Raw genomic sequence first — 63,356 nt, 5'->3', positions numbered from 1 at the left:
TGTCTTTCCTATATTGTAGGGATTGTGTATATTTGATTTCTATTGGCGTAATCTCCAGGCAGCCATTTAAACAGAGATTTGGATTTTATACAAGAATAAAATAGAGCTTTTCATTAGATATTTTCAGTTAACTTATTTAATATGATTAGGGAAGGTAATCTGATTGAAGAAAATAAAACAAGTGGTTTTGTTTTTCTATTTTGCTTTGTCATTTGCTGCAGTTATTATTAGTTTATAAAATGGTGTCCAGCCACACTGAAATGATATTAAAATTGTGATTTTACCTCACAAACGTGTTCATATTGGTGAATACTTACAGACTAATGTGAATGTATGCTTATTAAATCTATGTTACAGTTTCCTTAGAGTAGCAATACCAATAAATGCAAGAGCAATTGAGGTTTTAAAAGGTTTTACAATTCAGTAAAATATTTATTTACATATTGATGTGAACATTATATTCAGTAGGGCTAATGCTAATAAAATGTGTGGCACGGACACTCAGTGCTCTGTGAGACAGTTGTCACTCAAATCAAGTCCCAAAAGCCATCTTATTTTTACTGCCAGGGCCTAAAATGACATTGCAGAAACAAAAAAATATAACAAAAAAACAAAGAAAACATTTTTTTTCTTTGCTGCTACTAAAAGATGAAAAAAATAATTACAGTTTTCTTTTTTTTTCTTTAAAAATAAATAAATTTTGTTCTTATGGTGATTGTTGTATTGTTTTTGGGGCGTGCCACTGGGTGCCATTGTAGCTTTAGGGTTTCTGTAGTGGATCTCCTATCTGTCAGTCAGCAATCTGTCCATTGTGATAAGTTGTACATTAACCTATGTTTCCTGTTAACATCCATTTAAAAACTTTAACTTATTTTCATATATTACATTTTTGTAAACATATATTAAATGCCACTTATCATAGTTATGTTAGACTTTTTTTGAGTTTGATGTTCCTTTTAGTCAAAAAGTACTGAGGCTACGGCATCATTAGCACAACATTATCAAGTTATCTCTGCTTTTATCATACAAATAATTATGTTGTATTTATTATTTATATATATAAAAAAAGATATAAAATATTATTGAAGGTTAAATTGAAGGAAGTTGGGAACATTTTTAGCAATATTTTCAAGATATTTTGTTCTGATGAACATAGATGAAATTTCCACAGGAATTTAAAATCTACATGACAGTCTACTGCACACCAGTGGATGAAAAAGACACTGGTGTTATTTTTTTGTAAGATAATTTAATGTAGATAAGCAATAAGGTAGGGCAGTATGAAAGGCCAATTGGATGGTTGGTTTTGTAGGTATTTACTAGAGCAGTGATGAAGGAAATACATACATTAGATAGGATAGTAAAATTATGAAAGTTGTAAAAAAACTTATTACATATATACTGTGTATATTTTTAATAATATTTTTTCTCATAGAAGAGTGAGGAGAAAGGGGGGGTGTTATGAAATCCCTTTATATATTTTCGATTATACTAACATTTCATAGTAAAAGTCACACTTTGAGTTTCTTTCTATTCAGGCTTGAAACAATTTACATGATGAAACGTTTATGAATATTTTTCATAAAGACAAGAATATCACAACTACATGATCTGTATTTTGTGGGCTACAAGTTCACAAGTAATTGAAACAAAAAGTACTTTATTTTTAACATAAAGTCAAGCAAAAACCACAGAAATGTCAGGAGCAAATTTAGTAAAAAATAAAATAAAGACTGACAAAAGTATAATATCTCCTAAGCATTATTTAAAGGGACATAAAAGTGCAAAAAGAAAATAACTCCTTTGCTGGAGTGCATTAATAAAGAGCAAACACATAGTAAAAATCAGCACATCTACTGAGGCATATGTGTGTAGCTACTAATCCATATCAAGCTCCCAGTAATGCATTGCTTTTTTCTGAGCTTACCTAGGTAAGCATTTTAAGTAATGATACCTTGAGAATGAAGTAAAGTTGTAATGTCTGTCAGAACCATGAAAATCTATTTTTTTACTAGCATGTCCCTTTAAGCCTACATTTTATGGTTATGAGCTGTATGAGCTGAAAACACTTCTGAATCTTATCTGCAAAATATCTATGGAAATATAACTATGTAAAGTATTAAACAAACGCAGTTTAATTCATGCTTAAAGAGTCAATTAAAATTGAACTTTAATGTAGTTTCATTTTGAGTCATATGTTCCTTTTTACTATTTTTATGCCAGCAGTAACTTGTTCAAGGGGACATTAAACTCAAAATGTAATTTTAAATAATTAATTAATTAATTAATTAATTAATTAAATGTAGGAACATTTATATAAACATCCATATTTTAGCTCACTTTTGCTGTAATACATGAATATAAGTTAAAGTTTTTAAATTGATGTGGAATTTAACAGGAAACATAGGTTTATGAACAACTAGTATAAGAGATCCCCTAAAGAATGCCTAAAGCTATAATTAAATTAGGGCTTATCTGAGTCAAATTCTGTAATTAATAATTGTGCAAATTTCTTGACATACTTCATAACACAGTGATTGCTTAGAGCAGTGCACAAACTCATTTACAGGTAGCTCTAGCTTTTCTATCTCAATGGGGATAAGATAAAGATACTTACACAGGTTTTAAAATAGTTTATTCTTGTGCAAAACCCTAAGGGAGTGACAGTTATGCTTTTGAAACATTGTTGCAAATTAGTGCTTAATTGCTAATATAAATTATGCATGTATAAAAATGTCCCTTTAATATATGAATCAAAATGACGCTGAGGCCATATATGATCTAACAAGGCACATGCAATGTAGAGCAGTGACAGATTTTCAAAATATTTGGAGGCAAATAATTAGTTACATACATGGTTCAGCTATTGTAGTTGAGATACATAACAAGGCAGACTAGTAGTCCTGTTTTTTTTGTGAAAGTCATGTTTTTCAATGAGCTGTCCCAATGCCCCAATAATCCTATATACATTTTATTGCTTTATTATTTCATAATTAAAATATAATTAGAAGTAGCAATTAAATAAAACACCAAAGCTATAATTTTTCTAATAATTCTCTATGGTTTGGAGTAGAAAGTACACAATAATAACGCACAATCTGGTATTGCAAGTCAAATGTAATTAATATGGTTGAAATGTCTTTAGCGGGCCCCATATGTTTAATTGATAGTGCAGGTAGCACTTTTCGGGTGATCCTTTCGCTTGTATTTCAAGTAGTGAGTAAAGTGTTACGCTCAAGTGTAATCCAAATTACTGTTTTACTGCATTCAAGACTTAAAATAAACCACTAAATAGTATAGCACAGAACTAAATGAAGAGCTCTGCAACTTGCGCATCATCGGATTAGTGATGCCATGAATTTAACTGCACTCATTAGTGCACCTGTGCTACCTGACACGCAGATGTTAGTGATAAAAAAGAATGGCGGACTTGTAATATGTAATATGACAGCAGAAACAGAAGCGCTATTGATTGCTATTGTGCAATGCTAATGCACAATAATGCTAATATTTTTGCTGTTCACTTGAAAACTAGGCCTTATTGTTTTATAAGCCTTTTCCTTACAAAACAAATTCATAGACTATTATAATTTAAAACGGTTTGCTTCCCTATGGATGTGCTTGGTCAGTAGGGTCATGTACATCTTTTTGTATGAATTGTACGATGTATAGGTGGAATCTTTACGTGCACATCAGCCCCTTGAAGGACGCATACTATTTTTCACAAAATGTGAACATTTGATATATGTAGTTTAATGAATACTGTATATTTCCAGTGCGGAATCATTACTGAATTGAAATAAATGTAGCTTTTTGTATTGAAATGCTAAGGAAACCACACTAACTATTTTTTGTTTTGTTTTAGGAACATACCATAAATAATGGCTTCTGACCATCAAACTCCTGCCACTAAACAACAGCAACCAAGCTCAAAGGTACGTAGAGCATATGAATGCAGGAATGATAATCAACACGTAAGAAATAAAGGGACCAAAAAGCTTTAACATTGCCAAAATAAAACAATTGGGGAAAAACAAGTGAAAGAATGGTAATGTCAAAGATAAATCTTAAAATGGCACCATGATTAGCAAAATATATATATATTTTTTTAAAGCTGTATGCAACATAGGAAAACATCAGTGCCAGTCACATAGAATGTGTAAGCCCACGGAAAATTATACATGATTCTGCAATTAGTTTTTGTTTTTAATATTTATAAAATGTCTTCTGCTTTCTTAATTTAATGTATGCCAGTGTGGCATTGCTGTATTTTTTTGTTTTAATAAATTCTTCCATTCAGAAAAAAAATTATGATCAAAATTACCATGGTGCAGGGTAGAATTTCTCATTTTTCAATGTAGGCAATTGCCCGGCTGAATAAGCAAAACTGTTTTTAAACAACAAACTATAATCTTGAAATCTGTTTTCTAGTTATTACAGTATAGCCAATGAGAATCTTCACAAGACTAGGTATATGGTCTTCCTAAGCCAATGTTCTTGTGTTCTAGTAACAGGGAGCGGCACAGGGTGTCTAACTGACCTTTGCTAAGGACACTGAAGTGTAAGCCCAGCCCTTATGCTGCACATAAGTCATGACTTTTGAACATCCTTATTATCTGTTTATAGAAAAAAATACATTTCATTAGTATGTGAAGTTAGATAGGAGAGGGAGAGGACTGTAGCACAAGACAGGCAGTAGTAGATGGGGGTGCTGTGCAACCCTATTTATTACTGTAGCACCCAAAACCAAAATGACATTCTCTTACAGGTCTAGAGCTTTGTCGTTTAAAAAATTTACATAAATATAATAATTGAAAATAAAAGCAGGAGCAATTAACAGTATACAGGAATGCATGTAGTAAAAAATAATAACTTTCTATGTAATTTTAAATATGTGATTATAATCTAGTTGTATTTTAAAGTGTTATCTTTAAAATGTAATGTAGCCCCTTGCCAATCCTATCATTAGTGCCCAGCCCTCCATACAAAAAAGTGGTTATGCGGTGACAACGCTCCGTTAATTACATTGTTATATATATATATTTAATCTCTCAGGTGCCATTTCTATTTGCATGATGAATATCATTTTCTGTGACTTAGAAAAATGGAACAGGAAAAAATATTTGTTTCTAATAATAAAAAACAGTATTGTTGCTGAAGAGAGTTATATGTATTATACATTTACTCTGAATTTCTCAAACACAATGCTAAAAATCCAAACTAAATATCTGAATTAACTTTATTTATTGCATGCAATAGTCACAGAGTTCTGCAACAGTAAAACTATGAAAGGAAAATCGTTTTTGCAGAAGCTCACAGTTGCACAAACACACAGATGGCGCAGCTGGGCTCTGATAAGAACCCAGGAAGTGATAAAGCAAAAATGCCTACTGTAGCTTAATGGCTTGTAAAGGAAACAGGAAGCTTGAGCTGTGGTTAAGATGCAGACCATGTAGATTATATATGAATATAGTTTTCCAACTGAATTCATTTGGATACTACTTTGACCATTTAGTATTATCATATCATTTTTTGTCAATCATAATTGATTGGAGTTATATATAGCTGTTTTAAATAAATAAACAGCACAACTTTATTAGCAATGTTTCATGGTAAATAACATCAATATTGACATTTTCAGTTTTTAAATTATATAAAAAATAAAGATAAAAACAATAACATATTATACAGACATTACCTTGGTAGCTATGGCTCATAAATAATTTTTGCTAAGTCCAAAAGTACTTTTTAACTAAGTAATACAATTCATTAACACCTTAACTACAGTAAAGTACAGGGTAAGTTGTCTGTCATGAAGCCCTCAAGGAGGGTTCCCTGGGCAGTGAGGCTGTGCAGAAATAGCCCTATAGAGGTCACCCCAGGCAAATATGACTGTTACTGTATATACAATCACTGTGACTTTTAATAAAGTGTATTTTTTTTAATATTTTTTTTTAATAAAGTATATTTGTATCCCTAAGTTTTATTCTCTGCCTTTGGTGATAAAAGGGTTAAAGGGATATGAGAATTTAAGATTTTCTTTTATGATTCAGACAGAGCATACAATTTTTAAAACATTTCCTGTTAAGGGGACATTATACACTCATTTTTTCTTTGCATAAATGTTTTGTAGATGATCTATTTATATAGCCCATAAAGCTTTTTGTTTTTTTAAAAATGTATTGTTCTGCTTATTGTTAAATAACATTGCTCTGATTTTCAGACTCCTAACCAAGCCCCAAAGTTTTATGAGAATACTGATGTATACCTACTCCAGCTTGCGCCTGTTTGTGTAAAGGGTCTTTTCATATGCAAAAGAAGGGGGAGGGGGGAGTGTCTTATTTCCCACTTGCAGTGGGCTTTCCAGCTACCTTTTAAACAGAGCTAAACTGAGAGCTTCTAAGTAAGTTTTTAAACAGTTTTATACTGGATTTTTATATCAGTATCTGTGCATCTTATTCTTTATAGTAGTGTCTATTACATGCAGCTATATGAAAATGAGTGTATACTGTCCCTTTAACTTTTATTATCAAATTTGCTTAGTTTTAATGTTATTCTTTGTTGAATAGATGTGTAGGTAAGGGTCTGGAGCAGTATATGGTATGAAATACTGCTGCCATCTAGTACTCTAGCTAATGTATAACATTCTTGCAAAACTGCTGTGAAATTGTGCACCAGACAAATGCACGCTCTTGAGCTTCCATCCCTGCATTTCAACAAAAGATACCAAGAGAACAAATAAAATTTGATAACAGAATGAAAATTAGAAAGTTGTTTAAAACTGCCTAAATCATGAAAGTAAAATTTTGCGTTTTATGTGCCTTTAATTAAAATATGTTAATAGTCCTCTAGGTAAATACCCTGGGGAGTCTAGATTCTCCAAATATACACTTTTGTGTAGTGGTTTTGGATTGGAATGACCAACAATTCCATCCTTATAGTATTTGCTATCAATCAATTAGAAACATAGACACAGGAGGTACTCCTAAGATCAGAAAAAAAAGAATGAATCTATTTTGATTTTATTTTTTATTAACTGTACTATTTTTTGTATTTTTTATTTTCTGTATTAAATTCCTATGTATTGTTATTTCATGTACCCATATAGGCTATCACAAGAAATGTCTGACTATTACAAAATGGTATATGATATGTATGGGTGCAGATAAATATGGTGAAACCGTCATTTAAATGAATATAACACCCAATAATTTTCTTTTGGGATTCAGACAGAGAATATCATTTTTAAAAAGTTTCCAATTTATTTACTTCTGCTATCAAATATGCTTCGTTCCCATGATATTCTTTGTTGAATAGATACCTAAGTAGGTGCCTCGATCACTATGTGGCAGGAAGTAGTGCTGCTATCTAGTGCTCTTGCAAATGTATAGCATTCTTGCAAAACTGCTGCCATATATTGTTCCAGATGCGTGCATGCTCCTGAGCTGATGTCCCTGCTTAAAAAAAAAAAAAGATACCAACAAATGGAAGAAAATTTCATAATAGAATTAAATTAGAAAGTTGTTTAAAATCACATACTCTATCATGAAAGAAAGAAAAAATTGGGTTTCTTGTAGCATTACAACTGTGAAAAACCTTTGTCCTTAAGGAATTCAATTGATTTATAATTATCATTATTATTAAAAAACAAACTTAAAAATATTTGCATACAAAAACAAACTATTAAAACATTTGATTTTTTACATAGAAAGTTAACTTAAAGTATTGAGATTATTACCCACCTCCCTCTAGTGATAGGTGCCACAATGTTGAAATCTAGCTTTCACTGCATTCCAGTGCCGATGTGTTTCAACATGTGCAGCAAATCTCCTTCAGATATCTGCAGTGTAACCTAGGTTCCAAAATGGTGGCACCCATGATTAGTGGAAAGAGCATAAATGTATTTAGTGTTTAATGTCCTTTTAAAGTTGCTTATTTTGTTCTTTAAACAGTAAATGTATGTACATATTTGTGCACAACTTGTCTCTGGGATAGATTGACTAAAGGACAACTCTTGGTAGACAGGGGCATAAAACAGATGTGTGTATATATATATATATACTGTGTATATATTGATAGATAGATATCAAAATAACAAGAGTATTGCATTGAGCAATGGTGCTTTCGGAAGAATGTCTTCCTTTTTCAATTCTGAAGCAAAGGGTATTGCTTCAGACTTGAAAAAGGAAGACATTCTTCCGAAAGCTTGTCATCTTATAAATGTATAGTTAGTCCAATAAAAAAGTATCAATGCTCAATGCAATACTCTTTTTATTTTGATATCTAAATCTCTAGACTAACACGGCTACTCCAATCAATGTGTGTATATATATATATATGTCCCTTTAAGCATAAAACAGATAGATGGATATATATATATATATATAGATGGATATATGTCCCTTTAAGCATAAAACAGATAGATGGATATATATATATATAGATGGATATATGTCCCTTTAAGCATAAAACAGATAGATGGATATATATATATATAGATAAATAGATAGCGACATAAAGATGGCAGATAGATAGGGATATTTTTCTTTTTAGCACAGGGGCATGTATTATTTCAATGTCCTATTGAAATAGTTAAATAAATAAAAAGTAGTAAAAAAATTAAATCTTCTTAGACATTAATGACATTTTTTGTTGCAACATTTTTTTAAGTTTGTATCTGAAATATGATCCTAATATAGAGGGGTTTTCAAAACTGTCCTTGGGTCTCTCTAATAGGCCAGGTTTTTAGTATTACCTTGGGTGAGAGCAGTTTAATAACATGAGATAAAACATACTATTTTAAACAACATTCCAATTTACTTATAATGTCAAATTAGCCTTATTCTCTTTGTACCCTTTGTTGAAGGAGCAACAATGAAATACTGGGAGCTAGCTGAACACTTTGAGTGAGACAATGACAAGAGGAAAAGCTATGCAGCTAGAATCATTAGCTAGCTCCCAGCATTACATTGCTGCTCCTAAACCTACCTAGGAATGCTTTAAAAAAAAAAAAAAAAAAAAAAAAAGAATACAAAGGGAATTCAACAAATTTGATGAATTAAAGGGACAGTCAACACCAGAATTTTTGTTGTTTAAAAAGATAGATAATCCCTTTATTACCCATTCCCCAGTTTTGCAAAACCAATACTGTTATATTAATACACTTTTTACTGCTGTGACTAACTTGTATCTAAGCATCTTCTGACCGCCCCTAATCACATGACTTTCAGTTATTATCTATTGACTTGCATTTTAGCCAATCAGTGCAGTGTCTGCCACTAGCCACGGGCGTGATTACAATGCTATCTATATGGCCTACATGAGCTTGCTCTTCCCTGCTGTGAAAAGCAAATTAAAAAGAGGCGGCCTTCAAGGGCTTAGAAATTATCATATGAGCTTTCCTAGGTTTGCTTTCAACTAGAATACCAAGAGAATAAAGCAAAATTGTTGATAAAAGTAAATTGGGGAGTTGTTTAAAATTACATGCCCTATTTGAAAAATGAAAGTTTTTTTTGGACTTGACTGTCACTATAAGTAAAAAGGAAAGTTGTTTTAAATTGAATGCTCTATATCTGAATCACAAGAGTTTCATTTTTCACAACAACATATTTAGTTATACTATGGCAGTGCATGGGGGAACAATAAGTTAATGAGCCAAATTTATATCTAGGGCTATTTTTTCATGTCAGTTGCACTGGTCTTGTATTTTCTAGCCATATCCATAAAGAGGAAGCTAACACAGAATGCCTGCATTGTCTTTGTTTTTTAACAAAATAAATTAAATAATAAAAATAAATGAGGATTTTTTTTAATCACACGCTCTATTTGATCATGAAAGAAAGGCCTCATAGTCAAAATTGGAATCTGTATGAGTGCATTTTGATTTTGAGTGAAAGCATTTTTTCCCCCGGGAAAAGTTATTAGTGCTTCAGCAGTAGATGCCAACCGCCCCAGATCCTGTAGGATAGTCACAGTTTGCCCCAGATCCTGTAGGATAGTCACAGTTTGCCCTAGATCCTGTAGGATAGTCACAGTTTGCCCCAGATCCTGTAGGATAGTCACAGTTTGCCCAGATCCTGTAGGATAGTCACAGTCTGCCCCAGATCCTGTAGGATAGTCACAGTTTGCCCCAGATCCTGTAGGATAGTCACAGTTTGCCCCAGATCCTGTAGGATAGTCACAGTTTGCCCTAGATCCTGTAGGATAGTCACAGTTTGCCCCAGATCCTGTAGGATAGTCACAGTTTGCCCCAGATCCTGTAGGATAGTCACAGTCTGCCCCAGATCCTGTAGGATAGTACAGTTTGCCCCAGATCCTGTAGGATAGTCACAGTTTGCCCTAGATCCTGTAGGATAGTCACAGTTTGCCCCAGATCCTGTAGGATAGTCACAGTATGCCCCAGATCCTGTAGGATAGTCACAGTTTGCCCTAGATCCTGTAGGATAGTCACAGTTTGCCCCAGATCCTGTAGGATAGTCACAGTTTGCCCTAGATCCTGTAGGATAGTCACAGTTTGCCCCAGATCCTGTAGGATAGTCACAGTTTGCCCCAGATCCTGTAGAATAGTCACAGTTTGCCCCAGATCCTGTAGGATAGTCACAGTCTGCCCCAGATCCTGTAGGATAGTACAGTTTGCCCCAGATCCTGTAGGATAGTCACAGTTTGGGAGGTCTGACCTTATTCCTGCCTGCAGCTTCTAGGCATCCCAGTTTTAAGGGACTTCCCCAGCTCCGCCCACCCAGTGCCAAAAGATGAGGTGTATGAAGAGTCATTGTTGGCACAATACAAGCCTGAAACTCTAATCAGGGAACACAGAGTAATGAAAGTAAGATGCTTCTTTTCAAAACTAAAATTCACTCATGTATATTCCACTTTTGGTTATTATTTTACTTTAAGCGGATGTCAATGGATGGACATTTAGCTTTTATTCTTTTTACTGTATAAAGTCTATCATAACCTTTTTTTTAAAGGTACAATGGGAAATATATAAAATAGACTAAAATCTAAAGTAGAGGTTGACTCTAATATATTTAATCTTCTTCGGGATTGTAGATTGTCATCTTTGAGCAAGAAAATTTCCAAGGCCGCTGCCATGAACTGAATGGGCCTTGTACTAATCTGAAGGAGGCTGGTATGGAGAAAGTGGGTTCTATCCTTGTGCACACTGGACCGTAAGTATCCACAAAGATAATGTAATTGGTTAAATCGTTTAAAAGACTTTTGAGACATGATGTGTTTCAAGTATAGGAATGATGTTTATTTCAAGTACATACAGAGTCTATTTCAAGAAAAAATCCTTATAAAAGCCATGGGGGGGGGGGGGTCTGTGAGGTTTTTATTTTATTGTGATCAAGCCTTTTATAATAAATGCTAAGAAGTATTTTTTTTTACAAAATAGAATATACTTTATATTTAGAAGGGACATTGAAAGAGCCCCCCCCCAAATTTGGTATTTTATTGTCAGTTCATACATACTTGATATTATAAAATCAATGCACAGGCAACAAACTGTAGCTGCAGGTCTGAGCTTAGAGGCACATTATAGGGATTTTGTATTCAGCAGCTATAGAAAGAATAGGAATTCACACAACATGTATATACTTTTAAAGTAAAATGTACTTTAAAATTGAATTGTGTATAAGTTGTGGAAGGGATGGCCATTAAATTATATTTGCTCACATTAAAGTATGCTGTCCTGTCCACTAGGCAATGGGACTGCATTGACAATTGGATCACATATTTTAATTAGCATACGGCTAGATTTAGAGTTTTGTCGGTAAGGACCCGCGTAGCTAACGCTGGCTTTTTTCTGGCCGCTCCTTTAAAATAACTATGGTATTGAGAGTCCATATAATGTCAGCGTTAGGCTCCAAAAAAGTAGCGTAGAGCATATTTAACGCAAATGCAACTCTCGATACCAGAGTTGCTTACGGACGCGGCCAGCCTCAAAAACGTGCTCGTGCACGATTCCCCCATAGGAAACAATGGGGCTGTTTGAGCTGAAAAAAAACCTAACACCTGCAAAAAAGCCGCGTTCAGCTCCTAACGCAGCCCCATTGTTTACAATGGGGAAACACTTCCTACGTCTGCACCTAACACTCTAACATGTACCCCGAGTCTAAACACCCCTAACCTTACACTTATTAACCCCTAATCTGCCGCCCCCGCTATCGCTGACCCCTGCATATTATTTTTAACCCCTAATCTGCCGCTCCGTAAACCGCCGCTACTTACATTATCCCTATGTACCCCTAATCTGCTGCCCCTAACACCGCCGACCCCTATATTATATTTATTAACCCCTAATCTGCCCCCCACAACGTCGCCTCCACCTGCCTACACTTATTAACCCCTAATCTGCCGAGCGGACCGCACCGCTATTATTATAAAGTTATTAACCCCTAATCCGCCTCACTAACCCTATAATAAATAGTATTAACCCCTAATCTGCCCTTCCTAACATCGCCGACACCTAACTTCAATTATTAACCCCTAATCTGCCGACTGGAGCTCACCGCTATTCTAATAAATGTATTAACCCCTAAAGCTAAGTCTAGCCCTAACACTAACACCCCCCTAAATTAAATATAATTTTAATCTAACGAAATTAATTAACTCTTATTAAATAAATTATTCCTATTTAAAGCTAAATACTTACCTGTAAAATAAATCCTAATATAGCTACAATATAAATTATAATTATATTATAGCTATTTTAGGATTAATATTTATTTTACAGGTAACTTTGTAATTATTTTAACCAGGTACAATAGCTATTAAATAGTTAAGAACTATTTAATAGCTAAAATAGTTAAAATAATTACAAATTTAGCTGTAAAATAAATCCTAACCTAAGTTATAATTAAACCTAACATTACACTATTAATAAATTAATTAAATAAAATACCTATAATTATCTACAATTAAACCTAACACTACACTATCAATAAATAAATTAAATACAATTCCTACAAATAAATACAATGAAATAAACTAACTAAAGTACAAAAAATAAAAAAGAACTAAGTTAAAAAAAATAAAAAAATATTTACAAACATTAGAAATATATTACAACAATTTTAAACTAATTACACCTACGCTAAGCCCCCTAATAAAATAACAAAGCCCCCCAAAATAAAAAAATGCCCTACCCTATTCTAAATTACTAAAGTTCAAAGCTCTTTTAACTTACCAGCCCTGAACAGGGCCCTTTGCGGGGCATGCCCCAAGAAGTTCAGCTCTTTTGCCTGAAAAAAAAACATACAATACCCCCCCCCCCAACATTACAACCCACCACCCACATACCCCTAATCTAACCCAAACCCCCCTTAAATAAACCTAACACTAAGCCCCTGAAGATCTCCCTACCTTGAGTCGTCTTCACCCAGCCGAGCCAAATTCTTCATCCAAGCGGAGCAAGAAGAGGTCCTCCATCCGGTAGAAGTCTTCATCCAAGTGGGGCAGAAGAGGTCTTCCATCCGATTGAAGTCTTCATCCAAGAGGCATCTTCTATCGTCATCCATCCGGAGCGGAGCGGCAGCATCCTGAAGACCTCCGACGCTGAACATCCATCCTGGCCGACGACTGAACGACGAATGACGGTTCCTTTAAATGACGTCATCCAAGATGGCGTCCCTCGAATTCCGATTGGCTGATAGGATTCTATCAGCCAATTGGAATTAAGGTAGGAATATTCTGATTGGCTGATGGAATCAGCCAATCAGAATCAAGTTCAATCCGATTGGCTGATCCAATCAGCCAATCAGATTGAGCTCGCATTCTATTGGCTGTTCTGATCAGCTAATAGAATGCGAGCTCAATCTGATTGACTGATTCAATCAGCCAATCAAATTTTTCCTACCTTAATTCCGATTGGCTGATAGAATCCTATCAGCCAATCGGAATTTGAGGGACGCCATCTTGGATGACGTCATTTAAAGGAACCGTCATTCGTCGGCCAGGATGGATGTTCCGCGTCGGAGGTCTTCAGGATGCTGCCGCTCCGCTCCGGATGGATGACGATAGAAGATGCCTCTTGGATGAAGACTTCAATCGGATGGAAGACCTCTTCTGCCCCGCTTGGATGAAGACTTCTACCGGATGGAGGACCTCTTCTTGCTCCGCTTGGATGAAGAATTTGGCTCGGCTGGGTGAAGACGACTCAAGGTAGGGAGATCTTCAGGGGCTTAGTGTTAGGTTTATTTAAGAGGGGTTTGGGTTAGATTAGGGGTATGTGGGTGGTGGGTTGTAATGTTGGGGGGGGGCTGAACTTCTTGGGGCATGCCCCGCAAAGGGCCCTGTTCAGGGCTGGTAAGGTAAAAGAGCTTTGAACTTTAGTAATTTAGAATAGGGTAGGGCATTTTTTTTATTTTGGGGGGCTTTGTTATTTTATTAGGGGGCTTAGAGTAGGTGTAATTAGTTTAAAATTGTTGTAATATATTTCTAATGTTTGTAAATATTTTTTTATTTTTTGTAACTTAGTTCTTTTTTATTTTTTGTACTTTAGTTAGTTTATTTCATTGTATTTATTTGTAGGAATTGTATTTAATTTATTTATTGATAGTGTAGTGTTAGGTTTAATTGTAGATAATTATAGGTATTTTATTTAATTAATTTATTAATAGTGTAGTGTTAGGTTTAATTATAACTTAGGTTAGGATTTATTTTACAGGTAAATTTGTAATTATTTTAACTATTTTAGCTATTAAATAGTTCTTAACTATTTAATAGCTATTGTACCTGGTTAAAATAATTACAAAGTTACCTGTAAAATAAATTTTAATCCTAAAATAGCTATAATATAATTATAATTTATATTGTAGCTATATTAGGATTTATTTTACAGGTAAGTATTTAGCTTTAAATAGGAATAATTTATTTAATAAGAGTTAATTAATTTCATTAGATTAAAATTATATTTAATTTAGGGGGGTGTTAGTGTTAGGGTTAGACTTAGCTTTAGGGGTTAATACATTTATTAGAATAGCGGCGAGATTTGGTCGGCAGATTAGGGGTTAATAAGTGTAGGCAGGTGGAGGCGACGTTGAGGGGGGCAGATTAGGGGTTAATAAATATAATATAGGGGTCGGCGGTGTTAGGGGCAGCAGATTAGGGGTACATAGCTATAATGTAGGTGGCGGCGCTTTGCGGTCGGCAGATTAGGGGTTAATTATTGTAGGTAGCTGGCTGCGACGTTGTGGGGGGCAGGTTAGGGGTTAATAAATATAATATAGGGGTCGGCGGTGTTAGGGGTAGCAGATTAGGGGTACATAAGTATAACGTAGGTGGCGGTCGGCAGATTAGGGGTTAAAAAAATGTAATCGAGTGGCGGCGATGTGGGGGGACCTCGGTTTAGGGGTACATAGGTAGTTTATGGGTGCTAGTGTACTTTAGAGTACAGTAGTTAAGAGCTTTATGAACCGGCGTTAGCCCAGAAAGCTCTTAACTACTGACTTTTTTCTGCGGCTGGAGTTTTGTCGTTAGATTTCTAACGCTCACTTCAGACACGACTCTAAATACCGGAGTTAGAAAAATCCCATTGAAAAGATAGGATACGCAATTGATGTAAGGGTATCTGCGGTATGGAAAAGTCGCGGCTGAAAAGTGAGCGTTAGACCCTTTTTTGACTGACTCCAAATAGCGGCGGTAGCCTAAAACCAGCGTTAGGAGCCTCTAACGCTGGTTTTCACGGCTACCGCCAAACTCCAAATCTAGGCCCAAGTGCACACATTTGATTGTGTTTGGCACACAAGAGTGTGTTTGCTGAGCACTCACATGCAACCAGCAGTCTTCTAGTCTGGAATAACAAGTTACACTTGCACATAAGCGATAAATTCCATGCACAAATATATTGTGAGCATGCACATTCATATTCTCACGTTCACTATTAGGTAAACAGAATTATTATTGTATAACAAATATTCTGGGGTGTGTGATAACAGATTTATAGGGACAGTCTACTTGAAAATTGTTATTGTTTATAAAGATAAATAATTCCTTAATAATTTCCTAGTTTTTCATAACCAACCTTTTTATATTAATGTAATTTTACCTCTATAATTACCTTATCTAAGTCACTGCAGACTGTCCATTATCTCAGTGCATTTTACAATTTTGCATTTTAGCCAATCAGTGATGTTTCTTGCATAACCATTATCATTCTCCACAGAAGTGAGCACACTGTTATATATATGGTGCACATGAACTAGCACTGTCTAGCTGCTGTGCAAAATTTAAATAAGCACTGAGATAAGGGGCAGTCTGCTGGGGCTTAGAAACAGGCAAGGTTAGAGGTTATAAATTATATTAATATAACAATGTTGGTTCTGCAAAGCTGGAGAATGGGTTTTAAAGGTGTTATCTATACTTTTTAAACAATAAAAAACAAGTAGACTGTCCTTTTAAATATAATGCTAGTATTTCAAACAGTAAAGTTAGTTTAATGAAAGAAAAAGTGGTAAGGCTTTTATTTATTGAAAGTTATTTTCAGGGTTCCTTACAGGAGTAATTTTCTACCCCTCTTTAGGAGAAATATTAATGTGATTATTTCTCTGGTGATATACTGTCATGAGATGCAGGACACAGTATAGAAGGTTCAACACTATTTTATTGCAGAGCATAGAAGTATACAGCTTGCACAACACATCTAACTTGGTAACTGCCTCTCAGACAACAACGGACCCAAACCACGCCCCCATCCGGTGACTTCACTTCCCACTCTCATCACATCTTCCCCCTTTTCAAAGGACAAAGCATACATTTTTTTTATCTAAATACATCAAATAACAAGGTATACAAGAAGCATACAAAATAGTTTTGTTTAGTATACAACAAATAACAAGTTAAAGAGAATCTGTATAAACAACATGAATTACATCCTGACTTGAACATCGGGGTAGACTACCCTAGTCCACAGTGACCATGGGATTATTCTGGAAGTGACCTGTGGGTTAAATAGGAGTCGCCCTATAGGACAAGAGGGCTAGGTACGGCTCAGATTGCTTCAAAATGAACTTTGTTGTTTGAACTGCCCTTTCAGCCATTCCATTGGCCTGCGGGTAATGTGGACTTGACGTAGAATGGACAAAATCATATTTACTGCTAAAAGAACTGAACTACGTGGAAGCAAACTGCATTCCGTTATCACTCACTAACTCCATTGGTATGCCCCACCGGGCAAACAAGCTCTTGAGACGAGTGATAACGGCTTGACTTGTGATCTCATTCAAGGGTGCAATCTCCAAATACCTGGAATAGTAGTCAATCACAACTAGGTACTTTTTCCCATGCAGTTCGCACAAATCAGCAGCTATTTTCTGCAACGGGCCTGCAGTCAGCAGAGTAGAAATCAAGGGCTCCCTTCTCTGAGTAGGCCAGCGTTCCCGGCAAAAGGCACATTTTGACACATGGCTTGCAATGTTGGAAATAATCCCAGGCCACCAAACTGCCATAGCTGCCCTTTCTCTGCAGTTTGTAATGCCCAAGTGGCTATCATGAATCCTGCTTAACATCTCCTGCCCCATGCTAACAGGAATAACAATGCGGTCCTGGAACAGCACCAACCCATCCAGCTCCGTGAGCTGCGACCTTTCTGACTGGTAAGAACTTAGAGACATCCAGGCTGTCCGGCTCTCGGGCCAACCTTCTTTTATGTACTTAATAATTTCTTGAAGATCTGTATCTGAATATGTCTCATTTCTTATTTGTTCTAGCTTCCCTGAAGAAATGGATTTGGAGGCCAGAACTGAATCTACATACATTTTCACATCTGATTTCGTTGAATATTCTTCAGCAGCAGCCAGAGGGAACCTGGAAAGTGTATCTGCCACTACCAGTTGTTTCCCTGGTACATGCACTGCCTGAACGTTGAACCTGAGCAGCCTCATCAGAAGTCTCTGGCATCTTAGAGGTGTTTTGTCAATATCATAGGAGTTGATTAAAGGAACCAGCGGTTTATGGTCAGTCTCCAGACTAAATTTCTCTAAACCCACTAGGTAATGCTGGAAGCGCTCACAGACCCAAACTGTAGCCAGGCACTCTTTCTCAATTTGGGCGTATTTCGACTCAGCAGCCCTCAGTGTATGGGAACAGTAGGCGATGGGCTGTAGTTTGTTCTCATTCAACTGCAGGAGGGCGACACCTAACCCATAACTGCCCGCATCGGCACTCACCACAGTCTTTTTAGAAGGGTCATAGAACCCCAACTCTGGGGCAGACCCCAGTAGTGCCTTGACCTGCACAGAAGATTCTTCCTGTGAAGGTCCCTAGACCAGGCAACATCTTTCTTTAGCAACTCTGTGATAGGGTGTAGTATTGTGGATAAATCTGTAAGGAACCTGCCCACATAATTTACAAGGTCCAATATTTGTTTCAGCTCATGTACATCAGAAAGACTATTCATCTGTTCAATAGCAAGGATTTTATCAGGGTCCGGCTTGATGCCATCACCATTGATGATATGCCCAAAGTAACATAACTCAGCCTTCCTAAAATGGCATTTCTCCTTATTCAATTTCAGCCTGGACTCTCTAATGGTCTGCAGCACACAGCTCAATCGCTGATCATGTTCTTCCAATGTAGACCCATACACCAAGATGTTGTCCATAACGACTGCCGTGCCCTTGTGGTCCCTTAGAAGAGAACTCATCTCTCTTTGAAAGAAATCCCGAAGGGGATTCTGCAGAAGCAAAACCGACCTACCGGTGTAATGAAGGTAGTCAGTTTGCGGCAGTTTGGATCTAGAGGTATCTGCCAGAAGCTGCTGGAAGCATCGAGTGTGGAAAAGAACTTCACCCCAGCCAATTTCGGTGCTATGTTTTTAAGTGTCGGCAGCACATATCTCTCTCTCTTCACCTCCTCATTCTGCCTTTTCAAGTCTACGCAGATGCGTACCTTCCCGTGTTTCTTCGCAACAGGCACAATGGGGGCACGCCAGTCAGTTGCTTCAACAACCTCTTCAATAACTCCCATATTCTTCATGCGCAGAAGTTCCTTCTCCACTTGAGGCATGAGCGGGAACAGAATTCTACGAGGACTGGAAATGCTGTATGGGACTGCGTCACCTTTATGTGATATTCAGACTAGGTTGCAATTCAGTAGGCCCAATTCACCAAACATGTCTTCTGAAATCTCATTCACTCTGGCGACCAGGCCCAAACCACAGGCTGCTTTACTGCTCAATAGGTTGTTAGCACACTGACCTCTAATCACATGTACCCACATGGTGAATTTCCTCAGCTTGTACTCTCAGTTGGCAAGAAATTTTCCCGCACAATCGATGCGGCCACCAGGACTATGAACTTTAGTTGTAACTTTCGTCAGCTGAGGCTGTCGAGGCAGTTTTATGAACGCTGCAAGGGACATAACAGTGATATCAGCTCCTGTGTCAATCTTAAAGGCAACTTTGACTCCCATTACAGTTAGGGTAACCCGCCAATCTTCATCCGAACCAGGCCGTTCGACAACGGACCCCACAAAGGATACTTCTTGACCCTCCTGGTCACTATATTTACCTGCATCTCCTTAATGTATTCAGTTTTACACACCACTTCAAAATGGCCCATTCGGTTACATTTTATACATCTTTTGTCTTTAGCAGGGCATACAACACTCTTATCATTGGTAAATTACACCGCATGCAGCAAGCATGCTGCGCCCATCCGCTTCTGGGCCTATCTGTTGCCCTTGGTCTACCGCTCACACTGTGCCTTTCACTAGCAGCTCTCCTGAACTGCTGCACTTCATTCACAATACTCTCAGACCTCAGATCAGCACTTTGCTTTTTCACCAGTTCACTCTGGCGGGCCATCCTAATAGCCCCATCTAACGTTAATTCAGCCTCCAACTGTAACTTCAGTGAGACTTCAGCATCTGCAATTCCTATGACTATTCTGTCTCTGATTTTCTCCTCTTTAGCAACACCAAACTCATAGAATTCAGCTAGTTCATACAGGCTGCGCACAAATGACTCTACAGATTCTCCCACACGCTGGGCACGTTTGTGAAAACAAGCCCTCTAATGAATCACATTTCTTTTGGGCACAAAGTGGGCACTGAGTTTATTCATAACTATTTCAAAGTCAAATTCTTCCCCTTCTTGGAAAGTAAAGGCATTGAACACTGGCTCCACATCTTTACCCATAGAATATAAAAGAGAATTAACTTGTACTTCACCACTCTCCTTGTCCAGCTTGGAAGCAATCCTGAAGCGTTGAAACAGCTGATGCCATGTGGACTAAGCTGCAGGCTGAGAGAAATCAAAAGGCTCAGGTGGGGTAAACTTCAACATCATCATTAATAAGGAAACAGAAGCACAGGCAAGTACTCCTGACACCATGTCATGAGATGCAGGACACAGTATCGAAGGTACAACGCTATTTTATTGCAGAGCATAGAAGTATACAGCTTGCACAACACATCTAAGTTGGTAACTGCCACACAGACAACAATGGACCCAAATCACACCCCCATCCAGTGACGTCACTTCCCGCTCTCATCACATGTACTATGTGCATGTCATGTAGTATGTTATTTTATGTTACCAAGTACAACGTCAATAATACAAAATAGTCGGTATGGATTTTTCTTGTATGTATACAAAATCCTAGCTGTTATCCTAAGATAATACTCATCAATAAGAAGAAGGCCAGAAAAGGATGACTAACAGAACATAAAAGAGACTGGTGAAAATGATCAAGGTATTAAAGCCAAGAAATTTAAAGAAATATGAGTCTAGATCAAAGCAATGCAGAATATATATGTGAATGAAGAAAAGAATATAGACAAAAAAGCACTGCACAATTACTGATTTAATATGAATCAATAATATCCAAATATTCCTCTTTAAACATCCTGGCTGCTGGCTGCATGACATTTAACTGGTAGTGAGAAATCTAGTAAGTGTCTGGCCACCTGACAGTTCAGATGGTGATGGTTTGGCTTTCTTTGCAAAATAGATTGAAACAGTCCTTGTAGCATAATCTGTGAGCCCTTTAGGAACATGGCATATCTTGAGCTGATAGGCCCTGCCAAAACGTTGTGCAGTCCAAGCTGATGATTGTTTTGGCAAGAGAAAGACTTTTTTTATTTTTTTATTTATTATGTTTTCATTTTACATAAAGTAACAGGCAATCATTGTACATTATACATTTCTGAGCCTATGTCTAGTTACATTGTTCAGCGAGATTTCAAAACCTACTAAACTACTAACCAACTAACTAACTTAGTGTTCCATAACTATTTCATACCACATATAGACACTATTACCTTAAACTTCAAGGTCAATCAACATTATCTGTAGGTCCGTAATAATCTATCTCACCTAATATCATCAAACATTATCTGGATCATCCTGGGTCTCCGGGCCAGGGGAAGAGCAGCCTCCATCCTTGCTGATAAACCTTGCACCTATGGGGTTCATGAATTTGTATTTATGTGTTAAGATGATAGGTGTATGTTTTCCCACAGGAATTTAGCATCTAAAAAGAAAGGGAGCTTGTTCCGTTTTAAAAACTCATACTCCTCTAGACTAATGAGTTCTGTCGTCCTTTCAATCCACATCTCTTTTGTTGGTGATGATGGTGTTTTCCATGCCCTAGCTATCAAGGAACAAGCTCCATTAAGCCCTATCTGTACTATAAGGGATCTCAGCTTACATGTGATGTGGTTGGTATCATTTAAAAGTGCTATTCTGGGAGTAAGCGTAAATGTGTCTCCCGCTAGTCTCTGTAGGTGAGCTTCTACCTCTTTCCACAAATTCTTTATTAAAGGACAGTCCCACCACATATGTATTAGGCTGCCCTGCTCTCTGCAACCCTTCCAACACATTCACAAAGAATCGGGATATATAGTATTCAATCTAGTCGGTGTTAAGTACCAACGTGATAGAATTTTGCAGTTCAATTCAAGTATTTGTGGGGAAGTGGAGGATTTTTTTGTTCTTTGGAATATATTGCACCAGGCTTCGTTATCAATATCAGTGTGAAGGTCATGTACCCATTTTGTTGTGTAGTTTGGTAAGATAGTGTTTTGGGGTTCTATTAAAAGTCTGTGTGACATTGAGAGGGGACTTTGGACAGCTGTCTCTCTATCACATAGTCGTTCAATGGGAGTCATTGAGCGGAGGAACTCCTTTCTATGGGGAGAGGTTTGTAAAAAATGCTGGAGTTGTGCATATTTAAGCCAATGTGTAAATCGTCCGTCTGCAATAGTCTCCAGTCTGATTCTGTCCTTTAATTTCCCCTCCTCTAAAAATCTACATAATGGAATTGTGTATCCCCACTCCGTGAGTCTTCTGAATCCTTTGTCTAAACCCCCCACCATCTCAGTGTTAAGAACTATTGGGAATAATGGAGATCTAATAGACGAGATATGAGGATATCAAATCTTTATCTTTTCCCATTCTTTAAAAAAATGTTTGTATATGTCTAAATGTCCACATTGTGTTTGCCTCAAGTCCGGGGAAACCCAGCATAACGCTCTCACAAACGGAACTTGTAGAATGTGAGAATCTATAGATACCCAAGCTTTGTGTGTTGTTGAACCGTGCCAATCTAAAATTCTCTGAAGAGTCACTGCATGGTAGTATTCCTCTATCTTTGGTAATCCTATGCCTCCCATGACAGTGGACCTGTAGAGAGTGTTCCTGTTTACCCTAGGTCTACTCTTACCCCACACATAGGCGTTTAATTGGCCCTATAAACATGTTAGGAACCAAGAGGGAAGGTGGATTGGCAGGGCCTGTAGGATATATAGAATTTTGGGTAATATCGTCATTTTAATGGAATGTACCCTACTCCACCACAAGAGTGTTTTAGTTGCCCAAGTGTTGAGGTCCTTTAATACGGTATATAGCAGTGACACGTAATTTTTCTTAAAAAGGGTGGAGTAATTTGGGGAGAGGTGAATACCCAGATACCTAATTGTCTGCAAGCGTAGTGGACATATCTGTGAAAGGTTGTGAAACTCCATTGTGCTAAGCGATATGTTCAAGACTTCTGATTTAGTTTGGTTTACTAAGAAATTTGAGAATTTACCAAAGCTCTCAATCTCACATAGTATCTCTGGGATGGTGCTATATGGAGAGGATACCGAGAAAAGGACATCATCCACGTACATAGCTATTTTAAATTCGTTGGGACCTATGGTAATGCCTTGTATCTCTTTATTGGCACGGATGTGTGCTGCAAATACCTTCATTGACAGGATAAACAGGATAGGAGAGAGAGGACATCCCTGCTGCGTACTGTTTTGAATAGAAAAAGGATCCAAGAGCATGCCATTTACTCTAAATCTGGCGCTTGGGTGTGTATAAAGTCTACAGACTGTATTTATCATTTTGGCTCCGAATCCAAATGTCTCTAATGTTTTTTTAAGAAAGTGCAAATTTGTTCTATCAAACTCTTTTTCTGCGTCCGTCGTCATTACAACCGCTGGTATGTTATGAAATTTTGCATATGTCGATAGCGTCAGCGCTCTTATTGTGTTATCCCATGCTTCTCGACGTGGAGTAAAGCCTACCTGATCTGTATGTATAATTTCATTTAATACTGTGTTTATTCGATTAGCTATAATTTTGCTAAATATCTTTATGTCCAAATTAAGTAAAGAGATAGGTCTGTAGCTGCCCGGTTGTTCTTGTGGTTTGTCCGGCTTTAATATGACCGAAATGTGCGCAGTCAACATGTCAGGTGAGAACTTTAAGTTATTATCTATGGCCTGGAACAAGGTCAAAAGGTGAGGGGCCAAAAGATGCTTAAAAGATTTGTAGTATGAGTTAGTAAAACCGTCTGGGCCCGGACTTTTGCCTACTGGGAGATGAGAGATTACATTCAAGATTTCTTTTATAGAAATTGGCATGTCCAGATCCCTCCTTTGAGCTGGTGTTAAAGAATCTAAACTAGCTGCCTGGATATATTGTTGCATTTCCTCAAAATGGGCCTGGGAATCTACTTGATCTAAATTGTAAAGGTGTGCATAGAAGTCTTTAAAACTGTCTGCAATTCCCTTGCTATCCTGTGTATCTGTACCATTCTGTTTTTGTAGTTTATGTACATGAGTCTGGCCGGTTCTAGTCTTTAAAGCTCTTGCTAACAGTGACCCCACTCTATTTCCCTCGAAGAAGAAGGTTTTCCTTAATTTTAAGGCTATCCTCTGAGCCTCCCTCGTGAGTATGTTGTTAAGATCCGTCCTTGTCTTAGTGATTGAAGATAGGAGATTTGTGTCTTTCGGCCTTTGCTTATGTTCTAACTCTAATTTATGCAATTTGGCGAGCAGAGAGTCAACCGCTATATTATGTGTTTTTTTGATGTATGCTGTATGCTTAATGCACTCTCCTCGTATGACCGCTTTATGTGCCTCCCATAAATTAAGTGGTGATGTGTCTGCGCTAATGTTGAACTTAAAGTATTCAGTAATTGATGTAGTCAAAAATTGATAGGTTGGTGGATGGCGAAGGAGATATTCATCTAGTCTCCAGATGTATGGATTGATGGGGGCATCTGGCCATTTTAAGGAAATAGAGAATACCGAATGATCGGTCCATGTCGTTGGCTGGATGTCTGAGTCTAATATAAGGGATAAACTCGATTGATCTATGTATAGATAATCTAACCGTGAATATGAAGCCCAGGGATGTGAATAAAATGTATAGTTCCTTTGTTGGGGATGTTGTATCCTCCAAACGTCTATTAAGCCTAACTGTCTAAAACATTTATATACTAGATCCGGAGGTCTATGAGTTGCGTTAGTATTTGGAGAGGTTGTATCAAACTGGGGGTCCATAGTTACATTAAGGTCACCTCCCAGAATCAATATGCCTTTCCTGTTTTCCAAAACTAAAGAAAGTAATCTTTTGAAAAAGGGCGTCCTACTAGAATTGGGCGCATATATATTGACCAGAGTCACAGGTCTATTGAACAACAGACCCGTCACTATGAGTATTCTACCCTCTTTGTCCCCTATAGTTTTGATTAGCTGAAAGGGTGTGTTGCGGTGTATTAGGATACCCACCCCATTTTTCTTTTTTACATTAGAGTTAAAGTACCCTGTCGGAAAGTCTCTTGAAGAGAATTTGGGTTCTGATTTTTTAGGGAAATGAGTTTCTTGTATAAATATGACAAAACTGTTTTGTCTTGCGAACCATCACAATGCTATGGATATCTTAGAAGGGGAGTTGAGCCCTTTAGTATTCTGGGTTATTACACGTAGGGTTCTATGCATTAGGTCTAAGTGAGTGTGTGCATGTAGTCTTACCTTGATGTATAGAGCAGCTTCCCGGAGGCATCTGTGTTCCCCCCCAGCCCAGAGGACCAGGAAAGACCCCTTGTGGCAGCAAGAATAAACCACTACCGCTGTTAAATTGTTTCTGTGAATGAACCAATAGGAACACGTGAACACAAATTAACTTTTTAACAATTAGCATAACAATCTCATCTAACTTATCGTTAAACATCATTTCTAAATTAGGCCCTATCGTGGCCATTCTCATTCAGCTAAGGGTGGGAGGAAGCAGCAATCCAACTGCTGCTGCTGTTCCTGCCAACTTTAATATAAATATGTCCAGAGATTATGGAATAGTTACTACTTTCTTAGCTAAGTGCCTGTTAAGGAAAAAAAAAAAATCAGTTATACAAGTTAAGAAGTCTCCTTGCAAAAAGAGGAACCCCCGGCCCTCTCCCAGGTAATCTCAACTGTACACTTTATTGGTCAAATGGAACAATACTCGTACAGAGTACTTGACAAGACTGACTCTTTCCATGAAATTTGGTTCCCATGGCTTACAAAATTCCCAAACTGGTCATCAAACCTCTAGACCCCACCTCAGATCCACTCACCACCCTCTCCCTCCTCTTTTCCTCCTTCCTCCTCCCCCCCCTTTTTTTTTTTTTGTTTCTTCCCTTTATCCCCCCTCACACCTATCGCGCTCACTTTTCATGAGCCTTGTCGCTCTATAATCTAACAAAAGAGGAGCACCAACACCATCATACTCAAAACCACAGACACAGTACCCAAACGCATACCCACAATAGATCACTTTCAGAAAAGAGACCCTATTTATGCCTGTGTTTGTTTTCACCCTTGTTTTTATTTTTCATTGTCTACATACATATACAAATGTTTGGTTTATACAATACTCAAATCTGTATTCCAGCTATACGTTTTTACGACCTCAGTTTTTTGTATCCGAAGGCACTGTTGTTACACATAATTTTGTCTCAATAAAAAATTTTTGTTTAAAAAAAAAAGAAGTCTTCTTGCTATTTAGCGAGCCATGGGGACATTTTATACCAGGCTCTTGCCTGCTATTATGGCAGGATCTAGGTTAACATAAGGAAAGTCTTGCCCTGATAACCTTTTGTTTCTTCATGGTGGTGCTGTACCATTGGGCTCCTTTTGTGGGTGCCTCAAAGCTGACGGTTTAGATTTCCTCTGGACTGTTGCCCATTTCTGCCTTTGTGCTTTTGATGGTTGGCGCTGTGTCGAATCTCCATCTTGATCTTTCCCAGACTTTGTGGGTATCTTTGGTTTAGGGATATTTAGTTGCATGCAGAAGGTATCCAGATCTTCCATGTCCCTATAGATGGCTTCCTTATTATCTTTTAATGCCCTCAGGGAGAAGGGGAAGCCCCAGCGGTACGGTATTCCCAGGCCTTTCAAGTGTGTTGTCAGGAATCCCACTTCTCAACATTTAGTTAAGGTAAGGGGGCTTAAATCTGCATATATTTGAAGGGGGGTGTCTAAGTATCGAACTGGAGACTTCTTCCTCACCGCCATTAAGATGTTCTCTTTATCTTGGAAGTAGTGGCATTTCAAGATAATATCCCTAGGTGGTGCAGAGGGCTGTGGTTTTGGCCTCAACACTCTGTGGACTTTGTCTAACAGAATATCCGTATCAGGATCTGTGTTCAGCAAAAAGCGGAATAAGTTCTGCAGGTATTGTTGCAGAGCCGCAGGTAAAATGGTTTCAGGAACTCCCTGCGGCCCCTGTTGTCTAGGTCCTCTATCTGATTTTGCAGCTGAATAATCTCCATGGTTTGGTGTTGAAGCTGTAATGTTGTTAAATTTGTAGTTTCCGAAATTTCATCGGCATGGTCTTCGAGTTGTACCACTCTGTTACCTAATTCAGTAATGTCTTTTTTAACATCGGCCAGACCATCCCTAATTAGCTGACTGACCTGCTGCATAAAGGTTGAGAAATCCTCCTTAGAGGGCAATGTCTTCAGGTCTGCTCTGGTAAGTGGAAACTCTTCTTCTTGAGGATTATCTTCCGAACAGACCCTTTCCTCCTCCATATCTGAGGTAGGTGAACTTGGTGTTGTTATGCTAGGCGCCGCTACAGCTTTAAAAAAAGAGTTCATTTTAGAACCTGAGGAGTTTACTGTCTTTTGAATTTTATCAGGCTTCTGCTGTCTCTAGATGCCATACTGAAAATGATTTATAAGATGAACTTCGGCCCAGAGCCAAACTAGGGCCTACCTTATGGTATGTTAGTTATTGATCAGGCAGACTCACTGTTCATTACCAACAGGTCATTCCTTTTGGAGGTGTATTACTAGTGAGTCAGGGACTCTACAGCTCCTGTACTGTTTGTGAATAATGGCAGATTATGGTTCCTATGTGTGTAGAGAGCCTCTACTCTTTTCCCTGTAAGGCTGCAGAATTGTGTCTTGTGCTGCACAACAGGCTTTCTATACTGTGTAGTATAAACAGCAATCTGTCTCAGATCATGTTGCTTAATTAAGGTTGTACATTTGCTGCAGCCCTGTATCTGTCTCCTTTAAGCCCCCATGTGTTTCTTGGTGTGTGCTTTTTATTTATGCAGACCTCCGATTTCCCCCTCACATAGTTCTCATATAATTTGGGTGTAGCATGGTTTGTATAACCGTTTACTGTTAGGAGGGGCCCACCACTCTCACCTCTCTTTACCTCCTTGGTGTTATGCTTGTTCTCTATAACGGGTAAGCCACCGCCCTGTACTTGCACCGCTGGGCTGTTTTGTCTGATAGACTTACTTAGGTGGAAACGGACCTGCTCCTCTCACTCTCCGCTCCTCTCTGTCACTGCAAATGGCGGTTTGCGCCGCCGAGATTATGTCAGTGGGCCTCAGCAGTGCCGGATTAGGAACAGTGTCTGCGCCTCCGGTTATTTAACGGATCCTCACATGATAGGGTGGTGTGCCTCAGGATTTCATAGGGTGATTGCACATAAGAGCCATGCAATTTAGCCCTCTGGACTGTCTTTAAATGTAGCAGCAGGAATCAGCTACTCGTAGCACTAATCTTTTGCGGCCATGCTGGTCCGTGGCCGGCTCCGCTCCCAAGAGAAATACTTTTTTACATTGTCCTTGGTGAATTACAAATTGCAGTTTTCGTGCAATCTGCTGTTTTTAAAGCAGACATCTGACAACCTCTAGCCTAGACAATGGCTTACAATTTATTGTTTTCTTATCTTGACAGTAAGATTGTAGAACTTTTTCTTTAAGGTGTAAAAATCTGAAGTAACTTTGGGAAAGAAATTTTGAACGGTATGTAACACCTCTTTGTTTTTATGAAAACCAAGTATGGTTACTTCACAGAATCTCTTCTTGCAGAAGTAATCACAACTGCATACATAGATAGTATAAGAAACCATGAAGAAATTGAGATTTTAAAGCATGCTTCCAACAAAACATAAAGAACCATTAACAACCATGAGTAGATCCCAATGAGGTGTAACATATCTCGTCAAATGCTGGATGTGAACCAATGCTTGAAAAATATATGTTCAGAGCTTCTTGTGTCTATTTAAGGCAACAATAGATAAATTACAATAGAATACTGGAAGGAAGCACTGAAAAGCTCTAAAAGATTTCTGATGTCTGAAGTGGGGCATTAAATCATCTAGGTTTAAATGAGTGCAAGATATTGTAGTACACTGAAAAGTTTCAATAACTTGGGCAAATTAAATCTCGACTAAGCCATAGACAGTCTGCAAATATTAACTTAAGTGGGATGATAAACAGTCTTCTTATTCTTTGGCGATTGTTTTTCCAGCTGTCTGATAAGTTGGCCACGACTGAAGTATTGTAATAAATGATGTGTGTTAGAGAAAAAAACTAACTACAGCATCTGTGAAAAAACATTCACTCCTATTGACTGATGGAGAGGAAACCAGCTGAATAACTGATGTATCCGATGGCTGTTAATGTTTGCTATAAAATCCAAATCTTGATAACCCCATAGTTCCGTTATCCTATTGAATAGTTGTTTTATGGTTCTGTTATTCTGGTTGATAGATTGGAATCCTGCTCAAATACTTTCACTTTGTAGTTCAGATCTACATGAAAAAGCAGTGCTGTTAAGTTCTCCACATATCTGAGACTAAATAAATAATGGAATAACTTTTTTAGGCCTTAATGGCTCTTTGAAATTCCTTGAAAATGTATGTAAAACATTGCTGTCCTGTTATCTGTAAAAATCCTCCTTAATTTCTCTTTCAATGAACGTTCAAAATGTTGCAATTCTAAAATTATTTTTCTGGGCTCCATCCTCCCTTTACAAACTGGCTCTGACACGCTGATTGTGAAATGGAATATAGTATACAGAGCCAGATGAAAATGGCACACAGGCTAACTTAAAATAAACAATCACCTAACATGATTGTATGAAAGAGACTGGTAAGGAGCGCCTAAATGGCTTAAGTGTGCAAAAAATGTGTAAAAAGTTAGAGTTTAATAAAACAATAATTAGTAAAAAATAGTAAATACACAGAAAAGCATACAATAATATTAAAACAGAGTGTTAGTATAAATACTGTGAGGTACATATGTATAATAAACCTCAAAAAAGTATCCAGGAAAAAGAAATTGAACAACAAAAAAAACGGGACGTGAAGAGTGAAGTCTTAATGAAGTATTGAAAAAGATGTTCTGAAAAAAAGGTGTTCTGAAAAAAGATAAAGTCAAAAGGATAGACTAATGTTCATAAAATAAATGTTCAATGATCCAAAAGTGTAGATAAGGAAATCCAAATGTGTAGGTAAAAAACGATAAAACGATAAAGGTGTTATTGCTTGTTCCTAGTGTTTCTTCTGAAGCTACAATACTGAGATAACCTGAAAGGGAAACAAGAAAAAAAAATAGGTGCGATATCTAAGGAGATAGACCTGCCAAATAGAAAATAGGCTTACCGGTCTTCTTCCAAAAAGGAAACGCGAGCTGATAGTCTAATGTAGTCGTCGACGCATTTCGGCCTTAAACAAGACCTTTTTCAAGACTTTTTTCAAGACTTGTAATGACTTGTAATGTACTTTACCCGATAACCGGATATGGCGCTATTAATGGAGGTGAACCGGAAGTATCACAACCAGAAGTGACAACACTAGATACCGGAAGTGATGTCATATTTTTTGGCAGCTAGCGTTTTTTTTACTTTTTTTCCATGACCTTGAAGGCCGGCTCTAATCTGAATGCATTTTAACAGTTTTTTCACCACTAGAGAGTGTTAGTTCATGTGTGCCATATAGATAACATTGAGCTCACTCCTGTGGAGTTACCTAGGAGTTAGCACTGATTGACTAAAATATAAGTCTGTCAAAAGAACTGAAATAAGGGGACAGTTTGCAGAGGCTTAGATACAAGGCTAATTACAGAGGTAAAACTTGTATTATTATAACTGTGTTGGTTATGCAAAACTGGGGAATGGGTAATAAAGGGATTATCTATCTTTTTAAGCAAAAAAATTTCTGGTGTTGACTGTCCCTTTTATATGTTTTTAATGTATTTTTTTTTAACCATTACACTTTACTTCAGGTCTCAAGTTGCGCAAAATATTTTAGCTTAGTTTTGTCTTTCATGCAAGTGCAAACTATAATTTTCAACTTGTTATACCAGCGCTATTTAGCGCAGTTACAATATCCATTGAAAGTTTAGGTTGTGCTTGAGTAATGTCTGCAGCATGTTAACCCATCTTAGGTAAATCGAATTTACCATGGACTTGTAATATCAAGTTGAGGGCTAATGTTAGCACTGTACAGCGATACTGCTAATCACAACTAGCGCTGTCATTAGCCACTTTTAATCTGGCCCCATATCAGTAACATTTTTGCACTCCACTTCTAATCTTATATTAATATCTTAATGTGCTATTAGTTTTCACTTAAAATAATATAATGAACATTAATGAATATTAAAAAAAAAGCTCTATAATATTCCATTTAGCCCAGTGTGGGTTACAATTCTGTTGTTTAGGTTTTGTTTTTGTGTCCTTATAGTTTCTTTAATTTGTTAAGCGTCCTCAGCATTTGCTACAGAAATTACCTAGCCACTTGAGTCAGCCTGCAGTACTATATTAATCAGAAACAGCAATTCATCACTCGTATCTGTTTTATGATTATTTTTTTTTTTTTGCATTTGCAGAAATAAATCCTGTAAATAATTAGAGAGAAACACGAGTGTAGATTTAGTGATACACCTTAAAGGTAGAGTCTTACTACACTACATAGTGAATGCATTATTTGGAGTAGATGATTTATAGAATACCTTAGGGTCTCTAAAATCCTGATTTAAATTCCTTATCTTAACAAAGAAAAAGATGATGTAACACAGCTGCCACCTCCAAATACTTTCTTAACAGTATCCTCCTTTCAATTGTTGTTATAAGCTTGTCTGCAATCTCATTACCAGTTTCATGTTACAATACATCTCTTCTGCTACCTTTACTCAATGGGTTTTCATGCTTGCTCTGTGACTCAGCTTCAGAAATGTCAAGTGCTCCTTGAAAACCCACCATTTTAGAGATGCTTTTTATTTAGCAATATCTGTCTCCAGCTTTAAACAAGGTCTCATCATCAACACCATTACTTACTGGTTCAGCCAAATGACAATTTTCAACTAGTAATCTGTTCACTGTATCCTGTTATACCCATTAGATTAGAAGGTCTCATAAAAATGTTCTTTATCCTCTTCTATATCCCATTAAGACTTATTGCTATAATATGTGTGTCTGTCTATCTATCTATCTATCTATCTATCTATCTATCTATCTATCTATCTATCTATCTATCTATCTATCTATCTATCTATCTATTTGTCAGCTCTGTCTGTCTTTCTAATATTTTTAATTTATAATGTAATAAATATATTTGTAGCATACTATTCAAACTTGCTCTTCCTGAAATATTTGAGATTATGCGTTGATTTGGAAAAACTGGAACAGCTGTCAGTCAATACCTTAGATAGATTTCTGGCTAAAGTCAGAATTCATGGATACGATTGCTTGTGTTAAAATGGTCAGTTTCTAATTGTTTAATGTAAGTTCAATTGGCTGCTTGTTTAGTGTAAATCAGGTAGGATCTGTATAGGTTGAATTCAATGGGCTTCTGTTTTCTTTCAACGTCATCTACTATGTTACTATGGTATTATATATATATATGTGTGTGTGTGTGTGTGTGTGTGTGTGTGTGTGTGTGTCTGTAAAGTTTGAGTAGAAATTAGTGCACACCAAATGCATTATAATATTAATAATCTCTTTTTTTTGCCTAGTTGTATAATCGCTATACATACTAGATCCTTCAGGTTAACTGTACACTGTTTATCAGTTGGCAGACTCATAAATGTCAGAATATTTATTTCTATACAGATTTTTTTTAAATACTGATTTATTTGATACAATTTTACATTGGTAAAGTTAATTATTTTATGCCCCTGTTATTAAATACAATAAAAAAAAATTAGAACTAATTTGTAGCAAAAGGCTGGCACATAACATTACACAAACCTAGATCTAATATGGCAGCTCCTGTACTTGCATATATAATTACACTGGCACAGTAAGCTAAATGGCCAAATACTGTTGCCATCTGTTGTAATACTTCCTCCTACTCTTGGCCAGATTATAAAAAACTCTGACATGCAAAGGCTGGGGATATGTAACACATGGACTCACCATATGGCAAAACTTACAAGGCAGTTTCTCTCCTTTGTCCAGCTTGCTCCAAATCTATATATTTTTCCTTTACAGTACTACATTGTGCATCTTCCTATTTATGATCACACATATTATTTCCCTGTCCTTTAATTGGTTTATGTACTATATTTATCCCATTATAGCTCTTCTGTTACATCTTTAGCCTTTTACCTGCTCTCCCACTTTTTCATTCTCGTTACCTCTATCCCCTTTTCTCAATTTCTCCAACTTAACCGCTTTTCATTCAGCTTGATCTTGTTTTCACTATTCCCTCTCTCTTCATCCATGCCCTCTCTCTTCATGTATGCCCTCTCTCAATGCATGTCCTCTCTCTTCATTCATGTCCTCTCTCTTCATGTATGCATTCTCACAATGCATATCCTCTCTCTTCATGAATTCCCTCTCTCTTCATACATGCCCTCTCTCTTCATACAAGCCCTCTTTTTTCATGCATGCCCTCTATCTTCATGCATGCCCTCTCTCTTCATGAATACCCTCTCTCTACATACATGCCCTCTCTCTTCATGCATGCCCTCTCTCTTCATGCATGCCCTCTCTTGTCATGTATGCCCTCACTTTTCATGCATGCCAATTCTAGTCATGCATATCCTCTCTCTTGATGCATGTCCTCTTTCTTCATGCAGACCTTCTCTCTCTTTATGTATACGGTATACCCTTGCTTGTCATGCATGCCCTCACTCTTCATGCAAGTCCTCTCTCTTAATGCATGCCCTCTCTCTACATGTATGCCCTCTCTCTTCATGCATGCCTGCTCTCTTCATGCATACCCTCTCTCTTGATGCAAGACCTCTCTCTTCATGCATACCCTCTCTCTTGATGCAAGCCCTCTCTCTTCATGCATAGTCTCTCTCTTCATACATGCCCTCTCTCTTCATGCATGCCTGCTCTCTTCATGCATACCCTCTCTCTTGATGCAAGACCTCTCTCTTCATGCATACCCTCTCTCTTCAAGCATGCCCTCTCTATTCATGAATGTCCGCTTTCTTCATGCATACCCTCTCTCGTGATGCAAGCCCTCTCTCTGCATGCATGCCCTCTCTCTTCCTGCATACCCTCTCTCTTCATGCATGTCCTTTCTTATCAGGCATGCCCTCTTTCTTCATGCATACCTTCTCTCTTCATGCATACCCTCTCTTTTCCTGCATGCTCTCCCTCTTCATGCATGTCCTCTCTCTTCATGCATGCCCTCTCTCTTCATGCATACCATCTCTCTTGATGCATGCCCCCTCTCTTCATGCATACACTATCGCTTCATGCATACCCTCTCTCTTCATGCATGCACTTTCTCTTCATGCACGCTCTCTCTATAACTCCTCAGGTGGTCTCTGCAACTGTATTTTACAAATAAATTGCAACCTCTTTAGGGCACCTATTTTGAGATTTTTGTTAACTATTATGTTCTTAAATCGATTTCTCCTTGATCCTTAACATTTTCTCTTTATGATTCATCACAGCTGGGTAGGATATGAGCAACAAAACTGCAAAGGGGAGCAGTTTGTCTTTGAGAAGGGAGAGTACCCACGCTGGGATTCCTGGACGAACAGTCGAAGAACTGAAAGCATCTCCTCCCTAAGGCCAATCAAAGTGGTAAGGCATTGTTATTGAGGCAAGCTAACATAATATAACAGTGGGAAATATACAGTGAGAAAAATAGGAATATTACTAAATATAATGAGATCTCGTAATAAATCCACAGGGAAACAGAGTTCACACAAATTATATAACTTACTCATATAAAATGTTCTTAAAAAGTACAATGCATGCATTGCAGGAAAACAAATTGAAATAACTGAATGACTCAATGTAATCATTTCTTCCAGTGAATCAGATTATGAATTTGGATGGCCTTATTTAAACTTTGAGTAGGTCACCTATTATTTCATTAAATACTGAAGAATGTAGTTTTACTAAAATAAAACCTGGTCATAATGTCCTTATATTTTTATTAATCAAAAGGTCATTTTCTTTATTTATGGTGCCACAGCAGGCAAATGTCTGGAGTTTCCTCTTGCAATTGCTGTACAGAGAATGGACTTGCTGCTAGCAACCAAATTGTTTATGTATGGTACAAACCTAATAAATTGTTATTATAGAACCAACATCCAGCATGTAATGTCTAATAGAAAAACTTACAAAGCACTTTTTTGTGTAATTTGGTTTTTAACCAATTATTCTGTTTCAAATCCAAACGATTTAAATGGTAATTTAAAGGGACAGTCAAGTCCAAAAAAAACTTTCATGATTTAAATAGGGCATGTAATTTTAAACAACTTTCCAATTTACTTTTATCACCAATTTTGCTTTGTTCTATTGGTATTCTTAGTTGAAAGCTAAACCTAGGAGGTTCATATGCTAATTTCTTAGACCTTGAAGACTGCCTCTAATCTGAATGCATTTTGACCAATAGAGGGCATTAGTTCATGTATTTCATATAGATAAAATTGAGCTCATGCACGTGAAGTGACCTAGGAGTCAGCACTGATTAGCTAAAATGCAAGTCTGTCAAAAGAACTGAAATAAGTGGGCAGTCAGCAGAAACTTAGATACAAGGCAATTACAGAGGTAAAATGTGTATTATTATAACTGTGTTGGTTATGCAAAACTGGGGAATGGGTAATAAAGGGATTATCTTTCTTTTTAAACAAAAAAAAGTCTGGTGTTGACTGTCCCTTTAACATTTTATTTTATTTCTGAAGTGTGCTGTTAAATTAAATTGTTTATTACTCATAATTGTTTTCTAGAGTTTATTTGTACCTGATAAGGACATTACTAAATTTGATTAATATGAATACATAAACACTTCAGGGTTCTACATGCACATGTGAAAGCTTTCTCATGACAAATTGCACAGCTGATTAAAGGGGAAGAAAACTCATTTTTTCTGTCATGAATAAGACAGAGCATGTTGTTTTAAACAACTTTCCAATTTGCTTCTGTTATCTAATTAGCTTCATTATCTTGTTATTCTTAGTTAAAAAGTATACCTAGGTAGGCTCAGGAGCAGAAATGTATTTATGGGAGATAGCTGCTGATTTATGGCTACACATACATGTCTCTTGTCATGGGTTCACCAGATGTGTTCAGCTAGCTCTCAGTAGTGCATGGCAGCTCCATTAACAAAGGATATTGAAGCAAATTTGATAAAGGAAGTAAAGTGTAAAGTTGCTACAATCACATGCTCTATCTGAATCATGAACACATAATTTAAGGTTTCATGTCCCTTTAAAATGATTGAATATGTTGAACATAGTATAAAAATGTATAAAAAATGTGCTCAAAAGTTATAAACGTTTGAATTTGAGCTACAATAGTGTAGTAATCATTTCTATAAATAAATCTAACTAGCTTTGAATTAGATATAATAAAATTATGTTTTCATAGATAAAACAGTAGAAGCAAATAGTTTACAGTTTCCCCTGTTGGTTAATAACAGTTCATTACACATATTGAAATAGTGAAACTGCAGTACAGATAATTAGATTGCTATGATATCTCCTGGGGAAAGTACAATCAAATATGGCATCATATTTTGATATTGAGATGGGAGTATATAGTCCCACATTGCAGCAAATAGCCTTTCCAACAGGTCAGGTCCAGCAGTAAATTATTGCCTACGTAATAATATCTTATTATATTATAACTTATTGTTAGACGGTTTAGCAATAAGTTCAGTTAATTACTCCAAAGAACATAGGGGTCGATTACAGTCCTTTAGAAAAATGTATCTAATCATTTTCTATAGAAACCCACCATTATTTTTGTAAATAAATCATTAGACTGTTTTTGTAAAGGATTATTATGCATCCCATAGTTTGGCTGATTACCCATTTTGGGCTAGATTACTTTCAGGTACAGCGCATATTATAAATTGAAAGAAAAAAGTTTTTACTTGTGAGCTAACCTGGCACGCGCAAAAAGCCGAAGTTAGAATATCACGACCACGTTAACGTATTCCCCCATAGACTTCAATGGAGTGTGAAAAGTGGTAAAAAAATAAACACCCATACTCGCGCGCAAACCCAATAGCAGTTTCTCAAGTGCGCTAAACCGACATGAAAATATTAATATTTCACATTCCAATGTTCTTCACATAGCAGAATATGTTCTATTTATTCATAAATACATCCAGTATTTCTACATATTTCTGATGGTATTTTGGTACGATATATATCTATACATATATATATATGTATAGATATATACAGATGTATATAAAAATATCTATTTATAAATACTTAGAACATATTTCTCTATGTGAAGAACATTGTAATGTGAAATATTTAAATACATAGTTAAACACTGAATTAAATATAAATATTACATAAATATGATTGTATATGTTTTCAACTAGCTGACTGCAAAGGTCTCCAAACGCACTTATCCAATGTCTATATATGTATACATATGTATTTATGTATTTATGTGTTTATATGTGTATATATGTCTGTTAATACATGTATACACATATAAATACATCTGTACACACATGTATACAGATATATATATGGGTTGGTGGGAGCTGTCCCACGTCTTTGGAGATGGTAATCCCTACAAGCATTTGATTTGCTTTTACGTTAGTTTTGTTGATGATTTGTTACTTGTATGGAAAGGGAATGAATCACAGTTTACATCTTTCATTGGGTATTTGAATTCCAATAATATTGGAATCAGATTTACTTATGAATTAAGCAAATGTGAGGTTAACTTTTTGGATATCACCATCAAAGGTACAGATAATGGAAAGGTCCTGACTGAGATTTACAGGAAGCCTATAGCTGGGAACACTCTGCTCCATGCGAGCAGCTGTCACCCTAAGCATGTACCCTATGCTGTGGAAAAAGGACAGTTTATTAGGGTTAAACGCAACTGTACACTACCTGATAAATATGTTGAACAATCTCAGGACTTAACTAATAAACTAAAAAGCAGGGGCTACAGCTTTAATGTGATCAAAAAAGCCAGAAATCAGGTTGATGCGCTGGATAGGGTACAAATTTTGGATACAACTAAAAGCACAAATAATAAATCTGAGAGTCAACACAAAGGAGTGACCTTTGTCACAGAATATAGTCAGGAATATACTGAAATTTGTAAAATAGTGAAAAGGCATTTTTCTTTCCTTGCTGTGGATGACAAATTAGAAGATTGCATTTCCCAAGGACTACGGTGCTCCTATAGGAAAACAAGCACTCTAGGTAACTTATTGTCTCCGTCAGTTTTACCAAAAACAAGTACACGACAGAGCTCTTGGCTTACACATAGAGACATCTTCAAATGCCTCAATAAATGTAGGGTATGTGAATTTGTCCTCCCTTCGGACAGTATTATATCTGAGGTGACAGGTGAAAGATTCCCTATCCAAACTTGTCTCAAGTGCACCTCCACATATGTTGTTTATGTTTTGAGTTGCACCCTTTGTCATTTACAGTACGTAGGGCTCACTACTACTGAGGTAAAAGTCCGAATTCGTAATCACTTGTCTACGATACAAGCTGGCACGGCATCTACACCACTTTGCTAAAAATCATCATAGCAGTGTTAATTCATTGAGATGGCAGGCCATTGAACGGGTTACTTGCCCTCCAAGAGGAGGGGATAGGGATAGGCTGCTGCAGAAGAGGGAAATGTTCTGGATCTTCAGGCTTCAGACTCGTGTACCTACAGGTCTGAACTCAGAATATGATCTGATTAATTTTTGGCAATGAAACATTGTGTATTAGGACATTGTTCCCTCTTCTGCGGCGGCTGCCTCTTTATCCCTCCTCTCATCCATTTTATCTATCATGTCCATCGGTTTATACATACATACAGGGTTTTTTCTATTTCGATCTTCATGCTCATTTTTTTATTCACCACTAGGGTGGGTATGGTGTTTACAAGATGATACAGCCCTTCTCTATACAGAGTTAGATACATTTGTGTACATGTATATCCAATTTAGTTTAGAATGGAACAATTACACTGTCCTGACATTCTGAACACTCATTTTTATATGGGAATATGTAGCCACAGTACACCTTAGTGTTATGAGCAGTATTTGTATATAGTTAGGTTTCCTCTCTTTAAATTTAAATTTCTCTGCAGATGAAAAGGAAATGAAGGAGAAATAACATAAATTATAGGTCTAGGTACAGTAACCAGTAGTACATCTGTTATTATTAATTTTTGACTTTTTTTCAATCGAGCGTACAGATGTAATGTACTCTATCATATTTGTGTATTGTATTATCAGTCTGTTCTGATCTGCACATTATTAGACCGCATAATATTTATATTATATTATATTTATTTTCTTTCTTTTTCTCCTGATGCTAGCTACCGTTTTCGTATAACGTTTAAGCTAATATAGCTAACATGTATCTATATACTATCTATATACTATTCTAGTATTTGTTGATTCTGCAGTGTTAGCTTTGGTAACAGGCGCTTTGTAATTTAAATTTCTAATTGAATTGCACTATTTCTCTGTTTAGGTACTCATAGAGTTAAAATGTATCACAATGTGCACTTTTGTTTTTACCCAATCAGGGTGATCCTGGCGCTTTTTAAGGTGCACAGGTGCATAGTCCAGTAGCTATGATTACGGCCCCAGGCCGAAACATGTTAGCGGACTTCATGTTGTGATCGTACCTGTGACGTTTTCCTGGAGTGTTTTTATCCTTGATTCAAATAAAGACTTTTTGCTTTTAAAAATAGCTGCTAGCAACTCTTTCTTACCTTATAATTACAATACTGGGCGGCAGCAGCTGTTTTGGGACACTGAGCTCCGAAGCCGGTTCATGGGACACTCTGTTTGTGGCATTGACAGCGGATTGGCTGAAAAGTTTCTACACGCTGAAGAACGTCTGCCACTCCCCCTCCTGCATAGTAGGACGCCTTTGGAGAACGCTGAGGACATCATCGAGTACACACGTGTGAATCCCGGAGGTTCCGTCTAAGGCAGAGAGAGCCGTTTGGGGTTTGCGGTCCGGAGGTGCGGTGAGTAAAGGCGGTCATACCGTCTGGGAGCACTGTTTATTCCTGGTCTACTCTCTTTATGTATGAGAGTAGACGATACCGCACACTCTGTTTACATACCGCTCATGTTACCCCACTACCTCCGGTTTTCTGAAGCACACTCTACTATGGACACATGTTCAGATTGTCATTTATGGCGTATATAGGGGGCATTACTAAGTTATTGGAGCGATATTAGTCTTTTATATTATACTACAGAACTACAGAGTTTGCACCCTTACCGGACTTTGTCTACGTTTATATCAGTTTATACTGAACCTAATACATTTATAAGGACAGCGACAGTTATTCTTAAGTTTTGGTTTATATAAATATATGCATACACATCTTTAGACATGCGTATGCATGTGTCTCTATGTTAAAGCCCTTTGCAGAGCTTTTTGTCTAACACCTGAGACCTCATATCTTTGAGCCCTTTTTATTAAAAAATTAAAAAATATTTTTTATTTGATAGTGTTATTATGAGTGTAACTATAATTTTAAATGTATCGTTGATGTGTTTTGTGACACATTTTATTCGAGCGTAAGTTAACCAGAGCTCAGAATTCATTGCACTCAAGCGATCATATTTAGTTTCAACCTGTGCAAACAGCCACGATAAACCCCATATCGCTCACATTCAACTATTAGTGCGCCACTCGTAATTTGGCCCTTAGGCTGTATCACAGTTAGCCAAGATCTCAATTAACATTTGGGGGTATATTTATCAAAGTGCGAGCGGACATGATACACTGTCGGCATTTATCATTGCACAATCAGTTCACCAGAACTGCTTGTGCAATACTGACCCTGCAGATTTGCGATCATATTAGATCGGGTTGATTTCTGTCTGCCGCCTCAGAGCAGGCGGACAAGTTATGGGGCAGCGCCCTTAGGGCTCGCCGGAAACAAGGGGCATCAAGCTCCATTCGGAAGCTTGATAATTCGGCCCCCTAGGGCTCCATGTATTAAGCCGTCAATTCATCCGTCATTGTAGCCGCGGGCGAAATGGTGTCCGCTGTCGCTATGTACTAATAATCCCCCAATAAATAGACACATCTAGCCCGCCGCGAGCAGTGGCAGAATATTGATAAATTTTATGCCTCGCTCGCCGCGACTAAGCTGATGTACTTAACTTTCAGTTGAATTGTCTGGCCAATTATTAACACGTGACATGCAAGGTGTCACGAACATCATAGTAGTTGCGGGAATAGAATTTTGCTCCTATAAAAGTTCAACTTATCTAAACAACTTTATTATTGTTCAAAATTTTTTGAAGAGTGATTACAGAGCGTTATTTTTGTAATATTTATTTACAATTTGGATATGGATTCATCTTGATCTGAAACCAAAATCCAAGAATCCTCACTTTTCGCATCAGCAATTATCCCCCTGGTAGTTCAGTGAGCTTCATTGAAACGTACTTGACTGGTCTGTGGTTTGTTATAGGGAGTCAACAGACATTCTGTACATGAGTAGCCTCCATCTACTAATAGAAGATATACAAATTTAAAATATAGATTACTCTTTAATTACAGTCGACAAATTGGGCGCAATTTATGTACATGGAAATGAGAGACAAATTTGACGCCAGTTATGCTGTAAGTACAATGCTGATATTACTGCCTTTTAAATATGTCTAGACTGGCGTCTAGAGTGACTTTCCTATTGTTTCCTATTGTTTTTTACCTTGCCCGCCACCTAAAATGTGGCGAGGCAAAAATAACGAGGTGGGAGCGGAAATTGTCGCGAGCGGACAAATAAATTTTTAGTACATTCGTTTTTGGCGAGTTGGTGGTCAAATGTGTCTAATTACAGTGAAAAATGGAGAGGTAGCGAGGTTTGGCGGATAAGTACGCTTGCAATTTTAAAGATGCGAGTTTGAACATAATTGACGACTTTGTGCATATCAGTTTGCGAGTTTTGAAGCAAGATTTGTTGCGGGTAGCTCGCTGACTGCTTAGTACATGGAGCACTATGTGCAGAATTATATAACATTATTTTTAAGGTTTACTGTCCCTTTAAATGGGAAATGCAGGAAATTGTGATTATTGTTTTTGTTTTGTTTTTTTTAAATGATTTTACTAGTGGGGTACTCCAAGAATACTTGCTGATGCCTGTTTTGGGAGCTAAAGTGTAATATATATAATGTTTCCAATGGTACAAAAATCTGCAAAAGAAACAGTCCTGGAGGATTTCATAAAATTAGTGGTAATATTATAAAAATAAAACTCACCATCATTATATCTTTAGTGTTTATAATCTTACTTTATTCAGCTTTGTCCAAATAGTAAACCACAGATTACCACTAGAACTGAAAGTGCTCACATAGTTTAGACTGTTGTTTTATGTCCTTGCTTCCTTGATAAAATGTTCACAAGTTAAAAACAGAGACATAGATGTGGTTTACCATAATATACTACTCCCTATCCATTCATGCCATCAAACAAAAACTTATAGTATCTATACGCACAAACAGGTAGACACCAGTTAAATAATGTCTGGGCACCCTACACTATAAAATACAATTATCCTGATTTATAATTGGCTCGTTTACAATTGTCGCGCTAATTTATTGTGCACCCATAAACGGGCAAACCCGTTTACGGGCACACAATAAATAACCAGCCATTACAAGTGGCTGGTTATTGCTACTTGCGAACTCGCAGTAGCAATTAGCACTCCGAAAATAAACCAGATGTATTCATATACATATATATTTCAATTTGCTGCCCATCGCTGCACGACTTATCCCCTTCAATGCGCTAGGTTCGCATGCCATGTCTCACAGCATGAGAACGAGGCTTCCATTGGAGCCTATGGAAGCACGCTCTATTGAGCGTAAAGCTTCCATTCAAATCGAACGCAAGCTTTACTTCAAATACCAGCGCACATTTGCGCTAAGAAATAAAAATGTTTTAATGGTATCAGAAGTATTTTTGTTATTAGATTGTAGAGTTCATTTGTTTTTAAAGGGACAATAAAGTCATAGATGCCGAATTATCATTGTGCGAGCGGACATGATACGATATTGTGGATCATGTACGCTGCACATCAATAAATGCCGACAGCATATCCTCTCGGCATTTATCATTGCACCAGCAGTTCTTGTGAACTGCTGGTGCAATTCTGGTCACTGCAGATTCGCGGCCGCTAGCAGGGGGTGTCAATCAACCCAATCGTATTCGATCGGGTTGATTTCTGGCGATGTCTGTCCGTCACCTCGGAGCAGACAGGCAGGTTATGGAGCAGCGGTCTTTAGACCGCTGCTTCATAACTTGTGTTTCCGGTGAGCCTGAAGGCTCGCCAGAAACAGGGGGCATCAAGCTCCATACAGAGCTTTATAAATATGCCCCATAATCTTAAGTGGATTGGAAAGGGCATGTCATTTTAAACATTTTTCAATTTACTTCTGTTATCATTTTCACATAGTTCTCTTGGTATCCTTTGTTAAAGAGTAATCCTAGGTGAGATCAGGAGTCTACACATATCTTTAGCCAAAAAGCAGCAGTGTCTGCAACAATGTTTAAAGCAATGTTATACATAGCTGCAAATACTGCTGTCATAAAATGCAAAAAGTCATGTGCATGCTCTTAAGCTTCTATCAGCCTACTTAGCTTTAGTCTTCAACAAAGGATAACAAGACAACAATGCAAATTTTATACTAGAAGTAAATTGGAAAGTTGTTATTAATTGGATGCTCTATCTGAATCACAAACATTTATTTTTTCTTTACTGTCCCTTTAATTTATTTTTTGTTTGTCATTAAAAACAAACATTTTTTTATTGATAACTCTCACAACCTTATATATTTTGTAGCTTGTTGTACTCTCTCTGATTGACTGTTTCTCCATCTTACATTGCTTTAATCTGTAGGATAGCCAGGAGCATAAGATCGTCCTATATGAAAACCCAAGTTTCACTGGGAAAAAGATTGAGATCATAGATGATGATGTACCCAGTTTCCATGCTCATGGCTACCAAGAGAAGGTATCTTCTGTGCGAGTACAAAGTGGAACGTAAGTATCCCAACATATTATAATAATACAATAAAATCTTTGCATCCACAGTGACTGTGTGGCAGGAGGTTGGATGGTTATTTAAGCACAATCTTAAAGTGTTTAACAGCCCTTTAAATTAAACTACTTGATCAGAAGCCTCTGACAACAGATATGAAACATGTCCCATAAAACTTGCCTGTGACCTAATGATAATATTAAAAAAACGCAAATTATTCACTTCTTCAGTATCCAAATGATAGATTGAGTCTGCCATTAATCATTAATCAAGAACAGATTGAAATGGGTTTATATCTAGAACAGATAATACAATACCAAAGAATGACATTTCATATGGAAATGGTTTAATAATTAGATAATCTATCCTTAAATACTGTAATTCAAAATCTACAGTTTTAAAATACATGAGGCCTATTTCGTATTGACAAATATTTCTAAATAAGTTTCAGCTCAATTACTGTCTCTGCATGAAAGTTTTTTTGATTAATGCCATATAATAGTGTTGATTTCTACTGTATATTGGTGTTGAAGCGCCTACTGTAATTAGTGACACCTATTTATTTTGGAATTACATTTTCCCTGTAATTCCTGGATAAATATGAAACACATTAAACGAGTATAGATTTGCAATGCGAATAATTAAAGGATGTCAGTATGTCCAGACAAAGGTTTTCTGTCTTTTCTGTACACAGTTGCTGCCTTTTTTTATCTGGTTGCTGGTAGTAAAATTGAGAGCACATGGTACAATTTTTTGACATTATATTTTATTTTTTATCATAGGTGGGTTGGCTATCAGTACCCAGGTTATAGAGGTTACCAGTACCTGTTTGAGAAGGGGGATTACAAGGACAGCTCAGATTTTGGCGCCCAACACCCCCAGATCCAGTCTGTGAGGCGCATCCGTGATATGCAGTGGCATCAGAGAGGGGCTTTCCACCCAACCAATTAAGAAATGCACCATCTCTCCCTATTGCAACTGCAGAAGAACAGATACCAAAAAGCTTTTATGTGATCTGCTGTTGTTTTTCCCATGGCATGGTTATCCCGAAAGCCACTGTGTGACTAAACCTTCTGAAGCAATTTAATAAATGCTTTGAGTTTCAAACTCCTTATGATATCATGTTTCCATAATTCCAGTATCTGATGATGTCTTTCTAAATTTGCTGTTTGTTATTTTATGCTTAAAGGGAGACTCAAGACAAAATTAAACTTTCATGATTCAGATAGAGCAGCGATTTTAAACAACGTTCCAATTTCCTCCCATTAATAAAATGAGCACAGTCTTTTTTAGATTTACATTTTTTGGGTCACCAGCTCCAACTGAGCATGTGCAAGAATTCACAGAATAAACAATATGCATTTGTGATTGGCTGTGATTGGCTGTTGGCTGTCACATAGTACAGGAGGAGTGGAAAAAGACATAACTTTGAAATTTGTCAGAACAAAAACTAGTACTCATTTGAAGTTCAGACTATGGAGCAGATTTATCAAGTGTCTGGTGGACATGATCTGCTGTAGCAAATCATGTTTGCCAAACATTGATAAATGCCGACAGCAAATGCTGTAGGCATTTATCAGTGCACAAGCAATTCTGGTGAACTGCTTGTGCAATGCCGGCCCCTGCAGATTCGCGGCCAATCGGCCACTAGCAGGGGTGTCAATCATCCTGATCGTATGAAATGGGGCAGATTGATGTCCGCCGCCTCAGAAGAGACGGACGAGTTAAGGAGCAGTGGTCTTAAGACCGCTGCTTCTTAACTCCTGTTTCCGGTGAGCCTGAAGGCTTGCGCGGAAACAGGGGTATACGGCCCCTTAGTGCTATTATATTCTTATCATGTATTTGTTCATTATGCAAATCTAGTTTATTTACTGGTCCTTTAATGTGTCTGATGCTCGTATGCACAATTGTGTAAGTTCACCATATAACACCAGGGGGTGTATAGGGCTTTTGCTACACAAATCATATGGCAGCAGAGCTTAAAGGGACATTAAACACTTTGAGATGGTAATATAAAATGATTAATCGCATTTATTAAAAAACTCTGCAATATACTTTCATTATTTTTTTGTCCCCTTTTCCTGTAATTCCATTCTGAAATTGTTTTTTTTAGTTCCTATTAGAAATGGAAGTACAGAACAATGTTATATGCCACACAGTCATTGGCCTCTATTTAACAAAGTCTGGCGGACCTGATCCGACAGTGCGGTTCAGGTCCGCCAGACCTCGCTGAATACGGAGAGCAATACGCTCTCCGTATTCAGCATTGCACCAGCAGCTCACAAGAGCTGCTGGTGCAACGCCGCCCCCTGCAGAATCGTGGCCTATCGGCCGCCAGCAGGGAGGTGTCAATCAACCCGATCGTACTCGATCGGGTTGAATTGCAGCAATGTCTGTCTGCCTGCTCAGAGCAGGCGGACAGGTTATGGAGCAGCAGTCTTTAGACCGTTGCTTCATAACTGGTGTTTCTGGCGAGTCTGCAGGCTTGCCAGAAACACGGGGCCTCAAGCTCTATCCGGAGCTTGATAGATAGGCCCCATTGGCTGCACACTCTAGTGACTTATTTATAACTGTCACTAATTGGCCACAGCAGAGAAGGTAACCTAAGTTACAACATGGCAGCTCCCATTTTTATATAGACACTAACAAGTTACACTTAGTTTGTCAATTTTTAAACAGCTAATGAAAATTTAAAAAATGCATCTAAAAATGCATTCTAAGACTAATCTTTTCTTTGAATGATTCGTTCTATCCAGAATTTGGTTAATGTTTAATGTCCCTTTAAGTTGTGCAATGGTAGCTCTCTTATCTAGCTGCAGGCAGTGGCTACTATGAGAAGCAGGAAAACAAGTAAGTTGTTTGCAGTTTTAAACAAAATCTGTTTCTTTTTATGTTTACTTTGATTTAACATATTTTGTACTAAAGGAACACTGTTTAATTTCCCTTTAAGGACTTGGGTCATGCCATAATAAAAATATACCCATCCTTATACTATAGATCTTAAAGTAATTTTAAACAGTAAATACAAGCTATACATAATAATGTATTCAAAGCAAAGATTAGCTATAGAATAATATGTAAATGTATTTTTACCATTATATTAGTTGTTCAAATATTAAAGACTAGTCCTAAAGCCCGTGTACATGGGCCATTTTTTGCAATACAGCAGTTCCACCTCTTGCTCTCTCTCTATCCCACCTCTATTTTGCTCTCTCCCCCTCTCTTTTGCTCTCTCCCCCTCTCTTCTGCTCTCTCTCTCCCCCCCTCTTTTGCTCTCTCTCTCACCCCCTCTCTTTTGCTCTCTCTCTCCCCCCTCTCTTTTGCTCTCTCTCTCTCTCTCTCTCTCTCTCTCTCTCTCTCTCTTGCTCTCTCTCCCCCTCTCTTTTGCTCTCTCTATCCCCCCTCTTTTGCTCTCTCTACTCCCCCTCTTTTGCTCTCTCTATCCCCCCTCTTTTGCTCTCTCTATCCCCCTTCTTTTGCTCTCTCTACCCCCCTCTTTTGCTCTATCTCTCCCTTCTCTTTTGCTGTCTCTCTCCCCCGCTCTTTTGCTCTCTCTCTCCCCCCTCACTTTTACTCTCCCTCTCTCCCCCTCTTTCCCTGCTCCATTTTGTGCTCTCTCTCTCTCTCTGTCTCTCACTCCCCTCTCTTTTGCGCTCTCCTCCTCTCTTTTGTTCTCTCTCTCCCTCTCTTTTGCTCTCTCTCCCCCTCTCTTATGCTCTCTCTCTCCCCCTCTCTCTTTTGCTCTCTCTCTCCATCTCTCTCTTTTGCTCGCTCTCTCCCCTCTCTTTTGCTCTCTCTCCCCCCTCTCTTTTGCTCTCTCTCTCTCCCCCTCTCTTCTGCTCTCTCTCCCCCCTCTTTTGCTCTCTCTCTCCCCCTCTCTTTTGCTCTTTCTCTCTCTCTCTCTCTCTCTCTCTCTCTCTCTCTCTCTCTCTCTCTCTCTCTCTCTTTTGGTCTCTCTCTCCCCCCTCTCTTTTGCTCTCTCTATCCCCCTCTTTTGCTCTCTCTACCCCCCTCTTTTGCTTTCTTTCTCCCCTCTCTTTTGCTCGCTCACTCCCCCGATCTTTTGCTCTCTCTCTCCCCCTCACTTTTTTCTCTCTCTCTCTCCCTCTTTCCCCCCCACTCTTTTGTGCTCTATCTCTCTCTGTCTCTCACTCCCCTCTCTATTGCGCTCTCCTCTCTTTTGTTCTCTCTCTCCCTTTCTTTTGCTCTCTTTCTCCCCCTCTCTTATGCTCTCTCTCTCTCTCTCTTTTGCTCTCTCTCCCCTCTTTTTTGCTCTCTCTCCCCTCTCTTTTACTCTCTCTCTTCCCTCTCTTTTGCTCTCTCTCTTACTCCCCCCTCTCTTTCCCCATTATATTAGTTGTTCAAATATTAAAGACTAGTCCTAAAGCCCGTGTACACGGGCCATTTTTTGCAATACAGCTGTTCCACCCCTTGCTCTCTCTCTATCCCCCCTCTCTTTTGCTCTCTCCCTCTCTCTTTTGCTCTCTCTCTCCCCCTCTCATCTCCTCTCTCTCTCGCCCCTCTCTTTTGCTCTCTCTCTCACCCCCTCTCTTTTGCTCTCTCTCTCCCCCTCTCTTTTGCTCTCTCTCTCCCCCTCTCTTTTGCTCTCTCTCTCCCTCATCTCTCTCTTTTGTTCTCTCTCTCTCCCCCTCTCTTTTGCTCTCTCTATCCCCCCTCTTTTTCTCTCTCTACCCCCCTCTTTTGCTCTCTCTAACCCCCTCTTTTGCTCTATCTCTCCCTTCTCTTTTGCTCTCTCCCCCGCTCTTTTGCTCTCTCTCCCCCCCATTAATTTTGATCTCCCTCTCTCCCCCTCTCTCCTCCTCTCTTTTGTTCTCTCTCTCCTTCTTTTTTGCTCTCTCTCCCCCCTCTCTTTTGCTCTCTCTCTCCCCTCTCTTTTGCTCTCTCTCTCTTACTCCCCCCTCTCTTCTCTTCCGCCTCTCTCTTTTGCGCTCTATCTCCCCTCTCTTTTGCTCTCTCCCCCCTCCCTTTTGTTTTAAAAAAATATTTTTTATTGAGGTTGTAAAAAATAAAATAAAGACAGTACAAAATTGTCGTATATACAGCCAACGTAAAACAGATGTTAGTAATCAACAAGGTCATTGTAATACATAATATTGCGAGATGTATGGTTAAAGGGCATGTATTATAATACTAACTAACAATTAAATATAACAGTTATATAAGAAAGGAAGAGAAGAAAAAAATATATATTCATACTGTAATACTACATTTGTAGTAAAGTAGTACTCAAAATTGACCTCAGTTTTTCTTTATATGAACGAGAAAGTATCACCTTCCTTGGTACTGATAAAGTATAGAATATAAACTCCCTTAATTATAAATAGACTCTGTAGCAAAGCCTTCAAACTGGCACATTGGGACACTTATGGGCCCTATCTTGATCCTAGTAGCTTTAAAGAAGGCAACTGAGAAATGTTTAAAGATTATAGACTCAGCTGGCAAATAATGTTGATCAGTCCTGCTGATCTAAGTAGGGTAGGTAGAGTCAACACTATGGTATTATGCAATAATAAATACTAAGGGAGTAGTTGAGATTGCGGTTTGGACGAGAGAAACCGCATATGTGGCCTTCCTAATGTAGGAGGTTCATTTTATGGGGAGTGGGGAGGTAGTGGTTTAAGAACGGTGAATTGCAGGAGCTAAAAAAAAAATTGTACTCTTATAGATCTGGAGTAGAGAGGATTTACTAGAGAGAATTTCCATTTGATTAACCCATGCCAATAGATATAGATACCATTAGACTTTGGAGTAACAAAGTTATTGTGGGACAGAATTAAAGGTAAGTTTAAATAATGCCAGAAATTTTAATTCCGGGAGTTTGTCTTATTAAACATATAATGAAAAATTAGTCTTAGTGAGGAAGCTAGAAGGTTGCATAAGTCATTCTTACACCATAAGATAGTGCTTGAGGGTGAAAAGATAGCATTACATACTGTACATGTAATAATTTGTGGAGCATAGGTAACAAAAAATGATATTGCAAACATACAGACAGATCTGTTACATCACAAATACATTTTTGTAGGCATAAAATAAAGTAAACCTAATTTTTACTTTAAGTTTAAGAGATGGGAAGGTTCTCCTTTAATCTTAGAGGTATCCTTTGGACCCCAACTTGCTAGTAATGAGTTATATAAATAGAAGAACCCAACTAATATTTTCAGCAATTATCCTAAAAATTATAAAGCATATGGAGAGATATGTTCAACATAGGCATGAATACAAATAAATATACAGGTGACCTCCATTCCATATGTACAAAGAAAGCAAGAATAGGTTGCGGTCAGCCAGGAAGGAACCTCTAGGTAAGTCGTGAGGCTAAAACTGCTTCTGAGTTAATAGGATGTATTGTGGCGTTAAAACATAGGTATATATCCTGTCCCCTGGGCATGGACCCTATACCCAACGACAGGAAAATACTAAAAAGATGTGCATAATAGCCAACTATTTTAAGGGGCACAATTCAGTGATCCCTATTTAACATGGTAGAGCCAGATATAATATTAAGGAGGTATATAATAGCAGCTTATGGTTACCTAGTAGTAGTCAGCCTGGATGTTTAACCATTCTATCAGGGTGAGTTATAAGGTACAGTAAAGTTAAAGAGGGTACAACAACACAAATTAGGGGCAGTTGTAATGTGGTTGTTGATCTGTATAACAAACTTATATTTGAACCTAGATATAAGACACAACAGAACAGAGTACTACACACCACATGCTAACATGGAGATGAACTCCAATGTATACTGAGCGTGCCCAAGGCTCGATTCCAAGACCCTGCATCAACATCAGTGCATATAAACAAGCAACATACAATAGCATATAATCAAGTGTGCAAATCTGTATACAGCAAACTTAATGAATACCTATTAAGATCTATTCTGGTTGCAATAAATCTACAACTAAATGATTGAGGCAAGGATCATGCTAAATATAATCCTGTTGCAGGTCTCCGCGCATTTATCAGCGGGTGGGCACCGTTTAAGTTAATGTAGTATAGGTAGAATTAATAACTAATGAAATGGGCATATAAACACCTTAGATAATATAACTTACATGTATTCAGTGAGCTAACAAATTATGACAGATCAAAGCAGCTAGATAATAAAAGAGTCTCCAGGGCCTTCTTGTGTTTACTGGGCACACTAACTGTAGGCCAAGCAAAATGTAATCCCACTTGCAATCATTTAGAACAGTTGTAGGTCAATAATATTATCTAATACATAGAAAAATATAAGATCACACTGAAAAGAAACAAAACAAGAAAGCAATGAGGATTGACATAAACCACATTAACTTTAAGTAACTGGATATTAAAAAAAAAAATGTTTTTTGAGTCTACACCACACCATTTGGAGATATGTACAGTGTGATATATGGGTGCTCTCATAGCAAGGAAGTTTTCAGCCTACACCGGACTTATGAGAAAGAAAAATATAGAGCCCCCCTGCAAGGCGTCCAACTATTTCCCTGAGGATCCTCCATGTTGCTTGCCATTCTGATGGGAGATCTAGAACTAGCAACTGTGATTGACATGGCAAGAGGCTTTGATCATCTGTTGTAATTGCGAAGTGCAGGAGGACCGGGCATCACCATGACCCTCTAGGACCTTTTAAAATTCGGACGGCATTTGGATATTTCCCCCTCTCAGGAGTAAATTGTAGCTCCCTTGCGGCCATGTTTTCCGGATCAGCAGGAGTCCGGGATGCGCAACTAGCCTTAACCACTTCTGTTCGAGAGACAGTGAGATAAAGTGAAAACTTAAATTCAAACATGGCCATGCCCATTATTTTACAGAAACTTAGTGGAATTTAGAAAACCATCAATTTTCAGAGTTAAAGGAAAAGGGACAAAATAAATAATGAAATATATTGCAAAGTTATTTTAATTACACATATTTAAGCATTTTATATTACAAGCTCACACTGTTTAATATCCCTTTAAGTAATTTACTATAGAGCCTTATGTTGCTTCTATTTTTCTAGCTACACTGAAAACAAAATCCAGTCTATTTTCCTATTCAATTTACCTATCATATATGTCTTTGAAGATCAAACCATATGCCCATTCCAAATATGTTTGATCTTTTTCTGCTCTATTAACAGTTCTATAAACACTGGCGGAAACATTATTCAATCAATTTATCACACATTCAACAAACTAGAAATGAGTCATTTTACGTCCAAGCCCTTTGGTCTCCTAGTTTCAAAGTGTGACCTCCATAGGCAAAGGTCAAGTAATTACTGTTTTGTCTAGAGAAGGACGTTTTGCAGGATTTGTTTAAAACAATTAAGGTTGATCATATTTCTTTGTTTGAATCCTTGGCTAAGCCTAACATAACATTCAGCAGCTAAATTTGACCATTTATCCATTTGATTGTTACCGGGATATAAATGGTTAGTAGTGTGCATTGCAAAGTGTCTTACTATACTTTAATAATTAATTCCAGTGTTCTGAATGGTTTAAGGATAATAAAACAATGCCATCAACATTCTACTATAATATTTAATTTTCTTATGGACAAAATAAGCTGTAAAATAGTTATGCACAAAATATGACCATACCTATTATAGCAGGATGCAGATGAGATTTTTTTACATTAAACGATTCAAAACGTTTACGTAGAATCCTAATTCTGAGATTTAACCATTTTTTAAAAAAATGAAACTGAAAAATAAAATAAAAAATGTAGCATTGAATTTAGGATAACATTTAAATTAGCAAAATGTAACATTTGATTCTAGATGAACTCTTCAATGAAGCAAAAGTTATACTTGACAAAACCTTTTCAAGGTGCATATCTGTCAAAAATGTATGTGTTTAATTTTTTAGACAAGAATCATTTTTTAAATACACATGCATTAGCAAAATAGTTTTTAGCTAACACCATTACTATTCTTGTAGCAGATTTTACTGTGCATACACACAACATATCTGTGTGTATGCACAGTAAAACAATGTATTAATTAAAATCCCAGGTGGGCTTTGCTCCATGACAAAAACAATAAAATAATAAAATAAATATCACATACATTCATTGCAGCAGCATAAATTATTCTCAACCAATCTGATCAATAACACTGATCAATAACACTGGTCAATAACAAAGGCTAAATTACATTTCTGACATGAAATATAAGCAGAATGGCAATATCTGAAATTAGATCACACAACTTGTTGCCCATAATAATATATTTTATAGTATATAGATAATGAATTAAAAGATTTTCTGATAATTAAACGAAGACACCCTGCAAAAGTACTACTTTTATCCACTATTATAGATATCCGACAGAGGAGCCTATCCACGTGTATATGGTGTTTTCAGTATCCCTTTGCTATGCTTGAAGCAACACTTTTCTGCTTTTAATAACTAGGGCAGCAGAATGAAATACACATTGCTGGTTAATAGAGATGAACTAATGATTTTGTTTGATGCCAGCATAGTTTCATTTTACTCTGAACCCTACAGTGTTGTGGTCTGTACAAATATCAAACCATTGCTCAGTCTAAATCAAAAGTACCCAAAATGTAGATCATGATCTGACACAACATGTTTAATAGGAGACTCCCACATCACAAGATTGTTGTGGGGCATCTCATTTCCTTTTAGCTAGAAGTACAATTTCATTTCAAAAGACTTTGAGTAAAACGCAGCTATTTTCCATGGTTGAGATGAAAGTGAGTACTAGAATATTTGAAAACTTGATGTTCTTATGGACGAAATTCAGGCTTTCTTATAGTCAGTCACAAGTAGCTCATAGTGACAAATATTACAGACATAGAGATCCTATTTCATTAATCTGAACGCATTATATATAAATTTATCAAGTGATCTGAGTCACATTGAGGCAGGAAATAGGCACACAGAATATAAGTTTTTGCTTTCATTGTGCCTGGGCTAGTAAAATATCTATTTTGCCAATACCTATATTCTGTACCTATGTGGGTGACCCCAAACTGGGGTATAAACATGCTCCAGATCAGCAATACACAGCTGACCCTTAGCTGACCACAGCCAGTATTAGTGGCTAAGCACATATGCCACCGCGATTAGCTCAGTGGCCATATTCAGCTCCGAACCAGTGGTATATAGCCAGACTGAAAATTAATATATGTTAAACCCCTTTGCTGGGGTTAATGGCATATCTAAAGGCAAAGCAAAGCTGTAAGGGGTATGCTTCTAATCTGGGTTCATGATATTTTGGACAAATATATGTAAAAGATGGTGTGCAGGAGGTATATGTCTGAAGTTGTACATAGCATAACAGGCCTGGAAGGGTTATACATCAAGTTTGATTTTGCTGGCACATACAACGTTGATGGTCTACAGAAGGTAAGAATTGGATATGGGTTTTATATTTATTTATTACCGTATATATGGCCTATAGGGGATATATGGTTTGCATATGCACCTAATTCAGGCCCTGGAATTTTGGTCTCTTTGGCCCCGATATTCAATACATTGACATACCGCCGAGAAACTGCCTATATGTCAATATATATTGAAAAAGTGGGCTTAGCCGCACTGTGCTGATGAGCGGTGGTGTCTCCCATAGGAAATAATAGGTATTGCGGCTTCAGAAAAATTCCACCCACATCACCACTCATCTGAAAAATCAACGGAGGGGGGCTGTATTTGAAGTGTTCCTACACAGTACCGACAGTGCGTTCACTGAAACAAAAAAGGTTTCTGTGTAGGAACACTTAAAATAATGCACCAGTAACCTTACTTCCTCAGACAGGACTACTGGTACAGAAACATGGAATCTCAACCCTTATAAATGTGTAGTTTTTCTTTGTCATTGCTGTAAAGGTGCTTGTCAAATTGTAGTTACTATGAATATCTATGAATATTAGAGTGAACCAAAACAGCACTGGAGCCTTCTATTAAATTGTTTTTTCAATTATTTAAACGTGCCATTGGACATAAAATATATGTCCAGGGTATTATCTGTTCTACCATTCAAATGTCACCCTAGTTGTAGCAGAAGGAACACATTTGTGACATGTAATGACTATAATGCGTTTTGTCCCAAATGCTCTTTACCTCATATGCTGTTTTTTAAATTACATTCGGCTAGATTTAGAGTTTGGCGTTAGCCGTCAAAAGCAGCGTTAAGGGGTCCTAACGCTGCTTTTTACCGCCAGCTGGTATTTAGGTCAGGCAGGAAAGGGTGTACCGCTCACTTTCTTTCCGCGACTCCAGGCTACCGCAGATCCCCTTACGTCAATTGCGTATCTTATATTTTCAATGGGATTTGCCTAACGCTGGTATTTGGAGTCTTGGAAGAAGTGAGCGGTACAGCCTCTACCGACAAGACTCCTACCGTCAAAAAAAGTCAGTAGTTAAGAGCATCATGGGCTAACGCCGGAACATACAGCTCTTAACTACTGTGCTATAAAGTGCACTAACACCCATAAACTACCTATGTACCCTTAAACCGAGGCCCCCCCATATCGCATACCCTCTAATAAAAATTTTTTAACCCCTAATCTGCCGACCGGACCCCGCCGCCACCTACATTATAGCTATGAACCCCTAATCTGCTGCCCCTAACATCGCCGACACCTACATTATATTATTAACCCCTAATCTGCCGCTCCGTACACCGCCGCCACCTACATTATAGCTATGAACCCCTAATCTGCTGCCCCTAACATCGCCGACACCTACATTATATTTATTAACCCCTAATCTGCCCCCCCCCAATGTCGCCGCTACCTAACTACACTTATTAACCCCTAATCTACTGACTGGACATCGCCGCCACTATAATAAATGTATTAACCCCTAAATCGCCACCCTCCCGCCTCGCAAACACTATAATAAATGTTATTAACCCCTAATCTGCCCTCCCTAACATCGCCGCCACGGTAGCGGTAAGCTGGAAAAATGTGCTCGTGCACGATATCCCTATAGGAAACAATGGGGCTGAGCTGGCTGAAAAAAAACCTAACACCTGCAAAAAAGCAGCATTCAGCTCCTAACGCAGCCCCATTGTTTTCTATGGGGAAACACTCTCTAAGTCTACACCTAAAACCATAACATGAACCCCAAGTCTAAACACCCCTAACCTTACACTTATTAACCCCTAATCTGCTGCCCCCGCTATCGCTGACACCTACATTATATTATTAACCCCTAATCTGCCGCTCCGTACACCGCCTCCACCTACATTATAGCTATGAACCCCTAATCTACTGCCCCTAACATCGCCAACACCTACACTATATTTATTAACCCCTAATCTGCCCCCCCAATGTCGCCGCTACCTAACTACACTTATTAACCCCTAATCTGCTGACCGGACATCGCCGCCACTATAATAAATGTATTAACCCCCAAACCGCCGCACTCCCGCCTCGCAAACAATATAATAAATGTTATTAACCCCTAATCTGCCCTCCCTAACATCGCCGCCACCTACCTACAATTCTTAACCCCAATCCCCTGCCTGCAATGTTTAGTCCAGTATTTTAGTTTGCATGTTTCTATATCTGCAAAAAAATAGACTTCTGCTGACAAATACAGTCTGCTTAAAATCACACTTTCTAAACGTTGAGAAATAAGGTCCTAACAACTTTACCTTATATTTAAAAGGATTTTAAACTGTCATGTATGCTTTGAAGAAAATTAGATGCAGCCATAATAATTGGGTAATAATCCTTATCAAAATATATTATTGTAAGACAGGGAGGGGGCGTCTCTGAAATGTGCCAACTACCTGGGTGCAATTATGGCATAAATAGAAAAATAAATCTCAGGATTTATGATAAAGTGGAAGTAAAATTTTATGCTATTTTATGGTTCCCACTATGCCTTTTTCATCATCAGAGCGATTACAATTCAATCAATACCACAATTTCCTATGAGGAAGAGTATAGTGACTTTTTGAAATTTCAGCTATTATCCTTTTTTTACTTTTTTTTACTTTCTTTGACTTCACTCTTTTTCTTTTTTGTGGGAACCCTAACACCAGGGAATGAAATTAGGGTGGTGGAAAGCATTGCTTGGCAAAAGAAAAAAAGAATTAATTGGACGATGACATTTAATGTAATAATGAATAGGACGACTATAAAAAGTGTAACATATTTTTATTTAACCCCTGCAATCTCACAGAAAAAAAGACAACAATCCAATAAGATGAATTGTGAAAATTATGTTATAGGTATACAATATATTTATTCCACAGTCATGTGTTTTTAACTTTAACAGGGATGCTGGCATTACAAATTGCTGCTAATTTTATTTAGATCAAAGTAAAAGTAAAGTAAAGCTTGCAAACCAAGCAAACAACAGGGACAACCCTTTTTGATGGAGATAGATTTGTGCCATCATCCTCAATATGTATAGGGTAATTTCAAAACAGCAAGACTGGGAGTTAGTGCACGTGAAGACGGGGATTCTGCCAAATTCCCTCAATCACAATGTAGCATAAAAAATGTCCACAGCACTGTATTCCTTCTTAACTCATTTTATTATCTGTTAAGGTACAGACATTAAAACAGCGACGTTTCAAGTGTATTCACTCTTAATCATGCTAGTTACATTGTATCATGTTACACACTTAACATGATACAATGTAACTAGCATGATTAAGAGTGAATACACTCAAAACATCGCTGTTTTAATGTCTGTACCTTAACAGATAATAAAGTGAGTTAAGAAGGAATACAGTGCTTTGGACATTTTTTATGCTACATCCTCAATATGTAAACGTAAAAACAATGTACACCTATCTGTAAATCATTTCATAAAAAATGAGTGCCACTCTATCCATTTGCTACACATAAGCACTTCATAAAATTAATTAACTGTAAAAGGAAGCACACCTATAGGGGCCATGTTGCATGTTGTCAATATGTTTCTGATTGGCTATGGAGGTGATAGAGATTAAGGTAAGGAAAGTACAAATACACCATTTTAGATTTGCGTGGTTGTTTTATTTGGTGTATTGATTCCAGTGTTTACCGACAGCCGTTATTATTTGTTAAAGGGACATAAAACCCCAAATTTTTCTTTCATGACTCAGATGGAGCATTCAATTTTAAACAACTTTTCAATATACTTCTATTATCAAATTTGATTCATTCTCTTGGTATCCTTTGCTGAAGAAGCAGCAATGCACTACTGTGAGCTAGTATCACCAATCACCAATCACCAGCTAGCACCCAGTAGTGTAGGAGAGGTACATATTTTTCAACAAAGAATACCAAGAGAAAAAAGTACGTTTGAAAATAGATTTTAGTTTAAAAGTGTCTTGAAATAACATCCTCGATCCAAATTATGCAGTTTTAATTCAGACTTTCCTATCCCTTTAAAGGGACATTAATCTGCTTGGTACAGCTACAGTGAAAGTGAAAGATTAAAATGTGCCTTTATGACCTTTGCTCTACGACAATAAAATCTCAATTTACTAATTTACAGTGCACCTGATGCAACTTTTACTTATTAGCTTAAAAAAGACCTTATTATTAAATTGATGGTAAACGCAAAATAAAAATCACCACCAAATTGTTAATTATGTAACTGCTAAAAATAATATGCCCACAATATTACTTCCATCATATATTTTTTTTACTTTTTCTGTAAGTTACCTCTGTGATTTTCTGTTTCCCCCAGATAGACTGGGGTAGACCCTGTCCCTACAACATTCTACACAATGATTGCTTTATCAGTGTAAAGCACAGGTATCCAATGGGTTATGCAAATTGTTCTATCAAAATGACAGTTATAAAAGCTTTAGAACATTTATTTTGTACTCACTATGTTTATATATTATAAATATGCACAGTTTTAATGTCTTTATAAATTTCTGAAATTATTCAATTACCAGTTCCTGTCTGGCAGAGTCATCCTCATCCACCCCCAGTGGTTCCATTATCTGATGAAGTATATCAATAGAGTGTATTATCTATAAAAAAAGATAAGTCACTTTTAACGTTCTTGTTGATAATCCCCTATCACATACAATGTACAAAGCATAAATAGTTTTACAGGGCAAAGGGGTGGCAACTATACAGGATTTGATGCCAGGTTGTTGTGGTACTGCAGAGCAAGACACTTAATCTCATGTTATTTGCATTATTGGTTAGAGAAGAGTTGGCACTAACCTAAAGGACTTCATTAATGACTCCATTACATCCTATGAAGTATTAATAACAATGCTGTGAATAATTGGCAAATAACAGTATAAAGTCATTATCATTTATTTGCTGCATTCAAAACAGGGCATTTAAAAAAAAAAAATGACAGTTATTTTTAAGAGTGCTCTTTTCCACCAATATAGCTTTGTGTGTTGTCTTTTTTTGCCAATAAGTAATCTATCAAAATGTTTTTCTGAAATATGTACTTCCGCTCTCAAAATCTTTTGTCATAGAATTTTTTTTTTAAATATGTCATTTGCAAGAAATAAATGGTTGCACATAATGTCCATTTAAATCTACTAAGGCAAAATGTCTACTCTGTCCAATGGCAGCTAATTAATAGATATTTTACATTGCAAAAACAAAACAGGAATATACATTCATTTATAAGGAAGGCTTTGCATACAATAAAATACATTGAGATGATACCACTCATTATATTCTGAACATAAAGGGCTAGATTACAAGTGGAGCTCTAACTTAAAGTGCGCCCATAAACGGGTCTATTCCGCAGCGCTAACATGCCTTTACATTGCGGTCTATGGGGCCTGTGTTAAAACTGTTAATATATATGTATATGCTTATATACATATATATGTATGTATTAACACAGCAAGGATAGGACATGGTGTAGAAGGCGCAGCACAGTCTGGCTTACGCGTTTCGGATGAAATCCGTAGTCATAGCCTACTGTGCTGTGCTCTACACCTGTTTAAAACTAGTTAAAACAAGTGTGATTGGTGCACACATAAAGACACGCCTTCAAGTTGTAACCAATGCCTGCAATGTATAAAATTAACCCACTGGTGTCTGGACCGCACCTCATAATACATAACAATAGCTTATACAATCGTAATATAAACACGGCAACAAATATGTGCAAAACCAATATTGTAGTATACTACTATACACAAGATGTCAAATCTTGGGGATTAATTAATAATAAATTCTAAATTATAGATTATAGATTATATATTATTGATTATATTGCCCTAATCCTGCGCATACAGGACTCCATTGGTAAAATTCTCAATATGAAAGAGTCAAATTATCCTTCCTGTCTTATCTAATGCGCTGGTGGGCAACAAAATCCAAGTGGTATACATAGTAGAAAAAATAATATACTAAGAAAATATACTACAATGAATGGATATCGTGTGACAAGTGAATGAATATATTAACAAACTAATGAACATACAGTAAATAAGAATGTCATAGGGGGAGGGACCTGATGAATATAGGTGAAATAAAGATATCTATGCAAACTGACATCATAATGACATCAGATGGGAAACCCCAAACAATCAAATGGTGCCTCCCCATGTGTAATTTGTAATATTATACCGGTTAAGCACACCTGACCACCCGATGTGTCTAGCACTATTGTTAACAAGGGAGATCTGTTTGTTAATCGATGAAAGTTACCCTACTAATTCATTCCCACAGGTTCATTACATCATATCTAGAATTTAAACCTTCTGGCACCCGAGTGCCCAAGGTGAATATCCAAAAAGCCTTGCGTCTAGCGAGCAATTGGTCCAAATTGCCACCCCTAGCAGGCCTGGAAACTTTCTCAATCGCACACCATGTAAAACCCTTAAGGTTATTGTCATGGTAGACTCCAAAATGTTGTACTATTGGAGTCGTGGATCTCTTTGTCGAGAAAGAGGAGAGATGTTCCCTAATCCTAGAATTCAGGTCTCTAGAGGTGAGTCCCACATATTGAATCTGGCACATTGTGCATTCAATCATATAGACTACCGATTCCGTTTTGCAATTCATGCACAAATTGATCTTATAGCTTTTCTTTGTTTTTACACTCATAAATTCTTTGGTCACCCTGGCAAAATCACAGGGCTTGCATTTTCTGTGACCGCATCTATACATCCCAGTATGTTTCAGCCAAGATCCCTTCTCATCTTTCTCAGTTCTTAACAAGGTTGGCGAAAGAATGGAGCCCAAAGTGGGGCTTTTTCTGTACGCACATCTGAGTCCTTGTCGGACTGTATCAACCAATTTGTCCTCAGCCTTCAATATTGGAAAATGTTTCCTAATTATCTCACATACCTGTGGATATTGGGTACTATGTGTTGTGACAAAAGTAATTCCCTGTTTGGTTGTACTGTGCTTATCTTTTGTTTTTAATAAGCTCTCTCTTGGTATTACTTGTACAGATTCTTTTGCCCTTTTAATCACTTTTTTGGGGTACTTTCTTTCCTTTAATCTCATCTCCAATTTTTTTGCCTCATTATGAAAATCCTCATTGGAGGTGCAATTCCTTTTGATTCGTGTATATTCACCTTTTGCAATAGCAAAGGGAACATGTCTTGGATGGCAACTTGTTCCTAAGAGTAAGGAATTACCTGAAATGGATTTTCTGAAAATCCTGGAAAGTATTCTGCCATTGGGACTACCCTCCAGGGTGATGTCCAAATAATTGATTGAACTCTGACTCGCTTCAAAAGTGAAGCTAAGTCCAATTTCATTTTGATTCAGATAGTCAATGAATCCTTGTATGTCAGATAAATTACCTGACCAAATGAAGAGAAGATCATCTATGTATCTCTTATAAAAAGAGATACATTTCCTATAGGGGTTTCTATCTCCAAAGATGTGGCAAAACTCCCACCAGCCAAGAAAGAGATTAGCAAAGGAGGGAGCAAATTTGGCCCCCATGGCGGTACCACATCTTTGGAGATAGAAAACATCCTCAAATTTGAAAAAATTGTGCGACAAAAGAAAAAGAGTGACCTTCAAAATGTATTTAATGAAATCATCAGAGTAATCAGTATTATGTTCCAGAAAAAAGGCAATGGCTTCTATCCCTTTGGAGTGTGGGATACTAGAATAGAGCGACACTGCATCCACCGTAAGCCACGTAGACTGTGGTGTCCATCTTGTTTCTTCCATAACATTAAGGATATGTTTAGTATCCCTAATGTAAGAATGGAGAGTGACAACAAGGGGTTGAAGGATCGAGTCCAACCACTCAGACAAATTACCTAGAAGGGACTCCACACCACTCACTATCGGCCGTCCCTGGACATTGTCCAAGGATTTGTGTGTCTTAGGTAAATGATGGAACAGCGGTATTTTAGGACAATCAACTAGAAAAAATAGTTCATTGTTGCCTGATCCACAAACCCTTGTTCTAATCCATCATCTAGAAGATGTGCTAGTTTAGAACGAAAGTGAGTGGTGGGATCCCTTTGTAAAACTAGGTAATTGTTTTCATTACATAATTGTCTGTGGCCTTCATCTATATACTGTTGTCGTTCCATGATGACAACCATTCCCCCTTTATCAGAATTTTTAATCACCAGGCTGTTATCCTCTTTAAGAGAGGCCAAAGCACTCTTCTCAGCAAGTGACAAATTGAATTTACTTGGGGGTTGATGGGCCTTTAGTTGTAAAAGATCCTTTTCAACCCTGTTGTAGAAAGTTTCAATGACTGATCCCCTGTTTTGAATAGGGTAAAATTTGGATTTCTCTTTAAATTTGGGACCCATGTTGCGGCCACCCGAGTTACCCTTTGATTCAATCTGCAGCTGTTGCAGTGTGACAGTGTCACAATTGTGTTCAAAATCAATAGGGTCCCTAGTGGTAGTATCAACATGGGTAACTGACACATCGGTATGATCAAGTGTACTCCAACCATGAAAATGTTTCTTTAAAGTCAAATTGCGTGTTAATTTATTAACATCCATGATAGTTCTAAAAACATCGAAATCTATAGTAGGAGCAAAATTTAAACCTTTATTCAAAACACTATATTGTGCAATGCTAAGCTGTTTGGAAGATAAATTAATAACGTTGCCTACAATCTTGGAATTGATTATTTGTACTTGGTCTGTGGACGGGGTTCCCTCAATTGATACTTGTCCTGGTTCTTTGTGTAATGTGCTTGTTGTCACTCTCCATTCTTACATTAGGGATACTAAACATATCCTTAATGTTATGGAAGAAACAAGATGGACACCACAGTCTACGTGGCTTACGGTGGATGCAGTGTCGCTCTATTCTAGTATCCCACACTCCAAAGGGATAGAAGCCATTCCCTTTTTTCTGGAACATAATACTGATTACTCTGATGATTTCATTAAATACATTTTGAAGGTCACTCTTTTTCTTTTGTCGCACAATTTTTTCAAATTTGAGGATGTTTTCTATCTCCAAAGATGTGGTACCGCCATGGGGGCCAAATTTG

The 63,356-nt window shown here is 37.4% G+C and overlaps 1 protein-coding gene across 1 annotated transcript; it reads left to right on the top strand.

Moving 5' to 3' along the window:
* The first annotated feature begins 3,881 nt into the window (after positions 1-3,881).
* CRYBB2 (crystallin beta B2) lies at positions 3,882-44,927 on the top strand. The gene is made up of 5 exons (XM_053700542.1): positions 3,882-3,935; positions 11,053-11,171; positions 34,418-34,550; positions 43,836-43,978; positions 44,759-44,927. The coding sequence occupies exons 1-5, from the start codon at positions 3,882-3,884 to the stop codon at positions 44,925-44,927; spliced, it is 618 nt and encodes a 205-aa protein (XP_053556517.1).
* Positions 44,928-63,356: the final 18,429 nt, after the last annotated feature.

The sequence above is a fragment of the Bombina bombina genome, chromosome 2 (assembly GCF_027579735.1).
Source record: "Bombina bombina isolate aBomBom1 chromosome 2, aBomBom1.pri, whole genome shotgun sequence".
In the NCBI taxonomy this organism is placed as follows: domain Eukaryota; kingdom Metazoa; phylum Chordata; class Amphibia; order Anura; family Bombinatoridae; genus Bombina; species Bombina bombina.
Note: the sequence above shows the minus strand (reverse complement) of the source record. Positions and strands in the feature narration are given on the sequence as shown.

Excerpts from the sequence above, each read along its gene's own strand:
- CRYBB2 (XM_053700542.1), top strand. The coding sequence starts at position 3,882 with ATGGCTTCTGACCATCAAACTCCTGCCACTAAACAACAGCAACCAAGC. Across the intron at positions 3,936-11,052 it reads AACAGCAACCAAGCTCAAAG|ATTGTCATCTTTGAGCAAGA; the intron begins GTACGTAGAGCA and ends TCGGGATTGTAG. Across the intron at positions 11,172-34,417 it reads ATCCTTGTGCACACTGGACC|CTGGGTAGGATATGAGCAAC; the intron begins GTAAGTATCCAC and ends GATTCATCACAG.